This window comes from Homarus americanus, unplaced genomic scaffold (genome assembly GCF_018991925.1).
Source record: "Homarus americanus isolate GMGI-L3 unplaced genomic scaffold, GMGI_Hamer_2.0 scaffold32929, whole genome shotgun sequence".
In the NCBI taxonomy this organism is placed as follows: domain Eukaryota; kingdom Metazoa; phylum Arthropoda; class Malacostraca; order Decapoda; family Nephropidae; genus Homarus; species Homarus americanus.
Genome location: NW_024737097.1, coordinates 5117947 through 5187083, shown reverse-complemented (window position 1 = coordinate 5187083; position 69137 = coordinate 5117947). Strand labels below are relative to the sequence as shown.

The following is a 69137-nucleotide window of genomic DNA, read 5'->3' as shown; positions in this document are numbered from 1 at the left end:
ACTGAGAAGTTCTTCCTACGGAGAGCTTCTGTTACATGGAGGTCTTGATATTCCGTAGAGCATCCAAGACGTCCTTCAAGACTCTTGTTCGTGTCGTGGGAATTTGCAGGGTGTGCTCCAGGATACGTTGCGTCTCTAGGGTGAGAGACACATCCTCATCTGGATCAGCTGTTTTTCCCTAGGCAACCTCGATAAATCGACCATCATCGAACACTGTCCCACCTCCGACACCATTCGGTGAATATCGAACGAGGCATCAGCTTGGAGGAGGACCTCTACAAGTGCTTGTGGGGGTGCATGGTTGAAGAGGACCCTGCAGGCACTCTGTGACGAAGAGGCAGGTGTAGTAGCTACTTGAAGGTTACAACAGAAAGTGCCAACAACCGATAATGGCAATGGAACCCAGATTTTCAGAATACTGTCTGGGGTGATTTCTCACGCCTTCCTGTTCATCATTCCTCTCCTTGTCGCCTCCCAATGTCGTAAGTCTTGTCGCCGGTTTCTTTCCAAAACCGAATTAAATGAAGGAAGTCGACACCAGGTAGATTGGTGACATGTGTAGTGGGGGGTTAAGGGTGGGTGGGGGCTGCTTGATCCACTGCATGATCCAGCTGGAGAAACCACCACTGACATCCATCTGAAGTAGGGCTGTTGGATCTGAAGAAAACTCATAATAAATTCCTGAATTCCCATATGGGGTCTGGCTTATTTTCCCACACCACTGTAATTATAAGGAGCAGAAGAGCAACTGTCTTTTAAATGGGAAGATATCTATGAGCGTCTGTGTGTGTGTGTGTAAGTACCTGTTCGTGTACTCGGGGCAGGCTGGCTAGCGGGCTGGCGGTTACAGCAACTCCCTGCTGGCCCAGACATTCAGTGCTATCGAGACATGAATGGGATGGATGTCAAATCTCTTGAGCTTCCTAGTGGCCTAAAAGGCTCCCTCTTTGTAAAAAGTGCAGGAACACGGGGAAACACTCTTTAAACACTAAAGGGCACACACAAGACTGAAAGACTTCACAACAGTGCACCAAATCCAGAATATCGGTTGAGGCACACGCCAAAGATCCACCCACAAGAGAAGAGTTGACAAGATGGCTCCGAAGAGATCTCCCAGTCCACTCCAATTCTGAATAACGTGATGTCCTACCCATTCACTGCGCCATATGATACCTTCAGGTGGTCCACCAAAAAGCAAGAAACATTTGGACAAGCTAAGTCCGTAAGTTCTATTCCTCAGTACATAACTACAATTATTCAAGTCGTTTAGTATTCTCAGAGGATTCAACAGTTTACAATCACATTTACGTGTTACGGGTCAAGGGGTAGACCAACGTGGACAAAGACGATGTCCTACAGGAGAAATGTTGGCTGGCGAGAATCAAGATGTTGCCTCCACAGGAGAAGGTGATATTCTGCCCTCAGGTTGTCTCAGGAGCAGCTGTGGGCCCGTCCGGACAAAGTGTTTTTCATTACGGTCGTTTAGTCGGCTATCTTAGTTGTAAACAGTCTTTTCGCTCCACCTCTCTACATCCTTCTCTGACCCCCTCTCATCTTCACTTTTTCTTCTCTCCCCCTTACTCTTTCTATTCTGCCTGTATCTTCACTTACATATGTTGCTGATGCATACAATTGTGCACGGTAGCAGTTCCGATATTGTAACACTAACTTTCCAATACACTAAAACTAACGTTCCGATATCGTAACACTAACGTTCCGATATGGTAAAACTAACGTTGCAATTCTATGACCAGAATCATCCACATTAACTTCGTCTCATGTTTCAAGTTAAAGACAAACTGGCCTCCAATCTGTTTGGGTTTATGTCCGAGCTCAACACACAGGCATGCTTTGCAGAATATCTTGTTCACTCAAAAGATAAGACACAAACAGCCTTCATAGACCTTAAATCATCCTTTAATGTAGCTGATAGAGACATATACTTGAGCGACTAGCTAATTTTGGCATCCAATGTGACCTCCTGACATGGATAATGGGTTACCTCTCCAACAGGTATGCCAGTGTTCTGTTCAGGGGAGTAAAAAATACCAGAATGAGAGCATTTGAGCTTGACACGCCTCAGGGAGGAGTGTTAAGTCCTACGCTCTTTAATATACTGATGCACAAGCTTATAGCTAACATTCCAGTTCAGGCAAATGAGACTGTAATATGCTATGCTCATGATATCTCCATTATGACACAGACCAAGCTCAGGCTCCAAGCCTTACTGGATGTATTTGCTCTGGAGGACTGTTGAATGTGGTCTCATAGTATCTGTTGACAAGACGAGGGTCCTCAATCCTCGTCCTGCTCACCCTCTGCCTCTTAACTTTAATATTAACAGCATGCCCTTGGAACTATGTAGCTCTTATAAATATCATGGAATTAATGTGAATGATGAGAACTTCATCGGCAACCTTCGTGCCAAACTATTGCAGCACTTAAACCTCTCAGAACCCTTGTTGGGAAGAGCTATGGAATTAACATCACCTATGCTCATACTATCTTTCTTCACTTCATTCGATCTGTAGGTGATTATCATGCTCTCCATCTTGTAACTATTCCCTTTAAACAACTAAAGAGCCTTGAGGTAGTACAAAATAAAGCCATGCTTATCATTCTAGGATGCCCCAAATCTATCAGGATAGACGAGTTGTCGGTCGGAATTTTTTCGTAAGATGGCAGGTCAATGGGTAAGGAAAACGTTTAAATTCACTATGGTAATGATATTTTTAAATAAATTGGGTCAAACACTGTAAAAATTAAGGGTTAAAGTAGCTAAAAAGTCACGTGACTGCAAAAAACTCTGTGATTGGTTGTGACGTCACAGGTTGGCTCGAGCCGCTGAGCAGGAGCCTGGAGGCAGGCAGTTGTGGTGTATGTGTTGTTACCAGCAGAAATACAGGACTTGTGACCATACACAACGTTGATATGCACAGGCATACCATATTATAGGTTAAAATAAATTACTGCTCAAGTATCATCGTGTGTATTTACTTGCTGGGTGCCAAAATGATGCAAAAGACCGATAACTCCAACAATGCAGTTTTCATCACTATTCTCTATTTCATGTCTGGAAAATGTAATTTTTCGTCACTGATGTCTATATTTAATGTTGTGGGAGCACTAGGGACGACCATGGCCAGGGAATGGGCTTGAGATGATCAGATGACAGATGTAATTTAACGTACTTCATAGCTGGATGGCGGAGTTCTTGATAATACTCTACAATCATAAAGACATCTACTTTGAGTAAATTTCTTTCTGCCTTGATGAACCCTGGAAGTAGTTGTCTAACCTTCTCGGCTCAGTAAATAAATATTATTAGATAATTAATTGTGTGTGCTTTACTGTGCTTTATTGAATATATATATATTACAAAGCACATTAAATAATTTAATGGATATTAGCTGCCCACACAACAAATTTCATAGTATAAACATTCCAGACAATATCTGGGGAACCTTAAGATTCTAACTATGAGATTAAGTACTTTAAACAATAAGACACATCATCTCCTCGGGATTTCTATTGCAAAACATTTTTCGATCCCATAAGAAAATACAAGTCATAGGTTAGGTTAGGTTAGGTTAGGTTAGGTTAGGTTAGGTTAAGTTAAGTAAGGTTAGGTTAAGTTAGGTTAGGTTAGGTTAAGTTAAGTAAGGTTAGGTTCGGTTAGAGTATGATGAGTTATAAGTTATAAGGTTAGCTTAACATACGCCGGTAAGGGAGGGAAGTAACTCAAAACTAGTGATTTCCGATAGAAATGAAGGTCAAAATCGTTCATAACACATAGCGAACCAGCAGAAAAAAAAACAAAGTCTGTATATCTAAATTCAGGGATGACCAAAACTTAAAATTTACCCAATATAGCCCATCTCGAATCTAAAGAACCAAATACTTATGGTAGTTAAAGAAAAATTTTACCCATTCATTTATATAAATGATCATATATACCAATGAAATCTCAAAACAAAGTCCAGACAATGTCATTACTTCTGAATTGACTCGTATTTCTATAGTACTGATATACTCTGTAAATGTACTGGGAAAAAAAGGGAAAGTCTACCAGGTAAGAATACATGACAGCTGAGCTGATGTGAACGTAAGAGTTTTTTATGTCCATAAGGTGCTCTTCACGGCACATTTCTCCACTTACGAAATGTCCATGACTTAGACTGTAAAAAAAAAAAACCCTTAAAACTTACCTGAACGTGGCATTTGGGGTCTGAAGAGGCCATCCTTTGTACTACCTCAGATTGCAGTGGTGCTTTGTTGGAGAACGTCGTCTGCGGGTAAACTTGTGACGTCATTGCAAATGGCGGCCCTGTTTCTAGAGAAATAAACTTATCTCGACTATTATAGCAGGACTTTAAACTTTTATTACAAATTATATATACCGTATCACTCTACGAACGTGGCAGAGTGTATTTCTTGTATTTACTCAGAATCGACAACTCGTCCATTGTAAACATGAGGAAAGGGCTGGGGCTGCCCTCTCTATCTAAGAATCTAGCTCTACTTAATATTATGTTTTGTATCACAATTTTGAAGAACAATGGTTCCCAAACTACAGCTCAAACTGAGTTGATGTTCTATCTAAGTAATCCCGACTATCTCGCTAACCTTCCACATAAGACTGTCTTTGGGGCGTGGTTTCATAAAAGTGTTGCAGATCGCTTGAAGCTGAATGTCCCAATTACCCCACACGAACCCATTAATGCCACTCCTCCTTGGCTGGATATATCAGTTCCTATTAATTACACTCCTGTTAGTAGTAAGTAAATGTTAAACACCAATGTGGTGAGATGCATAACACTAGAAACTATTAACATGCACACAGAGAGTATTAAATCAAGTGAATGTTATACTTTTACTGGTGGTTCTGTGCAGACAAACACAAGTCTCCAAAACTGGGCCACCAACAACCATGTCACCATCAACCATACCAAGACCATGGTTATGCACATCAACCTCTCCTCCGACATTGTCCCACCTCCTTCCATTACTTTAGGTCCGAACACACTCCAGGTTGTAGATTCCACGAAGCTCCTCGGCGTCACCATAGACAACAAACTAAATTGGAAACCACACGTCAGTGAAGTTGTCAAATCCTCCAGTTTCCGTCTCCACCTCCTCCGCCGACTCAAGTCCCTCGGAGTTCCTGCACCCGAGCTCCTCAGTGTTTACTCAACATTCATACTTCCCAAGCTCACCTATGCCTCCCCCACCTGGTCTTCCTCCCTAAATGCCACACAACGTAAACACCTAGAAAAAGTGCAAAAGAGGGCATGCAAGATTATTCTCTCCCCTTCCTACTCCACATATCAAGAAGCGCTCAACACACTGACCCTTTCGACTCTCACTGACCATCACCACGACCTCATCTGCAAATTTGGTAAGAAGCTTCTACACCATCCTCGACACCGGCTCCTACTACCCCCTGAAATCCCTAGACCGAGAATTGCTGTTCGACACCACAACCGCATCAGGCCCATACGTGCACGAACTGATCACTATAAGAACAGCCCAGTCCCAACAATTGTAAAAATTATCAATAACTTGTAATAAACCGGTGTATTCACTCCCAGTAAATATTACTTCTTGCACTGTCACTATGTTGAAATGCACTGTAGTTTGAGCTTTTCCCCATCTAGTTATTATATATCTTATTTGTAACACTTATGTTACTTGTATATTATTTGTAATTCGAAACCCATTCCCCAAATATGTAACTGTATATTTTCAGCCTTCTGACTGCCAAGCTCTTTCAATAAACCGTTAATTATTATTATTATTATTATTATTATTATTATTATTATTATTATTATTAAGTAGAACAGGTTGTGCATTTGTAATATATAAAGACTGGGAGATGATAGTGTCAAACATGCAAAGGCTGAACAACTGGGCCAGCACAACACAAACTGAACTAATGGGAAGTTACTTAGCAACAGACTACCTTAAAGAAAATGGAGGTGGGGTGATATTCTGTACCTCCCAAAGTGCTTTGAAATTAATGAACAGTCCGTCAGGCTCTATGTCTAAAGTTGTCTGTGATATTAAAATAAATGTGATAACTGCTAAGGAGAACAACTTTCGTCTTGAATTTGTGTGGATTCCATCCCCTGTTGGAATTAGTTATCATGGCTGTGCTGATAGACTGGCCAATGAGGCATACAAGAAAGAAAATGTTGACCGTGACCTTGGCCTGTCCAATGCTGTACTTAAAGACATTCAAGTCAAAATCATGAGTCTGATCTAGAAGAAATGAGAAATGCAGAGACCTGGCAGTTATAGCATTAGTAAATATGACAAATTTTGTGACAAGAGGTACCGGTATGGCCAGCATAAGGACAGAACCAGTGAATGTGACGTAGTCGTGGCCAGAATTAGGCTAGGATACAGACACATCTGGCAAGTTAATGACGCTGTACCCATACCAGAACACTCAGCATGTAAACGTTGTGATACACCTTTAAAGCCTACACTTGAACACCTTATTATTGAATGTGACACTGTCAAAGACTTCAGGCCACCTGGCTTATTGTATCATGAACTCTGTAATTATTACAGTGAATCGGGAGTGCTTGAGAACATTCTTGCTGTGCAACCAAAATTTGCTAGCCCACACTGATTAGTCCTCAAATAGAATATGACTTCTATTCTATATGAACCACTGTCCTGCGTGGCAGTGAACAGTGATATATATCCCCCACATGACTCTGACCTATATATACTGTTAATGAATATGATCTATTTCTTTGTGTATGAACCTCCGCCCTGCGTGGCAGTGAGAAATGATAGCACCCTGAGTGTCAAGACTGACTGAATTACTCAAAATAGGCTAATAAATTTGTTAACCGTTAAAATAACACTAAAGTTCCAATATCGTAAAACTGACGTTCCGATATTGTAACTTTCCGATAAGTTAAAACTAACGTTCCTATATCGTAACACTAACGGTCCAATATCGTAACACTAACGTTCCAATATCATAACACTAACGTTCCAACATCGTAATACTAACGTTCCGATATGGTAACACTAATGTTCCAATATCGTTATGCTAACGTTTCGATATGGTAACACTAACGATCCAATATCGTAACACTAACGTTCCACATCGTAATACTAACGTTGGGATATGGTAACCACTAACATTCCAATATCGTTATACTAACGTTCCGATACAGTAACACTAACTTTCCAATATCATAGCACTAACGCTCCGATATGGTAACACTTAACTATCAGAACGACGTTAGCTGTTAATGAGTAAGAGTTCTCAGGTAACAATTAGTTAAGTATCATCCTCTCATCTTGTAATTGGCTAAACAAGTATCTGAGGAAGATCAACACCTGACTGACCTCATTAATACCCAACCCTTAAATAATCATGTGTTGTGTAGTGGAGAGCAGTACAGTGATATCCCAACTACCCATTTGGTTATTTCTCAAGAAAAATTTCATCCCACCTCTATGGTCGACGTTCCTTAGTGCCTCCATGATGATCTTGACACTTCCAGCACTTTTTTATAAATTTTTAGTGATGTTTTTGTGTTTTTTTTCTATCGGTAAACAGATCCGACGGGTGTCCATTACGTGCTTATCTGCGTTCTCAGCAAGAAAGGGTGTCCTCAAGTGTCGACCGCTGGCCTTATAGGGTGAAGGAGGAGTGCGAGAAGCCTCCAACACGGGGATCTAGCTTTGGGAAAGGCTAATTTAACTTTGTATTTACTACAGTTTATGTTCGGGGGAGCGTTATCATGCGGCGCACGGATCCTCCCCTACCACGTGATTTTTAAGAAAGGTATAGTAGTATTTTAGATTTTTTATTTTATAAATGTGTTAAAGTAGCACCTTCATTATGCTGTCATCACTTGGGTAAGGCTTTTTCACCTGTAGGTTGTTCCTAAAACTTGTATTTGTATCTATATTTATTAGATACCTGTGACTCAAACATAAACCTGACCTGTGTGCCTCTTATAAGTGCTGTACTTGTACTGTATAAGAAAATCTGATTTTATACAGTAATTACCATATGAATTACTAAACGTGATACCTATATATCTGCAAAAAAAAAATATATACCTTGTATATATATATATATATATATATATATATATATATATATATATATATATATATATATATATATATATATATATATATATATATATATATAATCAACGCCTCACCCCACCAGGATTTGAACCCACGATCATATAAATGTGACCGGGGAACGCTACCTCTGGTCCACCAGGACACTAAAAGCAGTCATAGACTGTTATATTTCACACAAATATATATATATATATATATATATATATATATATATATATAAGTCTTCCCATATACTACACTACTTCAATTTTTTTTGTGACACCTACCCTGACTGACCCGGTAAGGTAGAGAGCGCAGAGCCAGCGAATTTGACAGCGCAGGACAGTGGTAACTAAGCAGTGCTAACAGGTGATCTTGCCTAAGTTCGTCTCATGAGTTAAGTCTTAGAAGGCTGAAGTTCAAAGGGCTTAGAAGGCTGAAGAGTCAAGGGCATAGAAGCCTGAAGAGTCAGTGGTTTATGTCCTCAAGTTATTGGAAGCTTCAACAACTTGTCCCTGAATACGAATTCGCAACTTTCGACTTACACCAGGTACCTACTTTACTGCTAGGTGAACAGGGACTAATGGGGGCTAGGAAGTAAGTCCAAACAACTTCCACCGGCCCGGGAATCGAACCCGGGACATCTCGCTTGCGAGGCAAGAACGGTACCGCTTCTACCACCGATCCCCCACTAACTTCAATATACAAACAATATCTCACTAGTCAGCAAAAGAACCCGGAACCTTTACGTGTGAACAGGGAATGCTACCATGGCAACACAAGGACAACAAAAGCAATCCTAGGCTTTGTTTTATTTCATACAAAGCCTATATATATATATATATATATATATATATATATATATATATATATATATATATATATATATATATATATATATATATATATATATATATATATATATATATATCCTTGATTGTTGTAATTCAGACAGAGCCTCCTGACGCCTCCCACCGTGTGTTGCATCACTCATAAGGCGAGAGAGCCAGTTTGTTATGCTGATGGGGTACAACGTGACGAGTATGTATGTAAGCAAACAGTGAGAGTAAATGCCTAAACACACACACACACACACACACACACGCAGGTGTTATGATATACTTCAACTGAGGTAAGTTACAGTACCTTTACTGTACAATTGAATCCGAAAAGCAGATCAACATTCGCAATGCAAGGAAGCTCGCCCAGGTTCATTATTCACCCCAGAGAGATTTTCCAGCCCGGGCCTGCCTGTCACCCATCGTACGTACTGACAGCTGCTCCTGGTCATCTTAAGGCGTTTATTGTAAGGCGTTTTCGATTTAAGGAATAGCTAAGCGTTAGCTATTGTATGCGCAGACGCTGCTTTTGAGCTGTGCGCATGGAACATTCAGAGGGAAGAGCTAACACCTCGTGCAGGTGTTAGCCTTGAGCAGCGACCAAGCGGCCCGAATAGCTAACAACCAATCAGGGAGTTTCTCCCACGTACACACTGTGTAAATATGCGGATCATGGCCGCTTATGGAGAATATTTTGATTAATATTGAAGAGTTGTGGGTATGTAAGACAACAAAAAATTTTGATATAATAATAAAAATTATTCTATACACGGTAGTATATTGGATAGGACCTAAAGCAAAGTTTATGGCGTGAAAAAATTTAAATGGATTTCTCCAAGTTGAAACCAGTTTTGGCTCTGCCCATTTTTACGTGGGGGCTGTCCAATTTCATTCGTCACTGGTGAATTTTGTGTAAAATATTGCTACTTACTCAAATATGATTAAGACTTTAACATCATTACTTATAAGATACTTTAAATAAGGGTGAACAAGTTTATTAAAATTTTGTAAATGCAAAAAATAATAATTAAAACGAACCTGAAATTCGTCCTATTGTGTGTTTATTTATGAGAACAGCTGTAAACATGTAGCAGTGAGACGAAAACATAGGTAGCGTGTTTAAAGCTCCCAGCCCGGAGTCCTGACCACCCACCTTTACAACGGGCCCGATTTTTTGTGTTATTCTTATTTATTGTTGACTGATTGACTTTTTTCCTTTTTTGTCTTTCTTTCCGTAATTTTGTATACATTTTCTTCACTATTTCTTTCCGTATTGTGTCCAAATAACAGTTCTCCTAATTGTATTGTTTTCTGAAGACTGTGTTGTACAACAGTTATTCCCAAGACACGGTACAATGTCGTATTTTTTAATGACAGTCCGGGAAAGCTAACGCGTTAGCTATTCCATACGTCTTAAAACGCATTACAATAAACGCCTTTAATCATAATCACCAAGAGGCATATGGCGAACATGTTGAACGAGAAAGATGGTCGCTAAGCAAGTGTTGCAGTGTCCTCTTGCCTGCTGATGTTTCTTGGGGTATATGTTGGTGATGTTGGATGTTGAGGGGTACTGATATACAGGTAGGTAATATTGCATATTGCATATTGATGTATGTCGATGGTGATGTATGTTGATGGTGGTGATGTAAGTTGATGTGGAGCTGCTGTATGTTGATTGTGGTGGTGTTGTCTGCTGATGCTGATCTTGTATGTTGAAGGTTGTGATGTATGTTGATGCTGATGATGTAAGTTGGAAGTGGTAATGTTGAATGTTGAGGAATATTGATGACAGTATTGTCTGATGTAGATGGACACTGAGTCTGGATGTTGACAAATACTTATGGTGGTGATTTTGGATGTTGAGGGGTATTGGTGTTGGATGTTAAGGGGTACTGATTTTGTATGTTGAAGAGTTCTGATTTTGGATGTTGAAAGGTGATAGATGTTGAGGGTATTGATGTTGGATGTTCAGTGGTACTGATGTTGGATGTTGAGTGGTACTGATGTTGGATGTTGAGGGGTATTGATGGTGGGTGTTGATACTGTTGGTGGTCATATGGCAGGTATTAATGTTTTCAGTAAGTATTAGTTTTGATGTTTTTATTGTTGGTACTAATGGCCTGATCCACCAATCTAATGATGCTTACAATTAACGTCATGCTGGATGATCCCCATTTATTTCTGTTGATGTCAGACACTGACGTTGTTGAGCTGTAATGGCTGACAGTCTTCAGTCTCACTGCAACAATAATGTTCATCACACTCAATCACCACACGACAACAGTTACTCATCACACTACCGCACTCACTCATCATACTATCACACTCAGTCATCCCACTATCACACTCACCCATCACATTACCACACTCACTCACCACACTACCACACTCACTATCACACTATCACACCCATCACACTACCACACTCACTCACCACACTACCACAGTCACCTATCACACTACCACATTCACTCCTCACACTACCACACTCACTCATCACACTATCACACTCACTCATCACACTACCACACTCACTCCTCACACTATCACACTCACCCATCACACTACCACACTCACTCATCACACTACCACACTCACCCATCACACTACCACACTCACTCATCACACTACCACACTCACTCCTCACACTATCACACTCACTCATCACACTACTGTAATGAGTGATTATCAGACCATAGCTTACAAGCCCAGAGAAGTATAACACATATAACAGCGAGTGTGTAGAGACCTCGTGCCTGAACCGGGCCGGTGGAAGTTGTTTGGACATACTTCCTAGCCCCCATTAGTCCCTGTTCACCTAGCAGTAAAGTAGGTACCTGGTGTAAATCGAAAGTTGCGAATTCGTATTCAGGGACAAGTTGTTGGAGCTTCCAATAACTTCATGACATAAACCATTGACTCTTCAGCCTTCTATGCCCTTGACGCTTAAGGCTTCTACGCCCTTAACTCATGAGACATAAAGGCAAGCATGAACTTAGCATGCTTCCCTGTTGGGCACTGTAAACGCATCTGCGTTTCACCTTACACAAGGATGTAGGGGAGTGCCCCCCCCCCCCAAAAAAAAAAACTCACTCATCACACTGTCACACTCACTCATCACACTACCACAGTCACTCATCACACTCACTTATCACACTCAGCACACTACCACACTTCTCATAACACTACTGTAATAGATGAAGTATTATTTCCTATATTTTATTTATTCTTTCTTCATTCTCTAATTCTCTTTTCTTATTCATCCTCTTTCGTTCGGTAGGTGAAGGGAGTGAGGAAGAAGTAGGTCTGTGGTTGAAGGAGGTGGGGGTTTGGCTGTGGTAACTCCTCCCACCAGAGGGTCGGCCTAATAACCGATAGAAGGGAAGAATGAGGAGACAGGGGAGGGTGGTAACTGAGGAATAGAGCTAACCTGCAATAACTTAGAATATTAGGGGAAACAGGTGATAGCTATGTTCTTACTATATCACTGTATACCACAAAGACACTTATGAGGAATACTCTACTGACTCTACTCCATACACAGGGAAAGGGAATTGAGAACTATTCTTAACGGTTCTTCATTTATTAAAGACGTTATTCAGAATGGACAGTTACACTTCCAAACCAATAGCCTATCCTCCTAGCTAGCTTCACAATATAACATGGAGCAAAGGGAGTTTACCAAAGGGGACACTTTCTTATTTATATCTCACCATGTTGAACCACTGACCCACACACACGTCTACACTTGAACACTTCCATACAAAATCTCTCTCTGCATGAAAATCGAGCGCACTTAATGCTGGGTACGAAAACAATGTACCTAGGCTATATAAGATCTCTGATATATTACCATGCACCAGCCCTGGTCTTTCGTGACAGGAAAGGCATTGACAAACTCGAAAAAATACAAAATAAGGCCCTCAGAATTAACCTAGGATGCCCCATGAGCACTAAAGTACTGAATATGAGGAAAGAACTAGGTATATTCAGTGTCAAAGATAAAATAATTGAAATCAACCTGATGATAGCCCTGAGGTTTTGCGTGGTGATTCTGAAAACGTTGTTTCCTTAAAATTGCTAGAATGTATGAACCATGGGACTGGTGAATCTAAATGGATCCAAACTAGACCACCTGTACAGAGTTGAGACACAACAGCATTTCCTTCCACCCTGGCGGACAGTTTCCTTCGATATCACAATACCGATATATCCGCCTAAAAGATTAATTATACAAAGTATTTATCTCCAACACACTGCCAAAGTGAGAGCTCTTGAACACATACACACTCTACAGACTGATGATAATACCAAACAGACCATCTACACTAATGGATCTCTCAACACCGCCTGTGGGAGGGCTGGAAGTGCTATTGTTGAGACTCAAACTGACAGTAATATAATGAGAGAGGAGTTAGAATTAACAACTGTGGGAGGGCTGGAAGTTGTCTCAAACTAACGGTAATGCAATTGAAAAAGCAGTTAGAATTAACAACTGGGCATCCACTCTACAAACTGAATTAGTTGCCATACTCACAACTATTAAATTTATTGAAACCACTGTCAGTGAAAGTTTCAACATTACTGATTCTCTAGCCTCACTACTTGCCCTTGACACCCTCAACTTAAGTTGAAACGTGCTTGTCTCTGAAGCCAGACACAATATGCATACCTTGTTGACCGGTGTGTCAAGGTCAAACTGTTGTGGATCCCCTCTCACATAGGCCTCAAAGAACATGACAGAGTTGATGCCCTCGCCAAACTCACATCTAACAAAGACGCTGTTAAATATAATCTGGGTCTGTCAAAAAGAACCCTTAAAACTGTAATTAAGAAGGAATTTATTGATAACTTTGACACAAGCAGACAAGTGCACAGGCACTAGTCGATCCATTGTTTACCATGATGAGATGTATCAAGTGAAACATGTATATGAGGCAAGCAACTAGATCACTAAATTACACGATGTTGTAACCGCTAGACTAAGGTTAGGATATAAAATACCTCTGGCAGTATGTTCCTCAAGCAGATGTGAACAAGACTAAATGTAAAGAGTGTGGTCAGACATATGGCCACACACTCGAACACTACGTTCTCGACTGTGTGAAGATAGGACCTTTTAGGGACAGGTTCAAGCACACAGTGTGTGAAACGGCACAACACTTTATCTCTAATAGCAAGATAGCCGACAAATTAAGATTGTATCCACTTTTTTTTGCACTTAGTAGCTATATCAGCTCCCATGTATAGAACCAAACACACAATGTGCTTGAATACCTCTCACGTAAATGTGAATAATAAAGTGTGCGGCCAGATATACTGCCTCACATTCCTCTACTCACGCAGCTGCGAATAAGTTACCCTTTAGGTACAGAACTAGACGAAGAATTTACCTGAAATACACTGTAACATTAAATGCCATAATATCTTGACCACGGAGGTTAGTTATACTGACCCGTTGTGAACTCTACTATGTAATTCTTTTGCACTGCCGCTCACAGGATAAGTATGGAGTGCACAATAAACTAGCCGCTGTAAGTGGCAAAATCAAATCAAATTAAATCAGCACTCTGACCTACACTATACTCTACCCTCCACCCAAGGCTTCATCTGCCACACTCCATCACATTCCACTTGCCAGCGATTCCACGAGCCACACTCGCTAAGCAAATAAAATACTATCTTGCCTATAAAGTGGAGAGAGGGACGTGGGAGGGGGGGGGATGAAATCGAGAGAGGGGCATGGAGGGGAGGGAGGGGCAAGGCTACACTTATTACGCCAGATTACAGGGCGGGCGGTACTGGGCCCCTTCCCCCCTGTGTGTTCCATCAACCTAAGAATTTATGGCTCTTGCAGCGCACGGATCCCAAGGAGACTCATAAATCAAACTTTCTTTCACTCGGCAATTAGAGAGAAAACCTAACCTAGCCAAACCGATTCTATGCTAATCTAATCTAACAAAAGTTTACCTTGCCTAGTTTAACCTACCCTAACCTAATCTAACCTACCCTAACCTAACCCAATCTATGCTAACCTAACCTAACCGAATCTAACCTAAATCAACCCAATCTAACGTACAATACCACAGCATAAAGTTATGTTAAGTTAGGTTAGATTAGGTTAGGTCAGGTTAGGTTAGTTTAGGTTAGCGCTAGGTTCTGTTAGATCAGATTACGTTAAGAAAACGTAAGGGTACTTAATCTTCAAGTGAAATAAGTTAGGATGTCTTATCTTCAGGTGACTTTTGTTTCCTCCCTCAGAGCTATTATGCTACTCTGAGACTCGTTACCCCCCCCCCTCCCTTCCCCAGCAGTCAGGGGAGATATAGTGATGTTATCTGCTTTTGGTCAAATATATACTCATTGTTTGTGTTACTGTACCCACGAGTCTTGGCCAGCACAGTCGGTCGTTGGGGGTCTCTCACTCTCTCTCTCTCAGTACATCCTGTTGTTATGGTGATGGTCGGGACTAGGGACAGGCGGCGCATCACGTCACGTGCTCTAGCATGTTGATATTATCCCCTGTGTGTCTATATACACTTACCATTTTACTTAGTCAAAGGTGTCTATATATACATTTAAGTCGAATGTGTATATAACGAATTAAAAAATTCTAATTTCAGTCGTGTGTGTGTGTATGTGTGTCTATGTTTGTGTGTGTGTTCGCACAAAGGGTGGTGAAATACATCTAGTGTGGCAGCATTATGTTAGTATTAAGGTGCAAGCAGTGCTTGCTTCCTCTCGCTTTCAGCTACCGACGCTGGCTAGCCCTCGTGGCGAACAGGGATGCAACTTGCATAAGTCTTCCCCTGCCAGTACACAGCCTCTTCATCATCAAGACTCCTGCTGTGTCTCCTCGTGGCAACACACGGTAACTGGGTGCCTCGTGGGCCCAGGCTACACAAGCAGGAGATCTCGGAGTAGCAGTGGGGCCCAGAGGGACGACGCAAAGGCCCACTGGCATGTGGACACGTTCTGGCGCCTACCAACCACTGCCCCGCTGCCTTGCGGATTAACCTTGGTAGGTATAAGGCTGCGGGAGTAAACCCTGAATGAAAATTCTGCAGTGGAGCCCCGCATCAGGCAGAAATACTTATGGAGCTCCAACAAGACCCCAACGGCGGTATAGGCGGAAAAGGTGACCACTATGGGAACCCAATGACTACGCCGACGGACGAAGGCAATGCATGATGGACATTGGACAGGCTACTACGGAGAAACCCAACAAACTGGGTTATCAGTAGTCCATTGCAACTCTCCTTCTCCCCAGTTGCTGCAACACTTGCACCACTGGATCAGGAAAAGGGAGAACCAAGATGTGTGGTTGAAGCCTGCGCTTCTGCCTCAACACATAAATCAACTCACGCTTATCATACCTCTGATCATCAAAATCCCTATACCCCAAAAATTCCTATGGCGATGGATGAGTGGTGACAGGAACAGGTAGAGATGACTCCCGGGAGTTTCTAGTCACAACTCTGCACATGGGCGACAGAGATAAAATGGTTGTCTATGAACTGGGATCTAGGCAGCAGTGCAATCCGGTCCTGTCTGTGCGACTGAGCAGCCATTTCGAGGAGCCACTCAGCTTACCCCACATAGGGAGGGGGCTAGAAAAGGTGCCCTAAACATAGCCTGCCTAAAAAAAACAACCTGACAGGGCAACCGCACCCAGTAAGGTCATCCTTATGCGGTCGAAAACACAATCACAACCACAGATCCAAACAAAAACAAACTATACAACCTCTTATGGCACTACATGGAATGTCAGGACCCTTCTGGATACTGGCACAATTGAGCGTCCTGAAAGAAGAACCGCCCTTGTAGCAAAAGAGCTGGCTAGGTATAACATCAACATAGTAGCCATTAGTGAGTCCCAACTCCTAAACGAGGGCCAGCTCACAGAAAGGGGGTCTGGCTATACCTTCTTCTAGAAGGGTAAGCCTTCTGCAGAGAAAACGCATCCTACACAGGCTAACTGAAATGCCTATTGGTATGAACGAGCGCCTCATGATGCTACGCATCCCACTGACTCCCTCACGTCATGCCTTTTTCATCAGTGCATATGCCCCAACACTGGATGTAAAGGATGACATCAAGGAGACTTTTTACGCCGACCTCGACAGAGTGTTAACCTCTTTCTCCAGTGAAGATAACGTTGTGCTCCTTGCTGACTTCAATGCCAGAGTTGGCAGAGATGCTGACCTTTGGCAGGGAACCATAGGGAGAAATGGACTTGGCAAATGTAATCCCAATGACCTACTCCTCCTCAGTAAGTGTGCTGAACACAACCTCACTATCACCAATACCTTGTTTAGGTAAGCTGTCAAGATCAAGGGTTCGTGGAAACACCCACGATCCAAAAACTGGCATCTCATTGACTACATCATTGTCAGAGAAAAAGATCGACGAGATATCTTATCACCCGAATCATGCATGACTCAGACCACTGCGACACTGATACTGGGCTCGTCAGAGCCAAGATCTCACTTCATATCACTCCAAAACGGGGAAGGCAGCAAGCCTTCAGAAGAGGTTTTAACACCAAGCATCTACAGGATCCAGAGGTAGCACATGCTTTCAGAGAGCAGCTCGAAAATGGGCTGATAAACAACCCGACAACAAACAACCCAAATCCCAGTGCTGAATGGGATATTCTCGATGTTGGCATGACAAAAACCTGCAGAGAGGCCTCAGGCTAGATCGAAAGAATACACGAGGACTGGTTTGATGAAAATGACCCAGCAATCAATGTACTCGTCAATGATAAATGTGCTGATTTAACTGACTGGCAAAACAACCCTCAGTCTCAGACCAAAGCTAAATCCTTCTGCAAGAAGAAAGTGGTGGCCCAGCGTGTACTTCGCAATGTAAAAAACGACTGGTTTAAAAATAAAGTATGTGAAACACAAAAATTTGCAGATCAGCACAAGATGCACAAATTTTTCAATTCCACTTGACAGTGCTAATCTCTATCCTAGGTGATTTCAATGCCAGAGTTGACAAAGATGCTGACATTAACATATGGCAAAGAACCATAGGGAGAAACTGAGTTGACCAGTGTAATCCCAATGGCCTACTCCTCCTCAGCAAATGTGTTGAACACAACCTCACTATCATCAACACTTTGTTTAGGCAGGCCGACATGCTCAAGGTTTCTTGGCAACACCCACAATCCAAACAATAGCATCTTATTGACTACATCATTGTCAGAGAAAGAGATCGTCGAGGTGTTCTCATCACCAGTGCCATTGTGGCTCAGACCACTATGACAGATTAAACTCTCCCTTCACATCGCCCAAAAACGGCGAAGGCAACAAGCCTCTAAAAGAGGCTTTAACATTAAGAGACTGGATGATCCAGAGGTAGCAAACACTTTCAGAGAGAGGCTCAAAAATGGGCTGATAAACAGCCTGATAACAAACAACCAAAATCCGTGTGCTGAATAGGCTCCATCAAAGCTGTCATCATAAAAACCTGCAAGGAGACCCTCGGCCAGATTAGAAGGATTGGTTTGATGAAAATGCCCCAAAAATCGAAGTACTCGTAAATAGTAAACGTGCTGCTCTCACTGACTGGCAGAGCTACCCAAAGTCTCGAACCTTCTACAAGAAGAAAGAGGCGGCCCAGCGTGAACTTCACAAACTAAGGAATGGGAGTAGTGGAAAAATAGTGTGTAAAATGCCAAAAAATTGCCGATCAACGAAAGATGTTTGAATTTTTCAATTCCGCTAAAACATTATCTGGCCCAACTACTCGTGGCGTGACCCCCCTCCTCTCACCTGATGGTAACTCCCTCGATGTAGTAGGTAGCAGACAGCTATCAAACAGGGAGGTACTACCGCCTGGGAAGATATTGGAAGTATAATGTATTGTCAAATGGTAGACCCTGCTGCCATATGACATCACAAAATTTGTGACCAAGTACCACGTTGCTCATCCGACTTTCTGCCTCATTTACACACAATTATAGGGTTTCAGTTGTTTCTCATTTTTTTTTTACGGGGATTATCCCACCCGGGCACAGGTCACTGACCCACATCGGGGCCTGGAGGGCGAAAATGTAATAATAATAATAATAATAATAATAATAATAATAATAATAATAATAATAATAATAATAATAATAATAATAAAGAACCATAAAGAAATATATAATGAAAAAAAAGCAAGAGTGAGAAACAATATATGTTTGTCGTGTTGTCAATGGTAAGAGAAACAATTGAGACCCTGCAATTGTGTGTAAATGAGGCAGAAAGTCAGATCAGCAACCTGGGACTTGGTCACAATTTTCGTGATGCCATATGGCAGCAGGGTCTACCATTAGACAATACAGTATGCTTCCAATATCTTCCCAGCGGTAGTACCTCCCTGTTTGATAGCTGCCTACTACCTCTTACTTTGACATAACAATACACATATATTGTTTCTCACTATTGATTTTTTTTTTAATATTTGTATTGTTGTTGTTGTTGTTGTTGTTGTTGTTGTTGTTGTTGTTGTTGTTGTTGTTGTTGTTGTTGTTGTTGTTGTTGTTGTTGTTGTTGTTGTTGTTGTTGTTGTTGTTGTTGTTGTTGTTGTTGTTGTTGTTGTTGCTGTTGTTGTTGTTTGTTTGTTGTTGTGTTGTTGTTGTTGTTGTTGTTGTGTTGTTGTTGTTGTTGTGTTGTTGTTGTTGTTGTTGTTGTTGTTGTTGTTGTTGTTAAGACTGAAAAAAAAAAAAAAACAGCATCTGTCAGTGCTGGAAAGAGCAGTACCATTCTCTGCTCAACCGAAACACTGATAATTATGTCCTGACTACCCAGCAGGTCCATCAGCAATCAGACCTGACCCACCTTAGCTATATTCTATCCCTAGATGGGGTAGGCACTGCCATCAAGCAGATGAAAAATAACAAAGCCACAAGCCTGATGGAATCCGAACCGAGATGTATAATGCAGGACGACCTCTGCTTACCAGCCATCCCCACTCTCACCTAGAGAATATATGGGGAAAGAGGAAATCCTCTAAGATCTTAAAGACGCCTCGATCGTCAATATTTATAGGAACAAGGGAGAACAGTCAGACTGTGGCAACTATTGCAGGATCTCAATACTATCCTTAGCTGGCAAGATTATGGCTCGAGTCCTACTAAACAGACTTCTTCCTGGAGCGGAAAACTACCTCCCAGAATCTCAGTGTGGGTTTAGACCATCTAGTGGCATCACTGACATGATCTTTATTGCCTGCCAAATACAGGAAAAGTGCAGAGAACAGCATTGTGACTTGTACATGGCCTTCATTGACCTTACCAAGTCCTTGGACCCAGTCAACAGGCTGTCAACACAAAATTCTTTGCCATTGTGAGGCAACTCCACGATGACATGAATGGCAGTATCCTACACAATGGCACCCAGTCTGAGTTTTTCCCCATCCAAACGGGGATAAAGCAAAGATGTGTACCCGCACTAACTCTCTTTTCCATTTTCTGGCTGCCTTTCTTATTCGTGCCAGGGCCAATTTAGCCGGTGTCATGGTTTTGGTATGAATCCGTGGTAGTAGGAGTAGGAGTGGATTATATTATATAAAGATAATATTATGTTGTATTTCTTATTTCTTACCGTAGAGTTCGATACCTTCACACTGGTTACTTACAGGAGATTATGGCGTATCTACGTAGAAGTTCACTCCACCACTCGACATTCCATGATTTATACTTGATAAATGATGATTTAATGAATTCATTTAATTTTCAAGATCCATCTAAGTTATTGGTTATACTATGTCATAACCAATCAGTCATTACCTTCAGTAATAATAAGATAGGATCACAGATACGGGCAGATAATTGCACTTACATTTATTTGTCAAGCTTCCATACAATGATTTACAATTTGCATGGATATATGGTTCACTCACGCTCACGCTGTAATAAAATTAATCTTCTAAAACAGGGAATTTCCAACTTGGGGACACATGTGATTACTCTACTGTGGTATGACTTAACAGAGCCTTAATTCTTCAAGTGATACATTTACTGCCAGCCTGGATTGGTTTTGTTGCAACCAGGCTTCATCACAAGAACTTCTTCCCACGGCCATAACAACAAAAAGGTACTCTTGGGTTACCACACATAGTCTCGCGTCACTGACAGTCACTGGACGGTTGTCGCGGCAAGGAGAACTGGTAAGCGTGACTTGAATTAACCATTAGGTGCAATAGACCAGCCTGGATTGCTTTTGTCGCAACCAGGCTTCCACACGTGATATTTCCATGGGGATAACAAACCTAGGTTAACACACTTAGTCTCGTGTCGATCACGGTCACGGTAGACGGGTGTCGTGCAGGAGAACTCTGTAAGCGTGAATTAATTAACCATTTACTGTAGGTTTGATAGGCCAGCCTGGATTGCTCTTGTCGCAACCAGGCATCCACACGTGATATTTCCACGGGGATAACAACCTAGGTTAACACGCTTAGTCTCGTGTCGACGACGGTTCACAGGACGGAGTGGCGGTGGAGGACTCTGTGTGGTGTGGTGTCCCGCCCCCTTTCAGGAGGGAGAGGATGGAGACGACGTCTTAACTAACCCATGGCTCAGGGGATACTACTCAAAATGAGGTTTTTGGGTGTGAAGCGATGAACAATACAACACTGTTTCACTGCCCACCCCCCTAAAGGCTGGCTAACATACACTAATTGAAAAATACATGTCCCAGTTATGTCTCGCCAGGCGTCTTATCTCTGGTAAAACAAACTTTGGAGTTGGTTGCGTGGGTAAGCCTAACGCAACCCATGACAGCCGGTGGGATGGACATCCAGGCAGGAACAACGGTATCGGCCGCTTCCATCACTGAGCTTAAGTATACAGGCAACCTCACCCTCGTCGATCAAACTGCACACGACCTACAGGAGATCTTGAACCCCTCCGCATATGAGTATTCACACTTTGGCTTAAAGGTGAATGCACGTAAGACTCAGATTCTCTTTCAGCCTGCTCCTGGTTCAACCACACCTCCACCATCCAGCTTAATGGTACTACCCTCTCTAATGTCACCCACTTCCAGTACCTTTGCTCCTACCTGTCCACCACAGCGGACATCAATGAAGAGAGTAAACATCGGATCACATGAGTATCTGAAGCCTTTGGCAGACTCCGTACCCGTGTCGCCAGCTGCAGGGAGCTGAAATTATCTATAAAGTTGCACATATATCGATCAGTGGCCCTTTCAACCCTGTTATATGGCAGCAAGACATGGGTCACGTGCAGAAGGCACCTCAAAGCAATTGAAAACTTTCACCAACGCAGTCTATGTTCCATCCTCCGAGTTCGCTGGGAAGACAAGAGAAAAATGCCCGTATTCTCGCTGACACCAACTGGAGGGGCATCGGGGCGCCTAGTTTGCGTGTATTGCCACGAGGAGGCACAGCACGTTTACTTTCTAATGCTCACATATTACATATTAACAGACAGAAACCAACACACACATGCTAAGAATTTTACACCTTTTGCACGCTATATTATAGAATGTGACACTGTCAAAGTCTTCAGACCGCCTGGTGTGTATCATAAACTATGTAAGTAATACATGGAATCAGGTGTCCTTGAAGATATTCTGACAGTTTATCCTAAATTTTCTTGTCCATACTGATTTAGTTTAAATTTTTATTTGGCACTATGAATATGACCTATTTTATTATTTCGTCATGTGTATGAACCTCTGTCTTGCAAGGCAGTGATCAGTAATAACACCTGTTATATCTAGACCTGATTGAACTATTCAGGTTAGGGAAAACTGTACTCCAATCTTGCCAATAAACTTGTTAAACTAATATGCACCTTTATTAATACGCAGGAGGGGGAGGGAGAGGAGACGGTTACACAGAGGGGTGCCACACCTATTATTACAACACCTGCCAGTAATTATCATCACCATGCGGCCCAAGATTCTGCATACACCTGCCTATGTTACGTTAATGGTCACCCCACACCTGTGTCAGGGATCAATGGGCAGCCGGGGGTCTGGACAAAAGCCCCCTATGATAAAAGCCTGGACTAAAGTCCCCTGGACAAAACCCCTCAGTTAAAGAGCAAAGTAAGACAAAAGCCCCTCAGTTAAAGTGCAAAATAGGTTAGGTTAGGTTAGGTTAAGGTGGTTAAGTGGGTGAATGAGAGTGGTGGGTGGATTAGTGAGTGGCAGAGAGTGGTGTGTGGTTTACTGGGTGGCAGAGTGGTGGGTGGTTTAATGGTTGGCAGGGAGGGACTTATAGATGGCACAATGCTGAGTGATACGGATGGATGAAATAATGATGGGTGGCAAAATGATGGATGGCACAACGATGGGTGGTACAATGATGGGTGACACAGTGATGGGTGGTACAGTGATGGGTGACACAATGATGGGCCGTATATTGAGGGGTGGCACAATGTTGGGTGGTACATCGACGGGGGGCACAGTGATGAGTAGCACAGTGGTGGGCAGTGTATTGATTGGTGGCACAGTGATGGGTGGTACAATAATAGGTGGTACAGTGATGGGTGGCACAGTGATGGGTGGCACAGTGATGGGTGGCACAGTGATGGGTGGCACAATGATGGATGGTACATTGATGGGTGGTACAATAATGGGTGGTACAGTGATGGGTGGTACAGTGATGGGTGGCACAGTGATGGGTGGCACAATGATGGGTGGTACATTGATGGGTGGTACAATGATGGATAACACAGTGATGGGTCGTATATTGATGGGTGGCAGAATGAGGTGCAGCAAGATACTGTTGTATCCATTACTCTGGCGAGAGGAAACGTGGAGTGGAGTAAAATGGAGTAGAGGAGACAGTGAAGAGGCGTTGGAGGCATGGGTAGGGCGAGGCGTGGGGCGATGTTGGTTGGTAGTGAAGCAGCACCAATAGATATTACCCTCCCTCTCTTCTTCTCTCACCCCCTCCTCCTCCTCCACGATCTCCTCCTCCACGGTAGTTATATGGAGAGGGAAGAAAGAGGAAGATACTAGAGAGGAGGGAAGAAGAAGAGGAAGTCTGGAGGAAAAGGAAGAAGACACATATAATTTAACAGAGGAATCGTAAGACAGAGATATGCACCAGGCTGACATCTCTCCAAGAAGAGAAAGTTAATCATAGTATCCTTTGACTGAAAAACAAAAACAATAGTTGAGTTCCGACGTAATACCAACGCCATTGCGGTAGCTCCAACTACGACTCAGTGAGGCAGCTAGATGCGCTCTGACGGCTCCAGTTAAGAAGAAAATTACCTGCTGAGTCTTTCTTAATCAGAGCCTTGGGTGCAGGTGAGAGATTTTTCACAAGTAAGGAAATGAATGTTTCGGATTTTGTGTAGGTAATCGTTGTGTTGTTGTAAAAGTGTGGGTTTGTTGAAGTAGTGTTGTAGTGTGAGAACCCAGCGGGAACTTAACAATCTAAAGAACGACTGGTTTAAATATAAAGCATGTGAAATACAAAAATTTGCAGATCAGCACAGGATGCGCGAATTTTTCAATTCCACTAAAACCCTTTATGGGCCAATCACTCAAGGCGCAGCCCCCCTCCGCTCATCCGACGGCAACTCCAAAATTAAAGACGATGAAGGCTTCCTTCAGCGCTGGAAAGAGCACTACCATTCACTGCTCAACCTAAACACCGATGTGGATTGTGGATGTCCTGACAACCAAGCAGGCTCCTCAGCATCCAGAGCCGACCCACATCAGCTATCCTCCATCCCTGGATGAGGTAGCTACTGCCATCAAAAAGATGAAAAATAACAAATCCTCAGGGCCTGACAGATTCCCAGCCGAGGTGTATAAAACAAGAGGACCTCTGCTTACCAGCCGTCTCCACTCTCTCCTGGAGAATTTATGGGAAAAGGAGGAAATCCCCCAAGCTCTTAAAGACGCCTCCATCGTCAATATTTATAAGAACAAGGGAGACCGGTCAAAATGTGGCAACTACCGCGGGATCTCGCTGATGTCGGTAGCTGGCAAGATTATCGCCCGAGTCTTCCTAAACAGACTTCTTCCTGAGGCGGAAAACTTCCTCACAGAATCCCAATGTGGCTTTAGACCATCAGGTGGCCATTATGAGGCAACTCCACGTTGGAATGAACGGCAGTGTCCTGCACAATAGCACCAAGTCAGAGTTCTTCCCCATCCAAAAGGGGTTGAAACAAGGGAGTGTACTGGCACCAACTCTATTTTACATTTTCTTGGCTGCCTTCCTTACTCGTTCCAGCGCCAATCTAGCCGGCGGGGTGGACATCGAGTACCAGATGAAGGGTCTTTTCAAAATAAGACGACTCCAGGCAGAAACAAAGGTGTCGGCAGCTTCCATTACTGAGCTTCAGTATGTACTGTAGACTACCTCACCCTTGTCGCTCACACTAAACGCGACCTACAGGAGATCCTGAACACCTACGCAGATGTGTATGCACACTTCAGCCTTGAGGTGAATGTATGTAAGACTCACATTCTCTTTCAGTTTGCCCCTGGTTCAGCCACACCTCCACCATCCATCCAGCTTAACGGTACTACCCTCTCTAATGCTACCCACTTTCGGTATCTCGGCTCCCACCTGTCCACCACGACGGACATCGATGAAGAGACTCAGCATTGGATCAGCTGTGCATCTCAAGCCTTTGGCAGACTCCGAAACCGTGTCTTCAGCTGTAGAGAGTTGACATTATCTACAAAGCTACATGTATATCGAGCAGTGGTCCTCTCCACCCTGCTATATGGCAGCGAGACATGGGTCACATCCAGGAGGCACATTAAGGCACTTGAAACCTTTCACCAAAGTAGTCTACGTTCAATCCTTCGAATACGCTGGGAAGACAAGGGAACAAAAGCTAGTTTTCTTGCTGACACCAACTGTAGAAGCATCGAGGCTACCATTATACATGAACAACTATGCTGGACTGGCCATGTTACCCGCGTGGACGACAGTAGACTACCAAAGCAGCGACTTTACAGTCACCTAATGAATAGTAAACGTAACGCTGGTGGGCAACTGAAAGGATAGTCTTAAGACAAACCTGAAAATGTGCCAAATCGACCCCCTCACCTGGGAGACGATTACTCCACACCGTAAAGCTTCGAGGATCACCACACAAGGTGTCAAACCTTTCGAGTTAACCCGACTGCATAATGAGGCATACAAGCGCCAACGCCGGAAAGACTCTGCTGCCGCCCCTCCCGCACTAGATGTAGCCCCCCACATGTGTAACATCTGTGATTGACCCTGCCGATCCCGTATCGGCTTATTTAGTCTCCTCAAAACTCACCAATGAAGGTGACATCCTTAATAACTCATATCATTGTATCATAGCTGGATGATCGTCATACACTATTCCGAGTGACAGCAAATTAGTAGTAGTAGTAGTTGTAGTCGTGGTGTTGTACAGGGGTAGTGTGAACGAGGTGTTGTGGTGTGGGTGTGATGCTGTAGTGTGGGCATAGTGTTGTAGTGTGGGTGGGGTGCTGTAGTATTGGCATTATGTTGTAGTGTGGCCATGGAGCTGCAGTAAGGGCATGTTGCTAAAGTGTGGGCTGGTGTTGTAGTGTGGTCATGGTGTTGGCGGCTTGAGGTGCAATTCAGCATGCTTGCCACGCAAGTGAGTGGACCCGGGTTCGATCCCCGGGCAGGGTGAAACTATGGGCAAGTTTCTTTACGCTATTTGCCCTTGTCTACCCAGCAGTAAATGGGAACCTGGATGTTAATCGATTTGTGGATCGTGTTCCAGGGGTAATGGTTAACTAGTGCAGTTGCGTTTTGTCCGGTCTTCTCGGACTCTTCCTTGACACTGTTGTCATGAAACTCGTTAATTTCAGGTGTAATCGTTGTGTTGGCAACAGCTTCTACACCTTAAACAAATTCACACCTAGGTGGTCCTTGGGCCGGCCATCCTCGTTACACGAGGGGCAAACATTATTATATTATATACAGTATGGACGTGGTGTTGTAGTGCGGACGTGGCGTGGTGTTGTAGTGTGGGCGAGGTGTTGTAGTGTGGGCGTGGTGTTGTAGTGTGGTCGTGGTGTTGTAGTGTGGGCATGGTGTTGTAGTGTGAGCGCAGTGTTGTAGTGCGGACGTGGTGTTGTAGTGTGGGCGTGGTGTTGTAGTGTGGGCGATGGTGTTGTAGTGTAAAGTGTTGTAGTGTGGGCGAGGTGTTGTAGTGTTGTAGTGTGGGTGTGGTGTTGTAGTGTGGGCATGGTGTTGTAGTGTGAGCATGGTGTTGTAGTGTGAGCGCAGTGTTGTAGTGCGGGCGTGGTGTTGTAGTGTGGGCGTGGTGTTGTAGTGTGGGCGAGGTGTTGTAGTGTGGGCGAGGTGTTGTAGTGTGGGCGTGGTTGTATGGACGCTGCCATATTTGGTCTTTAGACAAGTCGGCCTTGACTATCAGTTGACTGTTGCCTGCCTGCCTACCACACACACACACACACACACACACACACAGTAAGTATCCTTGACCTAACACGGAGGTGACAGACAAGTGTGAGGCTTCACGACTTGGGAAATAAATAACTTAATATACACACTTTTTTGGTATTAGAAATGTTAATATAATTAACGGTATTTTTTAGTTCCTGATATTTATATACACCTTAATTTAATTATGTTTTTAATAGTATTTACTTACCTAATTACTTAAAATGTTGTTGGCAGGGTTTGTAAACTTACCTGGAAATGAAAAGAATATTATTAGTATTACAAGTCTTTCATGGTTGGGAAAATATATAGAACGATATTTATTTATTTATTAGTGAACTGTTAGTGTAAGATGATCCTATAGCGAAGAACAACACACACACACACACACACATACACACACACACACGTACACATTGATGTCTTTCACTGCGTCAGTAATGAGTATAAGACAAAGATCCCCTACGACAAATAATAAGAATATTATAATTGAAATAATTATTTTCATCTTTTTTATTTACAGATTATAAACACTTCTCTGGCATGTAAAACCTTACATTTATTATATCCTAAGACTGCCTTAATGAAGGCACCAACACCATCGCCACCACCACCATCGCTACCACCACCACTTACTGACTCACGTAACAATGTAATATTAGTGTCACTCCATTTATGTTTTCACAGCTGCTATAGTAAATCTTTTTTTTCACTGTTGTTTGAAGTACTGTAGATAATGAACAAAATATTATAATGTTAGTTGTGTTGTTGTAGTTTCTCGTAGCCTCTCGTAGTCCCCTCGTAGTCCTCTAACAACTCTCCTATAATCGTTTCGTTAACCCACTAATACCCTTCTTAAAACCCTCTCACACCCCTGCCATACTCTTTCCCCAGATCTCGTAGCCTTCTCAAATTCCAAGATACTTTTGAAATCTTATCTCAACCATCTCATAACCCTTCACACCCCTCCCATATCCCTCTCTCAGAACCTCATACAACTCCTCCCCTCGGCTCGTAATAGTTTCCGTAAATATCGCACGCCTCTCCCTCCTGTTATTTCTTTAAGCTGTGTTGGGGCGACAGACGACTCACACGACTCAGTGTAAACAAGGAGGGTACGGCATTGGTGACCAGGCGGAGACCCCTAGCCTCCCTCACCCCTGCTGTCGCTGTCTGGTGGTCGTCTGTCAGGTTGTCGGCCGGTGTTGTGCAAAATATGTTACATACCAGATATGTACCGTTTTACTATATTGCGCATGCGCGTGTTAACAAACCCGCTGAAGGCCTGCGAAAAAAGTACCCAGATTCTAAGATATCCCCCTCATCAGAGGCCTACATTTGCTACTTTCCTTACATAGAGTACCTCTTCCTACACTTAGACTAGCTAATTAGCAGAAACCACCTCCTAACGTTGGCCAAAGGACACCAATAGAAGAAGGCACACTATACATATGTAAAAACCACACATAGGGTCATATTATACCTATACTGAGTTAAAATTACCTGTAGAATACATGGGAAAAGGGGGAATTCCCCCAAGCTCTTTAAGACGCCTCCATCGTCAATATTTATAAGAACAAGGGAGATAGGTCAGACTGTGGCAACTACCGCAGGATCTCACTGTTGTCCGTAGCTGGTAAGATAATTGCCCGAATCCTCCTTAACAAATTTCTTCCTGAGGCAAAAAACTTCCTCCCTGAATCACAATGTGGCTTTAGACCATCACATAGCATCACTGATATGATCTTTGCTGCCCTCAAGATACAGGAGAAGTGCAGAGAACAGCGTCGTGACACTGTATATGGCCTTCATCGACCTAACCAAGGACTTCGACTCGGTCAACAGAGAAGCCCTCTAGTGGACCCTCAGTCGTTTTGGCTGCCCAATAAAATTCATCGCCATTGTGAAACAACTCCACGGCGGCATGAACAGCAGTGTCCTGCACAATGCGACCCAGGTCCCAGTCTGAGTTCATCCCCATCCAAACGGAGGTTAAACAAGGATGTGTATTGGCACTAACTCTCTTTTCCATTTTCTTGGCTGCCATCCTTACTCGTGTCTGCCAATTTACCTTGCGGGGTGGACATCGATTACGGGATAAAAGGGTCTTTTATACATAAGACGACTCCAGGCAGGAATAAAAGTGTCGGCAGTTTCCATTACTGAGATTCAGTATGCAGACGACCTCATGCTTGTCACTCGCACTCAAGGCGACCTACAGGAGATCCTTAACACCTGCACAGATAGTATGCACACTTCGGCCTTGAGGTGAATGTACGTAAGACTCAGATTCTCTTTCAGCCTGCCCTTGGTTCAGCCACACCTTCACCATCTATCCAGCTTAACGGTACTACCCTCTCTAATGTTACCCAATTTCAGTTTCTCGGCTCCCACATGTCCACCACCGCGGATATCGATCAAAAGATTCAACATCGGATCAGGTGTGCATCTTAAGACTTTGGCAGACCCCGTACCCGTGTCTTCAGCTGTAGGGAACTGAAATTATAATAATAAATAATAATAATAATTCACAGTTTATTGAAAGAGCTTGGCAGCCAGAAGGCTGAAAATATACAGTTACATATCTGGGGAATGGGTTTCGAATTACAAATAATATACAGATAACATAAGTGACATAAATAAGATATATAATAACTAGATGGGGAAAAGCTCAAACTACAGGGCATTTCAACATAGTGACAGTGCAAGAAGTAGTATTTACTGGGTGTGAATACACTGGTTTATTGCAAGCTATTGATAATTTTTACAATGGTTGGGACTGGGCTGTTCTTATAGCGATCAGTTCGTGCACGTATGGGCTGGATGCGGTTGTGGTGTCGAACAGCAATTCTCGGTCTAGGGATCTCAGGTGGTAGTAGGAGCCGTTGTCGAGGATGGTGTAGAAGCTTCTTACCAAATTTGCAGATGAGGTCGTGGTGATGGTCAGTGAGAGTCGAAAGGGTCAGTGTGTTGAGCGCTTCTTGATATGTGGAGTAGGAAGGGGAGAGAATGATCTTGCATGCCCTCTTTTGCACTTTTTCTAGGTGTTTACGTTGTGTGGCATTTAGGGAGGAAGACCAGGTGGGGGAGGCATAGGTGAACTTGGGAAGTATGAATGTTGAGTAAACACTGAGGAGCTCGGGTGCTGGAACTCCGAGGGACTTGAGTCGGCGGAGGAGGTGGAGACGGATACTGGAGGATTTGACAACTTCACTGACGTGTGGTTTCCAATTTAGTTTGTTGTCTATGGTGACGCCGAGGAGCTTCGTGGAATCTACAACCTGGAGTGTGTTCGGACCTAAAGTAATGGAAGGAGGTGGGACAATGTCGGAGGAGAGGTTGATGTGCATAACCATGGTCTTGGTATGGTTGATGGTGACATGGTTGTTGGTGGCCCAGTTTTGGAGACTGTTCAATAAATCCTGAAGGGCGGTATAGTTGGGAGCAGAATTGTTGACGCTGATCCCAATGGTGGAGTCGTCGACATATTTCCAGCGAGCAGGGGTTTCTCTTAGGGCATCATTGATGAGCATAAGGGAGCAGAGTTGCATGTTTATCGAGCAGTGGTCTTTCCCACCCTGCTATATGGCAGCAAGATATGGGTCACAAAAAGGAGGCACCTCAAGGCACTTGAAACCTTTCACCAACGAAGTGAACATTCTCTCCACCGAGTGCGATGGGACGACAAGAGAACAACTGCCAGTATTCTCGCTGAAACCAACTGTAGGAGAATCGTGGCTACCATTATCCATGAGCAACTACGCTGGACTGGCCATGTTACCCGCATGGACGACAGTAGACTGCCAAAGCAGCTACTTTACAGTCACCTAACGAATAGTAGCGTAACGCTGGTGGGCAACTGATAAGGTGTAAGTATAGTCTTAAGACAAACCTGAAAAAGTGCCAAATCGACACTCTCACCTGGGAGACGATTACAACATACCGTAACGCTTGGAGGAGCACCACACACGAGGGTGTTAATACTTTCGAGTTAGCCCGGATGCAAACCAAGGCAGATAAGCGCCAACGACGGAAAGACGCTGCCGCTTTAGATGTAGCCCTCCACACGAGCAATATCTGTCGACGACCCTGCCGGTCTCATATCGACCTTTTTAGTCACCTCAGAACTCACCAAAGAGGTGACATCCTTAATAACTCATATCATTGTATCATAGCTGGATGAGTGTCATGCTCGATTCCGAGTGACCACAAAGAAATAGTAGTAGTAGTAGTAGTAGTAGCATCAAAACTCAGTTAAGCTCACGGCAGCCCTCATGGACCACATAATAGCTCAGAACGCAACAGAGGAGGTGGATAACAGTGAAGTAAACAAGATCCGAAGGTCCATTACGACAGAACGACAGCACGGCCAAAGTGACAAGTTGCAGCAACTATTGCTGCAAATACCAGAGAATTTGAAGAAAAAAAAGTAGCTATAGCGCAGGAGGTGGGCGCCTCGAACTGGTTAACTAAGTTACCGATAAGGGTAAATGGATTCAGTCTTAACAAACAAATATATACAGATGCCATTGCTCTAAGGTACGGTTGGCCATTAGAAGGTTTGCCCTACCAATGCACGTGTGGCTCTTCCTATGACGTCGATCACGCCATGGTGTGCAAGAAAGGGGGCTTCATATGCATGAGGAAGTAAGGGACCTCACAGCAAATATGTTGAAGGAAATCTGCCGGGATGTCATGGTAGAACCGACCCTCCTTCCTTTGGACGGTGAGATCTTCCAACATAGGACTTCAAACACATCTAACGAAGCCCGTGTTGACGTTAGTGCTCGAGGATTCTGGACGCGGGGACAGCAAGCTTTCTTCGACATCAAGATTTTTTATCCCATGGCCACATGTCACCATAACCTAGCTCTCGATGCTGCACACAGGAGGAACGAGAACGACAAGATAAGGGTAAATGGGGAGAGAATTCAAAACGTTGATCAAGGCAGCTTCACTCCTCTAGTGTTCACAACCTCTCGTGGGATGGGACCATATGTAAGATATTTCTACGCCAGACTCGCGGAGGTGATCTCTGAACAGAAGCAGCAGCCCAGAAGTTATGTTATAGCCTGGATGAGATGTCGACTGTCTTTCTCTCTCCTTCGGTCGGGTTTGCTCTGCCTCAGGGGAACGAGAGCTTCTGCCCCAATGCCGACAACAGCTGCAGATATTGACTATGAGGCTATAGTCACTGAATGCCGCATAGATCTGCAGCTCAACTAATTCAACACAGATAGGATAGCTACTTGTGTATTAGGATATTTAATATTAAGGTAATAAAATGGCGGCGAAGGTGTGGCTATTGGGGAGGCTGGAGGCCACGTGAAAAAAAAAAGTAGTAGTAGTAGTAGTAGTAGTAGTAGTAGTAGTAGTAGTGTGCGCGGCGGCGTGGGTGTCGTGGAGCGTCCTCGCTGATCTAAAGTATTATTGGTGGGGACATACTCGCTGTATGGGAGCGGGAATTTATCAATGGGTCGGTGAATATCTGATGTCACCCTAAGCATTGTCACCCAAGGTTTCTTCTCATTCCTCACGGCATTAATTGCAAATATTCCGTGAGTTCACCGGTGATAACCAAGCGAGTGGTGACCTGGCTGTGCTGGGTCGGTGGTGGGATAATGAGGAGGCTCGGAGCCAAGGTCAGTGTCGATAGGCCTAATTTGACAGGGGTGGTCTCGAGACTTTCGCCCCTATGGGGCCGAGAGTGCTGCCCATGCGGTCGCCTCCCCATCATAGTAACGGACACTTAATGTACAGTACACTTTATGTACAGTAGGGTCTCGACGAACCAAGTGAGTGTATATAACTGATATTACGCCAGTGAGACCATATAAATAGTCGTTATTTGTGCCAAGGATATATAAACAAGTGCTTGGTGTGACAAATTCTTGTCCATAGTGTATCATTCTGATGTGTGGATTGTCGCCCTTAGGGGGGGTAGCCTACACACCCACGCACGCACGTATGCCCCTACTACCTGAACACAGCAGTCCAGCCTGTCACCTCTCTGCCCTTCCCTCATAAGAACCAGTATAATCTTGTGCCTGGGAGCAAATCAGATGTGCGGAGGCGGACGTAACTGTCGCCCAAGGTGCAGATCATTATGCCGGGTGACAGTCATTGTTGTGCCTGTGCTAGCCAGTACCAAAAATGCACTAGCTGTGTTTGTGCGAGAAACAACCGACCATGTGTGGCTTGCATAAAGGGAAACAATTGCCGCAACCCTTATAACCCTCATGGCAGGGAGCCGACGCAGGAGGCCACAGTGGATATCGCCGGGACCCAGCCGCCAGATGATATCCTAAATGATAGCAGTGAGTCTACTCAATCTGAAATTGTAGTACGAATTAACGCTAAACCAATAGCAGCGGATGTCCACGAGGTGAATGAGAGACAGCCACCACAGTGGAATGGCATGTCGATGGAAAATATGGATATATGGGTTAAAAAACTTACTCAGAAATTGTCAGGTGGTCGCCAGCAAACCAGTTCGAACCACCTAAGTGTGCGGCCACCAAAGGAATGATTCAGGAGATGATTAGCCTCATAACTGAGTACACTCAAGACAGCTTCCTTGCCCAATTAGCTCTTCATATACTGGCAATAATACCACATCTATTCTGTCAGAGGACACACACAAAGACTAAGCACAAAGAAATTGCGGCAGCAATGAAGAGAAGATTGACACTGTGGCAGAATGATCTCCTTTGATGATCTCCTATGTGAAGTAAGAACACTGCAGGAGAGACTAAAATTTGCAGGAGACGGAAAGCAAAACACCGATGATGCTGCAAGAAAGTTTGGAAACAAAATGCGTGTGGGAAAAGTGTCTTTGGCGGTAAGATCTCTCACAGAGGAATCCACCGGTGAGGTCCTGCCAGTAAACAGAGAAACATTAAAACAACTGAAAGAAAAACATCCCTCTGCAAGTGATGACGAAGGCATCAGGTTTCAGGGTGCCTATATCCCACCAAATGCTGTCCTGTTCGAGAAAATAAAAGGAGGGATGGTGTGGAAAAAGGCACTGAAGACTCAGGGAGGTGCCGGCCCTTCAGGTCTGGCTGCAAACGGTTAGAGAGTCATCCTCAGCACTAACAAGTTTGGCCCCGCAGCAAGTGATCTCTGCACGGCCATTGCCGTCCTTGCAAGAAAGCTGGCATCCTCATGCTGCCATCACCTTCATGCTCTGACGGCCTGCCGCCTCATCCCCCTGGATAAGAATCCAGGATGTAGGCCAACAGGAGTGGGGGAAGTGCTGAGGCGAATCATCGGAAAATGCATAATGGAGGAGGTAAAGGATGATGTCAGGGCAGCAGCAGGGAACCTGCAAGTTTGTGCCGGCCAACAAGCTGGAGGGGAAGCTGCCATTCACGCCATGAACAACGCGATTGTGAGGCCGTTCTCCTGGTCGAAGCTTCAAAAGCATTCAACATACTTAACTGCAAGGCCGCACTGCACAACATCAAGATCAAGTGTCCAAGCTTTGCAATGTACGTTGAAAACTCCTATAGGAATCCATCAGAACTTTAAATAGTAAACAACAGGGCTCTAAGAGGTGATACCATCTTACAGTCAACCGAGGGAACAACACAGGGGGACCCTGTTGCAATGGCAATGTATGCAATTGGCCTATCAGTGCTCCAACAAGAAATAAAATTTGAAACAACTGGGTCAAACAAGTGGCGTATGCTGCCGACCTTACAGGAGCAGGAAAAGTCGAGGGCATCAAAAAGTGGTGGGACCTGGTAACATCGCGAGGTCCACAAATAGGGTACCACCCAAACGCCAGCAAGTCCTTCCTCATCGTGAAGCCAGAACATTATGAACGGGCAAAGGAGGTTTTTGGCGGAAGTGAGGTCAAAATAACTAAGGCGGCCAAAGACATCTAGGCGCAGTAATTGGCACTACGGACTTCAAGACCGAGTACGTAGCGGGAAAGGTGAATGAGTGGGTTAGTGAAATCCAAGCTCTGTCTGAGATTGCTAACACAGAGCCACATGCGGCTTTTGCTGCATTCACCCATGGAGTTAAGCATCGTTGGAACTACCTGATGCGTACTATCCCTGATATCGGACCCCTCCTTCACCCTCTGGAAGAAGCTATCAGTGTCAAGTTCATTCCCAAATTAGTGAAACACACTCACTTAACCCCAGCAGAAAGAGCACTTCTTGCCCTTCCACCAAGACTGGGAGGGATGGGACTAACCAATCCAGAGGAGATTACAGCCACCGAACATCAAAATTCACTTAAGCTCACGGCAGCCCTCTTGGACCACAAAATAGCCCACTACGCAACAGGGGAGGTCGATACCAATGAAGTAATCAAGATTCGTAGGTCCATTACGACAGTTCGACAGCACTGCCAAAATGATAAGTTGCAGCAACTGTTGCTGCAGGTACCAGAAAATTTGAAAATAAAAGTAGCTATAGCACAGGAGGTGGGCGCCTCGAACTGATTAACTAGGTTACCGATAAGGGTAAATGGTATCAGTCTTAACAAACAAGAATTTACAGATGCCATTGCTCTAAGGTACGGTCGGCCAGTAGGTTTGCCCTCCCAATGCGTGTGTAGCTCTTCCTATCATTGCAATCACGCCATGGTGTGCAAGAAAGGGGGCTTCATATGCATGAGGCATGATGAAGTAAGGGACCTCACAACAAATATGTTGAAGGAAATCTGCCGGGATGTCATGGTAGAACCGACCCTCCTTCCATTGGATGGTGAAATCTTCCAACATAGGACTTGAAACACATCTAACGAAGACCGTGTTGACGTCAGTGCTCGAGGATTCTGGACGCGGAGACAGCGAGCTTTCTTCGACATCAGGATTTTTTATCCCATGGCCGCATGTTACCATAACCTAGCTCTCGATGACGCACATAGGAGGAACGAGAACGACAAGAGAAGGGCATATGGGGAGAGAATTCAAAACGTTGATCAAGGCAGCTTCACTCCTCAAGTGTTCACAACCTCTGGTGGGATGGGACCAAGTGCAAGATGTTTCTACAGACTCGCGGAGGTGATATCCGAACAGAAGCAGCAGCCCAGAAGTTATGTTACAGCCTGGATGAGATGTCGACTGTCTTTCTCTCTCCTTCGGTCGGCTTTGCTCTGCCTCAGGGGAACGAGAGCTTCTGCTCCAATTCCGAAAACTGCTGCAGATATTGAATATGAGGCTACAGTCAATGAATGCCGCATAGATCTGCGGTTTAACAAAATTAACACAGATAGGATAGCTACTTATGTATTAATTTAACACAGATAGGATAGCTGCATATGTATTAGGATATATAATATTAAGGTAATTAAATGGTGGCGAAGGTGTGGCTATTGGGGGAGGCTGGAGGCCACGTTTAAGTAGTAGTAGTGGTAGTAGTAGTAGTAGTAGCAGTAGAGAAACACCCGACCATGTGTGGCTTGCATAAAGGGAAACAATTGCCGCAACCCTTATAACCTTCATGGCAGGGAGCAGTGACAGGAGGCCACAGTGGGTATCGCCGGGACACAGCTGCCCGCTGATATCCTAAACGATAGCAGTGACTCTGCTCAACCTGAAAATGTAGTACCAATAAACGCTGCTCCAATAGTAGCTGATGTCCACGAGGTGAATGAGAGACAGCCACCACAGTGGAATGGCATGTGGATGGAAAATGCGGACATATGGGTTAAAAAAAACTTACTCAGAAATTGTCAGGTGGTCGCCAGCAAACCTGTTTGAACCACCCAAGTGTGCGGCCACCAAAGAAATGATTCGGGAGATGATTAGTCTCATAACTGAGTACACTCAAGACCGCCTCCTTGCCCCGTTAGTTCTTCATATACTGGCAATAATACCACGTCTATTCTGTCAGAGGACACACACAAAGACTAAGCACAAAGAAAATGCGGCAGCAATGAAGAGAAGACTGACACTGTGGCAGAAGGGGGCCTCTATGATCTCCTATGTGAAGCAAGAACACTGCAGGAGAGATTAAAATCTGCAGGAGACGGGAAAGCAAAACACTGATGATGCTGCAAGGAAGTTTGGAAACAAAATGCGTGTGGGAAAAGTATCTTTGGCGGTAAGATCTCTCACAGAGGAATCCACCGGTGTGGTCCTGCCAATAAACAGAGAGACATGAAAACAAATGAAAGAAAAACATCCCTCTGTAAGTGATGATGAAGGCATCAGGTTTCAGGGTGCCTATATCCCACCAAATGCTAACCTGTTCGAGAAAATAACAGGAGGGATGGTGTGGAAAAAGGCACTGAATACTCAGGGAGGTGCCGGCCCTTCAGGTCTGGATGCAAACGGTTAGAGAGTCATCCTCAGCACGAACATGTTTGGCCCCGCAGCAAGTGATCTCTGCACGGCCATTGCCGTCCTTGCAAGAAAGCTGGCATCCTCATGCTGCCATCACCTTCATGCTCTGACGGCCTGCCGCCTCATTCCCCTGGATAAGAATCCAGGATGTAGGCCAATAGGAGTGGGGGAAGTGCTGAGGCGAATCATCGGAAAATGCATAATGGAGGTGGTAAAGGACGATGTCAGGGAAGCAGCAAGGAACCTGCAAGTTTGTGCCGGCCAACAAGCTGGAGGGGAAGCTGCCATTCACGCCCATGAGAACGATATTTGAGCAACGCGATTGTGAGGCCGTTCTCAGGGTCGACGCTTCAAACGCATTCAACATACTTAACTGCAAGTCCGCACTGCACAACATCAAGATCAAGTGTCCAAGCTTTGCAATGTACATTGAAAACTCCTATAGGAATCCATCAGATTTATATAGTAAACAACAAGGCCCACAGAGGTGATACCATCTTACAGTCAACCGAGGGAACAACACAGGGGGACCCTGTTGCAATGGCAATGTATGCAATAGGCCTATCAGTGCTCCAACAAGAAATAAAATTTGAAACAACTGGGGTCAAACATGTTGTGTATGCTGACGACCTTACAGGAGCAGGAAAAGTGGAGGGCATCAAAAAGTGGTGGGACTTGGTAACATCGTGAGGTCCACAAATAGGGTACCACCCAAACGCCAGCAAGTCCTTCCTCGTTGTGAAGCCAGAACATTATTAACGGGCAAAGGAGGTTTTTGGCGGAAGTGAGGTCAAAATAACTAAGGCGGCCAAAGACATCTAGGCGCAGTAATTGGCACTACGGACTTCAAGACCGAGTACGTAGCGGGAAAGGTGAATGAGTGGGTTAGTGAAATCCAAGCTCTGTCCGAGATTGCTAACACAGAGCCACATGCGGCTTTTGCTCTATTCACCCATGGAGTCAAGCATCGTTGGAACTACCTGATGCGTACTATCCCTGATATCGGACCCCTCTTCCACCCTCTGGAAGAAACTATCAGTGTCAAGTTCATTCCCAAATTAGTGAAACACACTCACTTAACCCCAGCAGAAAGAGCACTTCTTGCACTTCCACCAAGACTGGGAGGGATGGGATTAACCAATCCAGAGGAGATTGCAGCCACCGAACATCAAAATTCACTTAAGCTCACGGCAGCCTTCACGGACCACATAATAGCCCACAACGCAACAGGGGAGGTCGATACCAGTGAAGTAAACGAGATTCGTAGGTCCATTACGACAGATCGACAGCACTGCCAAAATGATAAGTTGCAGCAACTGTTGCTGCAGGTCCCAGAAAATTTGAAAAAAAGTAGCTATAGCGCAGGAGGTGGGCGCCTCAAACTGGTTAACTACATTACCGATACGGGCAAATGGTTTCAGTCTTAACAAACAAGAATTTACAGTTGCCATTGCTCTAAGGTAGGGTCGGCCAGTAGAAGGTTTGCCCTCTCAATATGTGTGTGTGTGGCTCTTCCTATGACGGCGATCACGCCATGGTGTGCAAGAAAGGGGGCTTCATATGCAAGAGGCATGACGAAGTTTGGGACCTTACAGCAAATATGTTGAAGAAAATCTGCCGGGATGTCATGGTAGAACCGACTCTCCTTCCATTGGATGGCGAGATCTTCCAACATAGGACTTCAAACACATCTAACGAAGCCCGTGTTGGTGTCAGTGCTCGAGGATTCTGGACGCGGGGACAGCGAGCTTTCTTCGACATCAGGATTTTTGATCCCATGGCCGCATGTCACCCTAACCTAGCTCTCGATGCTGCACATAGGAGGAACGAGAACGACAAGAGAAGGGCATATGGGGAGAGAATTCAAAACGTTGATCAAGGCAGCTTCACTCCTCTAGTGCTCACAACCTCTGGTGGGATGGGACCAAGTGCAAGATGTTTCTACGCCAGACTCGCGGAGGTGATCTCCGAACAGAAGCAGCAGCCCAGAAGTTATGTTACAGCCTGGATGAGATGTCGACTGTCTTTCTCTCTCCTTCGGTTGGCTTTGCTCTGCCTCAGGGGAACGAGAGCTTCTGCCCCAATTCCGACAACTGCTGCAGATATTGACTATGAGGCTACTGTCACTGAATGCCGCATAGATCTGCGGCTCAACTAATTTAACACAGATAGGATAGCTACTTATGTATTAGGATATTTAATATTAAGGTAATTAAATGGTGGCGAAGGTGTGGCTATTGGGGGAGGCTGGAGGCCACGTAAAAAAAAAAAAAATAGTAGTAGTAGTAGTAGTAGTAGTAGTAGTAGTAGTATGTATGTATGTATGTACGATATGTATGTATGTATGTGTTTTATTTTATTTTTTTGTATGTGTGTGCGTTTTGCACACGATGCAATATTTTACAGCAATATTGCCCAGCTTCCCCATTGGTCAATATTACCGGCCATACATGAGCCACATGGAACAAGTACTACCACGGATTGGTCAATAGTGTCAGCCATATGTTGGAATGGAAACCTGTGTTGACGTGCATTGACATGTGATTCCTGCAAGATGGAAAATACGACAGTATTGCCGGGTTAGGCGTTATTGTGGGCGTCAGTACAACTCTGCGCAAGGGACAGCGTGTGTATGCTGAGTTTTGTGTTCTCACATTATAGCTAGTACAGCTACCCCACACCGTGGAATAATGAAAAGATTATAGACTTTATCAACAGTATTCATTGTCATTCTGAAAAATGGGATTTTGGTTATCCCAAGTATTATGACCGTTATATAAAGAGAGACATCTGGAATAAGATTGCAAATGAATATGGCATTACTTTGGAGACAGCACAAAGTAAGTTTAACAGCCTGAGAACAAATGCAATACTAGCTCTTGATATTCTAGACAGGTACAACAATCTTTTATATGAATCTCCAGTGGCAAGAAAACCTAATGTGATGGATAGTTTAGTTTTCGTAGGAATTGCTGCCCCCATATTTATATCCATTTTCTGTGTCATTGGACCAATAATAGGGTGTCTACTGGCCAGACAAAACAAAATCCCCTGGCTTTTCCAGGTTTTCCAGGTGTAAATTTGAAAAATTACAGGCACTTTAATTCGGTATTTATTGCGACAGATTAACAAAATTAGAGGTTTTCAATAATAATGTATATACTATTTTGAAATTTAAAGATGATATATATATGATATTAATCAATAGCAAGACCCATTTGGAATCCACCCCCCACCCCTCACCCCGAGCCTAGTGATGACCATCGACAAAGACCGTAACCTCCCTCCTCTATATTTTTCTCCTCAGATTTGCGCGATTCACGTGGGTCGACCGGCAAAATTGAAAAATCACACTACTGAACCACTTACATGACTCATGATAAATATGTGGAATAATCCACTTAAATAAAATCACTCAATTATAAGAACAATTCATCTCTGACAATACTCATTGCAGAATTAGCAGTTACCTGTAATATTTGGTTATTTGTTCACAAACATGAAATATGACAGGAACACAAACAATTCAGTTATTGTCAAAATAGCAATATATTGAAGTTGAACTGAATTCAAATAAAATTCCATGTTTATTTGTAAAATTCCTTGGCTTTTCCAGATTTTCCAACCCAAAATAAAATCCCCTGCTTTATTCAGGTTTTCCAGACCAGTAGACACCCTGAATAAAATTACAAAGCACCTCAAAGTCACTATGAGACATTCTTGTATACAAGAAATTCTGAAATAAATACTTGTCTATTTGTAATTTTCCACAGAGCTGCATTAGAAGATTGTTTTTCCAGATATGGTCTAACCCACATTTTTCTCTTCTTCCTGCGTTGTTTATGTATAAGCGGCAGCTGCAATTCCAAGATCCATTTTCTAGAGCACAACCTTCACAGGTTCCCCTGAAGACAGTAAGCAGAGTGGCCGTGTTGCTTGGAATTGCTCCACATTGACGACAACATCGCAGGAATGATGGTGTTGCCAATATTTTCTTCGTCAATATTTTCAACGGCAATGTTGCCTTATGCTGCTTATTTTTTATTGCTCGTGTAACCGCGCCATTAGTTCACCCATTTAATTACCGCAAGTTACCAGCGCTATTACATCTACTTTGCATATAATAATGAACAATAAACAGCTTTAGTTACATTTATCATCTTAATTATCCACTTACTTACGAGTATATTTACTCTTCATATAATCGATGAAAAATATAAAAATTACTTTTCCTTATCATCTTCATAACTATTCACCTAACTTCTCCTTCAAATAAAATTTATGAAAAATAGTCAGGTTTTAGTTACCTTGACCATCTTAATATTCACTACCAACATCATCTATGCGTACAATTAATATGAGCATGTAATTAATACCAGGTAATACGAGGGATACCTGTCATATGCAAATTAATTGACGTATTGTAAAACAAACACAATTACCCATCGAGATACCACCAAGTCCGTGAAGGAATGTACACTTGACCCTGCTCACGCACCCTCCCTCTGTTAGGGAGAAATAGCGTATCTTCTGGCTATTAAAGGGTACAGAGGAAATAGGGAGGGACGAGGAGCCAGAGAAAGTGTAGTGGGGAAGACTGGGGAAGGGAAGTAATGTACTGAGGCGGAGAGGTAGTGTAATGGGGAAGGTTGAGGAGTGGTAATGTAGTGGGGAGGGTTGAGGAGGAGGAGTGTAGTGGGGAGAGTTGGGGGGAGAAGGAGTGTAGTGGGAAGAGTTGGGGAGGAGAGGTACTGTAATGGGGAGGGTTAGTCAGGGGAAGTAGTGCAGTGGGGAGGGTTGGGGAGGAGAGGTAGTGTAGAGGAAAGGAATGGGGTGGGGAGGAAAGACTTCTACCTCAAAAGCCGCCACCACACCTTAGCCCACCACCACCTCAGCCTCCACCCTGGCCTCTCCACCCACCTCACCTGCCACCTCAGCCTCTTTCCCCACCACCTCGGCCCTCTCCCCCCCCTCCAGCCTCCACCACCACCTCAGCCTCCCACCACCTCAGCCTCTCCCACCCTCAGCCTCTCCCACCACCTCCAGCCTCTCCCACCACCTCAGCCTCCACCACCACCTCAGCCTCACACCTCAGCCTCCCACCACAACCTTAGCCTCCCCACCACCTCAGCCTCCACCTTAGCCTCCCCCACCCACCTCAGCCTCCACCTCCACCACCTCGGCCTCCACCCCTGCCTCACCTCCACAGCCTCCACCACCACCTCAGCCTCCACCTCCACCTCAGCCTCCACCTCCACCTCAGCCTCCACCTCCACCTCAGCCTCCACCTCAGCCTCCACCTCCAACTCGGCATCGTGGCAGGACTTCCGGTTAGGTGTTACGTCATCGACACCTTCCTCCCTACGTCGCCCACTTGACCCTTATTTGCACAGAAGACGAGACCCGGCAGAGAGACTCTCTCTCTCTCTCTCTCTCTCTCTCTATTTTCTTCTCTCTTTCTTCAACCCTTTAGTTTCTCCCTCACTCCCTCTCTTCCCTTCATATCTCCCTGCCGTCTTCCCCCCCTTGTAATGAATATATCTTAATAGCGTGAATATGTTATTAATTAATGAAGGGGGTTTGGGTATTTCTGTATTTTTAATTATTTAATAAGGTCTTTCATTTCATTAAGTAAGGGGGACCGGTGGTAGAAGCGGTACCGTTCTTGCCTCGCAAGCGAGATGTCACGGGTTCGATTCCCGGGCCGGTGGAAGTTGTTTGGACTTACTTCCTAGCCCCCATTAGTCCCTGTTCACCTAGCAGTAAAGTAGGTACCTGTTTTAAGTCGAAAGTTGCGAATTCGTATTCAGGGAAAGTTGTTGGAGCTTCCAATAACTTGATGACATAAACCATTGACTCTTCAGGCTTCTACGCCCTTGACTCTTCAGGCTTCTACGCCCTTGACTCTTCAGGCTTCTACTCCCTTAACTCGTGAGACATAAAGGCAAGCATGAACTTCGCATGCTTCCCTGTTGGGCGCTGTAAACGCTTCTGCGCTTCACCTTACACAAGGATGTAGGGGAGTGTACTCTCTTATTCAGATTTCTTTATTTAGTTATTTAACATGGGTTACCTCTGTTCTATTATTGTTATTATATTAGTTAGGGGACATTTAAAACGATATGTACGTTTCTTAATTTATTCAGACAAAGGACATGATATGAGGTTACATGTCTTATGCCTATTTGTTCTAACTACCTTGGTAGGCTTCACTTTTTACCCGCACAATTTAAGATAAATTACTTTCACCAAAGTATATCGCCCTGTAACTGCTGTCACATGTTGAACAAACCTACGAAGTTTAGTGCCAGTCAACAAGCTCTTCTACAGTAGAGTTATTTTGGGGACAAATAAAAAAAAATAGGAAAGAAAACAGAGACGGGAATACGACACCTATTTTCTGAGTGATGGTGGTGGTGGTCATGGTAATAGTGGCGGTGGTAGTAAGGATGGTGGCTGTGGTAGGGATGGTGGTGGTGGTGGTGGTAGGGATGGTGGTGTTGGTAGTGGTCCTGTTAATTGTGGTGGTGGTGGTGGTAGTGATCATGATAATAGTGGTGGTGGTGGCGGTAGTAGTAGTGGTGTAGTGGTTGTGGTGAAGGGGTCGCTGGGTTACGTAAGTACTAAGGGAGGGAGGAGGGTGAGGACCAATGTTTTCTTGGGATACACCCTACTCCATCACAAGTGAGGAGTCCCTGTACACACAAGGGTTCCCCCCTCCCTCTTTCTTTCACTTATGCATTGTTAGGTTGTCAGTTCTCTGAGTAATATTACAAGTATGGCGCCTTCTGTATGTCATTAGAATTCTCGAATCATTTTCTCCCTCCGCACTTAAAAGAGTTTAGGTGATGGCCGCCAACATGACAACCTTAGGAGATGTTTGTGCTTCCGGCCAACTCTCTGCAAGGGCGGGGTACCGTAACTTGGGTGAGTATCAAGTAATTTACACGTGCACAGCACCAGCTAAACTTGACATATCAGTCCGTAATTACAGATATCATGCGATCGTGTGAGAACGGCATTGCATAACTTTACCTCTCTCGGATCATATGACCCACTTGTGACGTCAAAATCCCCTGAGCTATTATCTTTAATATTCTTTCTGTAAATATAATGGTAAGAATACCACACTCACGCAGTCACAACAAATATTGATTTCATCTGTGAAGAATAGAGAAGTTTTACCCAGTATTAACATTAATCCATTAAATACTGTACATGCACCTGTAAGGTACTCCCCATACTAGTGAGTTATTTGTGGTGGTGAGGCAGCAGCTTTTCCTGGTGGAACACTAGTCTACATGAGGTAAAACAGGACGTTTACTACTTTTGGTTTGACATATTTAACACGTTATGTTTCTGAATAAAGTCATCACATTGTACGTACAACACATTCATTATCACCAAAACCGTTTTACGAACATTTTCCACACTTTGTCCACACTTATTATTATACTCTCAAATTTTTACCATATTTAGTGTGTATGATCAGTGTGTTCAAGCTTCTGGTGTATGATCAGTGTGTTGAACCTTCTGGTGTATGATCAGTGTGTTGAACCTTCTGGTGTATGATCAGTGTGTTGAACCTTCTGGTGTATGATCAGTGTGTTGAACCTTCTGGTGTATGATCAGTGTGTTGAACCTTCTAGTGTATGATCAGTGTGTTGAACCTTCTGGTGTATGATCAGTGTGTTGAACCTTCTGGTGTATGATCAGTGTGTTGAACCTTCTGGTGTATGATCAGTGTGTTGAACCTTCTGGTGTATGATCAGTGCGAATTTTCATGTATGATCAGTGTGTTGAACCTTCTGGTGATGATCAGTGTGTTGAACCTTCTGGTGTATGATCAGTGTGTTGAACCTTCTGGTGTATGATCAGTGTGTTGAACCTTCTGGTGTATGATCAGTGTGTTGAACCTTCTGGTGTATGATCAGTGTGTTGAACCTTCTGGTGTATGATCAGTGTGTTGAACCTTCTGGTGTATGATCAGTGTGTTGAACCTTCTGGTGTATGATCAGTGTGTTGAACCTTCTGGTGTATGATCAGTGTGTTGAACCTTCTGGTGTATGATCAGTGTGTTGAAGCTTCTGGTGTATGATCAGTGTGTTGAACCTTCTGGTGTATGATCAGTGTGTTGAACCTTCTGGTGTATGATCAGTGCTGAACCCTGGTGATGTTATCAGTGTTGAACCTCTGGTGTATGAGATCAGCGTGTTGAGTCCTCCGGTGGCGATCAGGTGTTGAACCTTCTGGTGTAGTATGATCAGTGTGCTGAACCCTGGTGATTATCAGTGTGTTGAACCTTCTGGTGGCGATCAGTGTGTTGAACCTTCTGGTGGCGATCAGTGTACAAACCTTCTGGTGTATTATCAGTGTGTTGAACCTTCCGTGAGTGATCAGTGTTGGAACCTTCTGGTGGCGATCAGTGTTGAACCTTCCGGTGTGGCGATCAGTGTGTTGAACCTTCTGGTGTATGATCAGTGTGTTGAACCTTCCGGTGTATGATCAGTGTGTTGAACCTTCTGGTGTATGATCAGTGTGTTGAACCTTCTGGTGTATGATCAGTGTGTTGAAGCTTCTGGTGTATGATCAGTGTGTTGAACCTTCTGGTGTATGATCAGTGTGTTGAACCTTCTGGTGTATGATCAGTGTGTTGAACCTTCTGGTGTATGATCAGTGTGTTGAACCTTCTGGTGTATGATCAGTGTGTTCAAGCTTCTGGTGTATGATTTATACCAAACTATTAGTTGTAAATAATTACACTTACAGTAATTATTCAACCTAAATTGCAAATGTACTTTAAACATAGAAGGAAAGGTATAGTTCAGGCTAAATAGAATTCATCTTTTTCTTCAGGATTATCAGCACTTTAGATCTCTATCATTCACTTCTTATTGTGCCATAACGAAAAGTCACCCATTAGGATTACAGTAAATATATAAAATTTTAGTGCACACACACACACACAGCCTGGTGCAGATACTGTGGGTAAGCACTTTACGTTTGTCTCACCCCACCCTCGTTGTTTTGTGTCCAGTGAAACATTGTTCAAACATTGTATTTGCCAGCATACGTCAGGAGGGTGGTGAACTTAAAATGGAGTTGCGTTATGTTGTGATGATGCATTAACTATGAGAGATCATTTTTACTGTCTTGCATTCACCGCCACGCTTCACTGCCCCCACTGACAACTGTTCAGGTTTCGAAGAACCAAAAATAGCAAGAGCTTGGGTCATGTTCATCTGAATTTTTTGTTGACCTACTTCAGCGGAACCTTACTGGAAAAGCCTATTATGGAATCGCTGGCACGACCACACAACACCGTCACGACCACACAACACCAATACGACCAAACAACACCAACACGACCAAACAACACCAACACGAACACACACCAAAACCACAAACATACACCACCATGAACACACAACACCACCACGAACACACAACACCAACACGAACACACAACACCACCACGAACACACACCAAAACCACAAACATACACCACCATGAACACACAACACCACCACGAACACACAACACCAACACGAACACACACCAAAACCACAAACACACACCACCATGAGCACACAACACCACCACGAACACACAACACCAACACGAACACACAACACCACCACGAACACACAACAAAACCACAAACACATACCACCACGAACACACAACACCACCACGAACACACAACACCACCACGAACACACAACACGAACACGAACGCACAACACCAACACGAACACACAACACGAACACGAACGCACAACAAAGCCACAAACACATACCACCACGAACACACAACACGAACACGACACACAACAAAACCACAAACACATACCACCACGAACACACAACACCACCACGAACACACAACACCAACACGACCAAACAACACCAACACGAACACACAACACGAACACGAACGCACAACAAAACCACACACATACCACCACGAACACACAACACCAACACGAACACACAACACGAACACTAACGCACAACAAAACCACAAACACATACCACCAAGAACACACAACACCAACACGAACACACAACACGAACACGAACGCACAACAAAACCACAAACACACACCACCACGAACATACAACATCACCACGAACATACAACACCACCATGACACACAAACCACGAACATGCACACCACCACGAACACACAACACCACCACGACACAACACCACCACGAACACATAACACCACCACGAACACACAACACCACCACGAACATACAACACCACCACGAACGCATAACACCACCACGAACACACACCACCACCATGAACATACAACACCACAAGAACATACAACACACAAGAACATACAACACCACCACAACATACAACACCACCACTAACATACAACACCACCGCGAACATAACATACAACACCACCAAGAACATACAACACCACCACTAACATACAACACCACCAACATACAACACCACCACGAACACATAACACCACCACGAACATACAACACCACCACGAACACACACCACCACCATGAACACACACCACCACGAACACACCAACACCACCACGAACATACAACACCACCAAGAAATACAACACCACCCACGAACATACAACACCACCACGAAACACACACCACCATGAACATACAACACCACCACACATACCATACAACACCACCACGAACATAACACCACCACGACACCACCACATACAACACCACCAAGAACATACAACACCACCAAGAACATAGAACATACAACACCACCAGAACACACACCACCACCATGAACATACACCACCACCACGAACATACAACACCAACACCACCACGAACATACAACACCACCACATACAACACCACCACGAACATACAACACCACCACGAACACACACCACCACCATGAACATACAACACCACACATACAACACCAACACCACCACGACATACAACACCAACACAACATACAACACACCAAGAACATACAACACCACCAAGAACATCAACATACAACACCACCACACCACGAACACACCACCACCGAACATACAACACCACCACGAACATAACATACATACCACCACCAAGAACATACAACACCACCACGAACATACACCACCACCACACATGCAACACCACCACGACACATAACACCACCAAGAACATACAACACCACCACGAACATACAACACCACACATCACACCACACCATAAAACACCACCACGAACATAAACACCACCACGAACAAACAACACCACCAAGACGGACATACACCACCAACGAACCACCACGAACATATACCACCACAACATACCACCACCGACCACACACATACACCACCACCACGAACATGAACACATCACACCACCACGAACATAAAACACCACCACAACACATCACACCACCACGAACATACACCACCACGAACATACAACCACCACGAACATATACAACACCACCAAGAACATACAACACCACCACGAACATACACCACCACCACAACACCACCACCACGACACATCACACCACCACGAACATAAACACCACCACGAACATAAAAACACCACCACGAACAAACACCACCAACACCACCACCACGAACATACACCACCACCACACCACCACCACGAACACACCACGAACAATACATACAACACCACCACGAACATACACCACCACCACGAACATACACCACACACATACACACTCACCACCACGAACATATCACCACACAACACACCACGAACATACCACATGCGAACATAAACACCACCACGAACAAACAACACCACCAACATACAACACCACCACGAACTGCAACACCACCACGACCACCGAACATACAACACCACCACGACCACCACCAAACAACACCACCACGAACAAACAACACCACCAAGAACATACAACACCACCACGAACACCACCACGAACATCACACCACCACACACACACACCACGACACATCAACCACCACGCACAACATACACCACCACGAAAAAACACCACCACGAACATCACAACACCACCAAGAACATACGAACCACCACCACCACGAACATACAACACCACCACGAACATAAAGCACCACCACGAACCAACACCACCAGAACATACACACCACCACCACGAAACATACAACACATCACACCACCACGAACATAAACACCACCACGAACATACACCACCACGAACAATCAACACCACCAACGAACATACAACACCACACGAACATACACACCACCACGAACAAACAACACCACGAACATACAACACCACCACGAACATACACACACCACCACGAACATACACACACCACCACGAAACATCACACCACCACGAACATACAACACCACCACGAACATCACCACGAACATACACCACGAACACAACACCACGAACATAAAACACACACCACGAACAAACACACCACCACCAGAACATACACACACACCACGAACATACAACACCACCACGAACAAAACAACACCACCAAGAACATACAACACCACCACGAACATACGAACACCACCACGAACAAACACCCACCAAGAACATACAACACCACCACGAACAAAACAACACCACCATGAACATAAAGCACCACCACGAACAAACAACACCACCAAGAACATACAACACCACCACGAACATGCAGCATCAACGAACATACACCACCACCACGAACATACAACACCACCACGAACATACAACACCACCACGAACATACAACACCACCACGAACATACAACACCACCACTAACATACAACACCACTACGAACATACAACACCACCACGAACATACACCACCACCACGAAAATGCAGCACCACGAACATACAACACCACCACGAACATAAAACACCACCACGAACACAACAACACCACCAAGAATATACAACACCACAACGAACATATAACACCACTACGAACATACAACACCACCACTAACACACAACACCACCGCGAACATGCAGCATCACCACGAACATACAACACCACCACTAACATACAACACCACCACGAACATACACCACACGAACATATAACACCACTACGAACATACAACACCACCACTAACATACAACACCCACATGCAACACCACCACGAACATACAACACCACCACATACAACACCACCACGAGCATGGAACACCACCACTAACATACAACACCACTACGAACACATACCAACGAACATACAACACCACCACGAACATACAACACCACCACGAACATACAACACCACCAAGAACACATAAACCACCACGAACATACACCACCACTAACATACAACACCACAACGAACACATAAAACCACCACGAACATACAACACCACACTAACATACACACCCAATACAACACCACCACGAACACATAAAACCACCACGAACATACAACACCACCACGAACATACAAACCACCACGAACACATAAAACCACCACGAATACCACAACACCACCACTAACATACAACACCACCACGAACATATAACACCACCACTAACATACAACACCACCACGAACACATAAAACCACCACGAACATAAAACACCACCACTAACATACAACACCACCACTAACATACAACACCACCACGAAACATACACCACCACCTGCAACACCGCCACAACATACAACACCACCACGACACATAACACCACCACTAACATACAACACCACCACTAACATACAACACCACCACGAACACATAAAAACCACCACGAACATACAAACCACCACGAACATACAACACCACCACTAACATACAACACCACCACGAACACATAAACCACCACGAACATACAACACCACCACGAACATACAACACCACCACGAACACATAAACCACCACTAACATACAACACCACCACTAACATACAACACCACCACGAACACATAAACCACCACGAACATACAACACCACCACGAACACATAAAACCACCACTAAATACAACACCACAACTAACATACAACACCACCACGAACACATAAAACCACCACGAACATACAACACCACCACTAACATACAACACCACCACGAACACATAAACCACCACGAACACACCACTAACATACAACACCACCACGAACACTACGAACATACACCACCATACCACGAACATACGAAATACCACTAACATACAACACCACCACGAACACATAAAACCACCACGAACATATAACACCACCACTAACATACAACACCACCACGAACACATAAAACCACCACGAACATACAACACCACCACGAACATACAACACCACCACGAACACATAAAACCACCACGAATATACAACACCACCACGAACATACAACACCACCACGAACACATAACACCACCACGAACATACAACACCACCACGAACATACAACACCACCACGAGCATACAACGCCACCACGAACATACAACACCACCACGAACATACAACACCACCATCGGCATAACAAGGTATAACTGTATCGTTAATTTTTGGAGATTAACTGGGACTTTTTTATCGCCCTGTGGGCATCTACTAATCCCTTTACTAAGTTAGCCCTTACAATGACTTTCTGTAAAGAAAAAAACAAAATCTTACACGTAGAAAACCTAAGTTTAGAGCCAGTGTTGCTCAGTATGAGAATTAACGTTACATTTACTTCAAATACATAACAGATATAATATTTCATCTCCCAACCACAAACTGATCTCTCAAACTCAAGATCAGGTACAGTATTTACGGTAGAAAAAAAAACGACACACATCCAGTGCAACGCTGAAGATACTGCCCACGATGATGCCGAGGTGACGTCACTGTGCAAGTCAGGATGACGGTACTCGGAGGTCACAGTTCTTATATCGGTGTCAACCAAAATTAGTTCATAAATTTTCTTGGATCACCTGAAGACTATGTTACCTGATGATTAAACACCCTAACGCTATCTGGGGGAAGGTTATTTTAGGTTAGCTTAAGCTTGAATGGGTTAAGTTAGGTTAGATTAGGATAGGTTAGAATGACTTGGGTTAGAATAGGTTAGGTAACTTAGGTTAGCGTTAGGATAGTTATTGTTAAGGTGAAATAAGCTGGGACACTAATCTTCAAGTGATCCGAAAACATAACTCAGGAATGTTATAGAGGAAGAAGCCGGGAAAATATTTAGACTATTGTAACAAACGCCCTTGGTCTGCGTTCCACCGAGGACAAGCGTGGCGGCTGTGACGCTGGACTCAAGATCAAGCACTCCACCACTCCCTTTGACTTACCAGTGAAGTTTAACAAGGTCTCCACGAAAGTAGTCAAGCCCTCTTTGCTCGATTACACTGGCCAACAAGGCTTTTGGTTCATGAATAATATTTGATGTTTCTTACTAATTGAAGTATGCTGATACAACTCTGCCCTTAGTTTTGCTGTATCACATCTAGTTGTGAATATATTGAATATACGTAGATATTAGAACTGTCAAGCTGACTGACTTAGACAGACATCTTGAGTTCTCGAAGAAAAAGACAAAATTGTGAATTCATGATTACAGCAGTGGAATCTCCTGTGATTTGATGGTCTTTTAGTTGTACTAGAGGTCATAAGTCTGATCCTTCTGAGTTCTGTCTTTTTTGTTGACATCTCCAAAACCAGCTGGAAGCTGTTCTTAAAATTAGAAATCAGTTACCTGGTATGCCAATGGCTCACTCAGTTCATCTAAAAGAGTCCTATGAGAATATGGCTGTGGTACTAAAATTTATCAAATAAACTGAATTTCAAAGACGTACTTATGGATATGCAAGATGGTTTTGCATATTTTTTGCGTGTGTTTAGGACAGACATGCTATAAAAGACCATAATCAGAGAAATGACTGGGCTCCACGCGAGAATTACATTGGTGAAGGTTTCAAGTACCTCAGTCAGAAATTCCCGAATATCAGTAACACTAAACCGAAGAAGAGATTTTCGTGGAAGCTCAGAGTGGTGAAGTTCCCCTGCACTGTCATACATCTATTGAATACAAACGGTGGTCCAAGAAGTCGTTGTTTTAGTCAAGTCCTTAAAGTCAGAATGGTTGTACTCCTCTAAGACCACTCAGACGCTGCTTATGCAATTTACACAAATACAATACTTATTACGTAAGGCAGTGTTATTAAATTTTATATTAAAATATTATACATGATAGAGTAAAACTAAATTTCGATTCATACTCAACATACATAAATTGATTAAATACAAGTATTTTTGTTTCTGAATCAGATGAAAAGTTTAAATGTGTTGGCCAGTGGATAATCAATGCTTCTCCCGACAAGCAAGATGCCGAGCTGACTGGATGACTTCGTATGTTTCATCGGTACCCAGGTCAATGAACCCACAATACTTAAACGAGGTATGCTTACACAACATTCATACTTACCCTGTCCAGTCTTCTTCTTGAAATGCTACACAATGAGGACTCCAAAAAGGAGTGTAGAAGAGGGCGTATAAAGAATAATATCTCTCTCTCTCTCTCTCGTACACATCATATAAAGAGGAGCTCTGTACACTAACCTTCTCTGATCATCACCATGACCCATCGGTCAGTTTGGGAAAACACTACTGTAGTAGTGTTTTCCCAAACTGACCATCCCCTGCTACCACCTGAGATCTCCGTCTGCGAATTACCGTTCGACACCACAACCGCATCCAGCCCATACGACCTCATACTAATCGCTATATGACCAACCCCATTCCAATCACTGTAAAAAGTATCAACAGCTCGTAGATGACCTAACTATACACTTATGGCAAATCTCGGTTTTGTAGAACCGGGCTCAAATTCCTTGTTATATGACTTTCTCAGCCCTTGTCATTATACATTAGAACTAGCAAAATTACCCAGATTTGAATGAGTTAGATATATACTGTATAAAAACAGTACCTCACTAGACAGGAATCGAACCCTGGACCTCTGCGCGTGAACAGGAATCGCTACCAACGCGATACGCTGTCCTTCAAGTGCATAGGTAACGATTCCTGTTCACGCGCAGAGGTCTAGGGTTCGATTCGCGACTAGTGAGGTATTGTTTGTATAAGGAAGTTCGCGTGCGAAATTGCACTGATGAGATATACTATATAAACTTGACTGTCACAGTTTCACCTTCCTGACATGGGTAACCACTTCGACCTGACCTAACCTAAACCTGAATGTCACAATTTATCAACCCTGACACGGGTAACCACTTCCCGCAATCGACGTGGCGATATTTCAGTCTGGGAAGATTTTTGGTTCTTGCCGGACCATCTGGGGGTCCGTGGTCAATAGTAATACCAAGGTGCACAACCTTGGGACCCTTGTAATATGTGTATAAAGTGTTTCAAGTCTCTAACTGCTACCGTTTTGGAGCTATGACTGGAATAGACAGACAGCTTCTGGCTGCTCTATTTGTTAATAATAATAATAATAATAATAATAATAATAATAATAATAATAATAATAATAATAATAATAATAATAATGATAATGATAATGATAATGATAATAATAATAATAATAATAATAATAATAATAGTAATAATAATAATATTATTATTATTATTATTATAACATACACGAACGCACGCGCACACACACACACAAACACACAGACAACGATGATAATTGAACCTCTTCCCACTAGTCTGGGAGAAACAGAGAATATCCCGATTTGTCGTCCAGACAAAGTTTTTTACTAATTCTATATAATCTGAGGTTGCTGAATACAAATCTGCCGGGTGCCATTTTGTCACCCTAGGGGAAAATAAAATACTCAATATGGAGTCCTAGATGGCTGCCGAATATATATTTTGATTGATTCAGAAGGGCAAACTTCGATAGGGTGAAAAGGGAGCTGAGAGAAGAGTTATGATAATAAATAATAATAATAATTAACGGTTTATTGAAAGAGCATAGCAGCCAGAAGGCTGAAAATATACAGTTACATAATTGGGGAATGGGTGAATTACATTACCTTACCGAGGTGACCCCACACAATGTACCCACAGAGGGAGACCTCACTTTACCTGGAGACCTGACAACGATAACCTCACAGAATATGATGGTTGAGGATGACCTGACCACGAGATCTGAGGTTGACGAGTTCCACAACAACTTAAATAATGAGTTACTTAATGCACAAAGGGAGAATATACCACACAGAAATATCAGATCAAATACTCGATTTAGTTCTGTCAAACAGAGAAAACCTCATTAGCAATGTCGAGGTTGGGAACGAACTTGCAAACAGCGATCACAAAGAAATTAGATTCCAGTTAGATTTTCAGGGCAGACGTAAGGAAAATTCCACTAAAGTACCAGATTTCAGAAGAGCAAACTTTGACAGTTTAAAGAGGCAGCTGAGAGAGGGGGTGTTGCGCTTGGCCGTGAACCTGACAGATGACACCGACCTGATAACGAGATCTAAATTGCCGAGTTCCACGACAATTTAAATAATGAGTTACTTAATGCACAAAGGCAGAACATACCATACAAAAAACTCAGATCAGACAACAATGACCCTAAATGGATAAATAATTATTTAAAGAACATCATTGGCCAAAGGAAGGCTATAGGTAGAAGGATAAATCATGGCGAAATATACCTCCGGGATTATTGTAAGGTATTGGGGAGTAGGGTTAAAACCGAGATAAGGAAAGCCAAGAGGAATAATGAAGTAAGGATAGCAAGGGAGGCGAAGACAAACCCCAAAGGATTCTACCAAATGTATCAAACTAAAACACGAGAAAAGATTGGACCAATACGGTCAGATACCGGCAAGCTCACTGATAACGACAGAGAAATGAGCAATAATTTGAATAAATATATTTCAACAGTTTTCACCACAGAAAATTTAAACATGATACCCGAGGCACCGACTCTATTCAGAGATAGTGAAGAAAACAAATTAAGCGAGATAGTGGTGACTAGTAACGATGTTAGTAAGCAAATAGACAAACTAAAGCCTAATAAGTCACCTGGTCCCGATGAAATATTTGCCTGAGTATTAAAAGAATGTAAAGAAGAGCTTAGTATGCCCTTAGCAAAGTTGTTTAACATGTCCTTAAAAACAGGTGTAGTACAAGAATCCTGGAGGATAGCGAATGTAATATGATTTTCAAGAAGGGAGATAGATCACTATCCTCTAACTACCGCCCAATCAGTCTAACATCAATAGTAGGCAAATTACTGGAAGCAATCATTTCCAACTCTATTCGAAATCACCTGGAGAAGCACAGATTGATCAATGATTCCCAGCATGGCTTCACAAGCGGACGTTCATGTCTAACTAATCTATTAACATTCTTTTCATCAGTCTTCGAATCGGTGGACGAGGGGCACAATTATGATGTGGTATATCTCGACTTTAGCAAAGGCTTCGACAGAGTCCCCCACGAAAGACTAATTAGTAAGGTAGAAGCACATGGCATCAAAGGTAATATCCTTAAATGGATTAGGGCGTGGTTACAGGACAGGAAACAGCGAGTGAGCATTAATGGCACTAAGTCCCATTGGAGCAACGTTACAAGTGGAGTTCAGCAAGGCTCAGTACTTGGACCATTATTATTTATTATATACATAAACGACATAGATATCGGCATAGACAGCAACATAAGCAAATTTGCTTATGACACTAAATTAGGACGTGTTATTAAATCTGACGAGGACTCCATAAAACTACAGGAAGATCTAAACAAATTTTTCGAATGGTTTGAAAAATGGGAGATGAAATTCAACGTGGACAAATGTAAAGTACTCAGTGTAGGAGATGTAAACAGGGAAACCAGATACCAGATGAACAACGATGCCATAGAGAAATCCGACTGCGAGAGAGAATTAGGAGTAATGATAAGTAGGAACCGTAAGCCAAGCAAACAATGTGTTTTAGCTCGTAACAAGGCTAATAAAGTACTTGGGTTCATACAAAGGAGTGATAGTTACAAGACTAGCGAGGTCATCCTAAAACTGTATCTTGCTCTTGTGAGACCACACCTGGATTAAGCAGTTCAGTTCTGGTCACCGTATTACAGAATGGATATAGAATCCTTGGAAAGAATTCAGAGGAGAATGACAAGACTAACCCCGGGGATTAGGAACCTTGAGTATAGAGACAGGTTAAAGCATCTTAATTTGCACTCCCTCGAGAGACGTAGAGTGAGGGGCGACCTGATAGAGGTGTATAAGTGGAAGGCAGGGCTAAACAAAGGGGACATTACAAAGATACTCCAACTATCCAACCAGGCGCGAACTCGTAACAATGGCTTTAAATTAAACAAATTTAGATTTAGGCGTGAAATAGGTAAACACTGGTTTGGAAACAGAGTAGTGGATGAATGGAACAAGTTGCCAAATATCATCATTAACGCGAATACGCTGAATAGCTTCAAACATAGGTTGGATGCTTATATGAGCAATAGGGGTTGGGTGTAAACGGGACTGCCCAGTATGGGCCAATAGGCCCGCTGCAGTTTCCTCCATTCTTATGTTCTTATGTTCTTATATTTAACTCCAAGATTATTATAAGGTATTGGCCAGTAAGGTTAAGACCGAGATAAAAAAAGCAAAGAGGAATAATGAACTGAAGGTAGCAAGGGAGGCGAAGACAAACCCCAAAGGATTCTACCAAATGTATCAAGCTAAAACACGAGAAAAGGTTGGACCAATACGGTCAGATACCGGCGAGCTAACTGATAACGACGGAAAAATCAGCAAGAATCTGAATAAATATTTTTCAACAGTTTTCACCACCGAAAATTTAAACATAATAACCGAAGCATCGACGATATACAGTGATAGTGAAGAAAAGAAATTATGCGAGATAGTAATGACTACTAACGATGTTAGTAAGCAAATAGACAGGCTAAAGCCGAATAAGTCGCCAGGTCTCGATGAGATATTTGCCAGAGTATTAAAGGAATATAGGGAAGAGTTTAGTATGCTCTTAACAAATTTGTTTAACCTGTTCTTAAAAACGGGTGTAGTACCAAAATCATGTATGATAGCGAATGTAATACCGATTTTCAAGAAGGGAGATAGATCACTATCCTCTAATTATCGTCCAATCAGTTTAACATCAATTGTAGGCAAATTACTGGAAGCAATCATTTCAAACTCTATTCGAAATCACCAGGAGAAGCACAAGTTGATCAATGATTCCCAAAATGGCTTCACAAGCGGGCGTTCATGTCTAACTAATCAATTAACATTCTTTTCAGCTATTTTCGAATGAGTGGACGACTGGCACAACTATGATGTGGTATATCTTGACTTTAGCAAAGCCTTCGACTGAGTCCCCCACGAATCACTAATAAGAAAAGCGGGGGCTTATGGCATTGGAGGAGATATTCTAAAATTAATTAAGGCGTGGTTTCAGGGCAGGAAACAGCGAGTGAGCATTAACAGCAGTAAATCCGATTGGAGTAACGTCACTAGTGGTTACCCGAAGGCTCAGTAATTGGATCATTATTATTTATTTTATATATATATATATATATATATATATATATATATATATATATATATATATATATATATATATATATATATATAAACGACATAGATATTGGCATAGACAGTAACATAATTAAATTTGCAGATGACACTTAAATAGGGCGAGTATTTGAATCGGACGAAGACTCCGCAAAACTACAGGAAGACCTAAACAAATTTTTCGTATGGCCTGAAAAATGGCAGATGAAATTCAATGTGGACAAATGTAAAGTACTTAGTCAAGGAGATGTAAACAGAGAAACCAGATACCAGATGAACAATGATGTTATAGAGAAATCCGACTGTGAGAAAGATTTAGGAGTAATGATAAGTAGGAATCTTAAACCAAGTAAACAATGTGTATTTGCTCGAAACAAGGCTAACTAAGTACAAAGGAGTGTTAATTACAAGAGTAGCGAGGTCATCTTAAACTGTATCTTGCGCTTGTGAGACCTCACTTGGAATACGCAGTTCAATTCTGGTCACCGTACTGCAGAATGGATATAGAATCCCTAGAAAGAATTCAGAGTAGGATGACAAGACTAATCCCGGTCATTAGGAACCTTGAATACAAACAGGTTAAAGCATCTTAATTTGCACTCCCTCGAGAGACGCGGAGTGAGAGGTGATATGATCGAGGTGTATAAATGGAAGTCAGGGCTAAACGAAGGTGACATTACAAAGGTACTTGAACTATCCAACCAGGAGCGAACTCGTAACAATAGTTTTAAATTAGACAAATTTAGATTTAGGCGCGAAATAGGTAAACATTGGTTTGGAAAAAGAGTAGTGGACGAGTGGAAAGTTACCAAATATCATCATTAACTCGAATACGCTAGATAGCTTCAAACATAGGTTGTATGGATATACAGTATGAGCGATAGGGGTTGGGTGTAAATGGGAAACAATTGTGGGAGACATTTCTGTTTTCATTAATAAGAGAAAGTGATGATTTAGTGAATAAGACTAATTTCACAGTATGGAAACAGAAATATTCACATATAATCTTAATCTTATATACACTAAAACGTTACTCCATCTTATTCCAGACTCTGTATTGATCCACAATATCATAAATTATAGGACTGTATTTTTCTTATCTATATATTTAAATCAAAGAAGTATGTCTGTGTGTTGTGTGTCTGCACGAGAATCTCGGAAACTACTTTACCGATCTGTAGTGATGATGGATGGTGTTATATGTAGTGGTGATGGATGATGATGTTATATGTAGTGATGATGGATGATGTTATATGTGGTGATGATGGATGATGTTATATGTAGTGATGATGGGTGGTGTTATATGTAGCGATGATCTATATCTATATAAAACAAAGAAGTCTGTCTGTTTGTCTGTGTGTCCGCACGAGAATCTGGATGGTGTTATATGTAGTGATGATGGATGGTGTTATATGTAGCGATGATGGATGATGTTGTATGTAGTGATGATGGATGTTGTTATATGTAGTGATGATGGGTGGTGTTATATGTAGTGATGATGGATGATGCTATTTGTAGTGATGATGTTATTGGTAGATCTTGAAGGACTAGTCCCCTACATGAATATCTTGTAGGTTAACTTCTGTGATGAGTAGTAGTGCATCAGCAGCACATACACATCTGTGTCATCGCAAATGACTTTGATGAAATCAATGCCACTTGAGGCAAGAAACAACACCGGTTTTGCTATATTCACATCCGCTTCTTCGTGAAGCGTTTTCAAGTCTGGTTTACACATGACATTACCCAACTGAATCTTTTTGGGTACTGAGTCTTAGCCAGTAGTGATGAGCTTTCTACCATTCTGTAGAAGAAGCTCGGCATTCTCCTGTAGATACTGACAGACAAGATCTATCTGTTTCACTTTATTCTCTTTGACTGTCAGCACAACTTTCTGAGAGGGTAGTTGTGTGTTTAAAGTCAGGCTTGCATTTTTCCTGCTTTTGACATCCTCATTGTATCTTTGATACTGTTTGGGTAGTACCTGTCAAAGATGAGATATACTGTACATCAATCTTCTGCAATATGTTGCTGATGTATGCAATCATGTTCTTGATGAAGTTCTCAGCTGTACCCCTGGAAGGCCATGCGATGATTCATAGGACAGCACATCCATCTACTACAGTTACTTCAGCTTGTTCAACGAAACGAGAAGAAAAATACACTCCCAGCCTCTTCTTCAAGGTGGCCTTACTCTTCGCTGTCCGCATGTCACCATTGTCTTCAAATAAGGAAGGTGGAATTGGTGATATTCATACTGAAGAACATATTTGATACTGATGTTATGAACTTGCTGCAGACACAGTACTTTTGAAATGAAAGCCATGCATTAGTTAATTGAGTCACCATCGCCACAAACATAAAAATCAGTTAGCCCAAATATTAAATACATAATATTAAATATTTGCTGAATTATTATATACTGTAGGCTATAATGGAAGAAGAATAAAAATATTAGATTAATTTTAAATAAAATCAATTCGCAAAAATAATGCCATTATATGTTGCTTTGAAGTTTAAAAAGAAAACAAGGTATATACGGTAGCTATTTTGGACGTCATCCTAAATACGTCTTTATATTCCAGACACAGATTTCAAACTACTTTTGTTACATACCTTGTCTCTGAAAGCCCAAAAAAACTCAACCAAAAATAGTTGTTCTATGATGCTTAGGGGTTGAAATATCAAACTTTATGTATTCGGCGGCCATCTTGGACGCCATCTTAAATATCTCATTTCCCCATGGGTGACAAAGTGGCACCCGGCAGATTTGGATTCAGCACCCTCAAATTATTTATAATTAGTCAAAAAAGCTTGTCTGGACGACAAATTCGGGTTCAGCATAATTCTATGGCTTGGCTGCCGGACTACACAACATCACCCTCCACATGCCCTCCCACCCCTCCTGCTCCCCACACTTCCCCCTTCCTCTCATACCCCAACAAACCAACAAACCCTTATTCCACACGCCTTGTCGCTGTTATCATGGGTGACCAGCCAAGGACCCGCTCAATTGGCAGGCAACGCCGACCTTGAAAACGTCTTCGTGTCTCCGAGGGTAAATATTTACACATTTTCGAAGTGCCTGGCCCTAAATCTCTGCTACAATGAAAATTATATACGCAATCTTTGGTTGGGTAAGGTTTGCGTTTGGGAGGCTAGGTTAGTTTATGTTAAGTTGGTTATGTTAGGGTGCGATACATTACAGGGTAGGTTAAGTTGAACTAGACTAGGTTAGGTTCGGTAAGCATTTGGTTAGGTTATTGTCAGATTAGGTACAATGAAGATTAGGTTAGATTAGGGTAACCTAAGTTAGGTTAGAGTTAGGGTGAAACAGACTAGGGGCTACTCTTCACGTGATCCCTCTGTCAAGTAAGTTTAAGTAAAAATTCAGGTCATGCTTGGGCGAGGGACCAGCTGTGTAAACGTATGTTGTGGAAATAAACGTCCTGGGAACACAATACTGAGAACACAATACTGAAAACTAACTAGGAAGAGTCTGGGCTAGATGGGTGGGAAGAAGGGGACGTAGGAGAAATGGTTGTTGTTACTGTTGATGTTATAATATTATTACTGGGCTTCAACAACAAAGGTCTTTAGGCGCAAAACAAGGTTAGTAATACACAGGTCCCACAGCATTAAAATATTATGAGAGACAGAACTCTCTAGGTGACTTTTCCCAAGGAGACTCTGTCTGTCTGTCTGTCTTATACATTCACACACTGTAATCGACAGACTTTTTCAGCACTATTCTGTAAGTTTTAGTTCTAGGACCTTCAGCCACTATCGTTATTAAGCTCCATCCTCAAATCCTACTTTCCTGAAAGAAAAATGTTTTCAAAGCCAATGGATTAAAAGGAACGGAAGTAGAGGTAAAGGAACAGCACCGGAGATAAAGGAACCACAGTAGAGGTAAAGGGACGGCAGTGGAGATAAAGGAACGACAGTAGAGGTAAAGGAACCCCAGTAAAGGTAAAGGAACAGCACCAAAGGTAAAGGAACGACAGTAGAGGTAAAGGAACGGCAGTAGAAGTAAAGGAACGGCAGTGGAAGTAAAGGAACGACAGTAGAGGTAAAGGAACCCCAGTAAAGTTAAAGGAACAGCACCAAAGGTAAAGGAACGACAGTAGAGGTAAAGGAACGGCAGTAGAAGTAAAGGAAAGGAAGGGGAGGTAGAGGAACGGCAGGGGAGGTAAAGGAACGTCAGTGGCGATAAAGGAACAGCACCAAAGGTAAAGGAACGACAGTAGAGGTAAAGGAACGGCAGTAGAGGTAAAGGAACGGCAGTGGAAGTAAAGGAACGACAGTAGAGGTAAAGGAACCCCAGTAAAGTTAAAGGAACAGCACCAAAGGTAAAGGAACGACAGTAGAGGTAAAGGAACGGCAGTAGAAGTAAAGGAAAGGAAGGGGAGGTAGAGGAACGGCAGGGGAGGTAAAGAAACGGCAGTGGAGGTAAAGGAACGGCAGTAGAGGAAAATGAACTGCTTTGGAGGTGAAGGAAAGGCAGGGGATGTAAAGGAACGTCAGTGGAGATAAAGGAACGGTAGTAGAAGTAAAGGAACGGCAGTGGAGGTAAAAGAACGGCACACACATAAGAAAAATATGAACACACACACACACTACTACAACTACTACTTCCTACTTTGTTGTCACTCGGAATAGAGTATGACGATCATCCAGCTATGATACAATGATATGAGTTATTGAGGATGTCACCAACGTTGCCGAGTTGTGAGGTGACTAAAGATGCCGATACGGGTCCGGCAGGGTCGTTCATAGATGTTACACATGTGGAAGGCTACATCTAGTGTGGGAAGGGTGGCGTCAGCGTCTTTCCGGCGCTTGTCTCCATCGCTATGCAGTCGGGCTAACTTGAAAGTATTGACACATTCTTGTTTGGTGCTCCTCCAAGCATTACGATGTGGAGTAATCTTCTCCCAGGTGAGGGGGTCGATTTTGGACTATTTCAGGTTTGTCTTAAGACTACCTTTATACCTTTTCAGTTGACCGCTAACGTTACATTTACTATTTGCTAGTTCAACGGTAAAATAGCTGCTTTAGCAGTATAATGTCGTCCATGCGGGTAACATGGCCAGCCCAGCAGAGTTGTTCATGGATAATGGTAAACTCGATGCTCCTACAGTTGGTGTCAGCGAGATTACTGGCGTTTGTTCTCTTGTCTTCCCAGCAAACTCGGAGAATGGAATGTAGACTACGTTGGTGAAAGATTTCAAGTGCCTTGAGGTGCCTCCTGTATGTGACCCATGGCTTGCTGCCATATAGCGGGGTTGGGGAGACCATTGCTCGATATAAGTGTAACTTTGTAGTTAATTTCGGCACCCTACAGCTGAAGACACGGTTTCGGAGTCTGCCAAAGGCTGGAGAGGCACATGTGATCCGATGCTAAATCTCTTCATCGATGTCCGCGGTGATGGACAGGTGGGAGCCGAGATACCGAAAGTAGGTAACAGTAGAGAGGATAGGACCATTAAGGTAGATGGATTGTGGAGGTGTGTCTGAAACAAGTTCAGGTTGAAAGAGAATCTGAGTTTTACGTACATTTACCTCAAGGCCGGAGTGTGCATACGCATCTGCGTAGGTGTTCAGGATCTCCTGTAGGTCGCCTTCATTGTGAGCAACAAGAGTGAGGTCGTCTCCATACTGAAGTTCAGTAATGGAAGCCGCCGACACCTTTGTTCTTACCTGGAGTCGTCTTATGTTGAAAAGACCCTTCATCCTCTGGATCCTCTAGTCGTTTACTGTTAAAACCTCTTCTAGAGGCTTGCTGCCTTCGCCGTTTTGGGGCGACTTCAAGTGAGACCCTGGCTCTGACGAGCTGATGATTAGTGTCGCAGTGGTCTGAGCCATGCATGGCACGGGTGATAAGGACATTTCGGCGATCTCTTTCTCTGACAATGATGTAGTCAATGAGATACCAGTGCTTGGATCGTGGATGTTTCCACGAACCCTTGAACTTGTCGGCCTGCCTAAACAAGGTATTGGTGATAGTGAGGTTGTGTGCAGCACACTTGCAGAAGAGGAGGCCATTGGGATTACACTTGCCTCGTCCATTTCTCCCTATTTTTTCATGCCAAATACCAGCATCTCTGCCAACTCTGGCATTGAAGTCACCAAGGAGCACAACCTTATCTTCTTTGGGGATAGAGGTTAGCACTTAGTCGAAGTCATCGTAAAAGGCCTCCTTGATGCCATCCTCTGCATCCTGTTATAGGGCATATGCACTGATGAAAAAGGAATGACATGAGTGATTCAGTGGGACTCAGAGCATCATGAGGTGCTCGTTGATCCCAATAAGCATTTCAGTTAGCCTGTGTAGGATGCTTTGGCTGATGGCCAAGCCAACTCCATAAATGCTGTTTCACTCTGCAGCAGGCTTACCCTTCCAGTAGACGGTATAGCCAGACCTCCTTTCTGTGAGTTGACCCTTTTCTGAGAACCGAACTCACTAACGGTTGCTATATCGATGTTATACCTAGCCAGCTCTTTTACCACAAAGACAGTTTTTCTTTTGGGATGCTAATTTGTGTCAGTATCCAGAAGGGTCCTAACATTCCATGCAGCGACCTTAAGAGGTTGTGTAGTTTGTTTTTGTTTGGATCTGTGATTTTGATTGTGTTTTCAACCGCATAAGAATGACCTTACTGGGTATGGTTGCCAAGTCAGGTTGTTTTATTAGGCAGGCTATGTTCAGGGCATCTTTTCTAGCCCCCTCCCCATGTGGGGTGAGGAGAGTGGCTCCTCGAAAGGGCTGCTTAGTCGCACAGACAAGACCGGATTGCACTGCTGCCTAGATCCCAGTGCATAAACGACCATCTTATCTGTGCCGCCCATGTGCAGAGCTGTGACTAGAGACTCCCAGCAGTCATCTCTACCTGTCCCCGTCGCCATTCGTCCGTCGCCATAGGACATTTGTGGGTATAAGGATTTTGATGATGATGAGTGGTATGGTGAGGTGGATGATGGCTGCACGTGAGTTGATTTATGTGGTGAGGCAGGAATGCAGGCTGCAATAATACATCTTGGCTCTCCCTTTTCCTGATCCAGTGGTGCAAGTGTTGGAATGACTGGGTAGAGGGAGAGTTGCAATTGACTGCCGATAGCCCAGTTTGTTTGGTTTCGCCTTAGTAGCCTGTCCATCATGCATTGCCTTCATCCGCCGGTGTAGTCGTTGGTGTTCCCATGGTGGTCACCTTTTCCGCCTATACCGCCGTTGGGGCCTTGTTGGAGCTCTGTAAGCATGTCTGCCTGATGCGGGGCTCCACCGCAGATTTATCGTTCGGGGTTTACTCCGGTAGCCTTATACCTACCAAGGTTAATCCGTAAGGCAGCAGGGGCACACCCACACACACACACACACACACACACACATACACACAGATATGTGTAACCAGTATAATATACATACTATATAATTTAGAGTAAGTAATATATAACTTATGACCATGAATCTATGATTATGAACATTCATTATTCTCTCACCTGCAGAGGTTAGAGGTTGTTCATAGGGTTAGAGTCATGTTGTTATGTTAACAGACACTTTGACAGTATACTTTTAGAAGAGATCTTTGGATACTGTGTATTTGTATTTTCCACAGGAGCTGCCCATTGTAGTGGTCTGCCATGGTGAATCGCCTAGAAGCTTCACTGTGGGACGAGGGCGTTATAAATTGCCCCGGCAATGCTCCATGTCTTCCAGTCTACGGACCATATGGGGAGCTACACGCCATGAGGCATCGAACATCCTCAGAAAACCTATCGACTCTCACCCATTGGACCTTCAGAATATCCACCACACTGAAGTGATCACAAACATTACAATGTTGAAGGACAAATCAATGGATACCGATAGTGATGATGATGCAGCCTTGTGGCACCCACTGACATTTGTGACAGATGAACTCATCCCACAGTGACTTCAGCCTTGGTGGTGTTCACTGTGATTACCACTATAATAATCATATTTGCTTTAGTCTTCTATGTTAGGAGGCAACTTTGTAAACCAGCTTTAGGTAAATGTGCTATACAGGAGGCTGTCCCGAATATTATTCATTGCGCAGCCTAATGCAGTACACAGTGGTAATCATTTGAGATCATCACCATTTAGCAAAACCCATGTGATAAGACTCTTTCTTTTATCTTAGTCATCCGAGGACGGTTGACACGACGTGGCCGAGCAATCAGTAACCAGTATAATATACATCTATATATATATATAAAACAAAGAAGTATGTCTGTCTGTGTGTTTGTCTGTGTGTTTGTTTGTTTGTGTGTGTGGTCCGCACGAGAATCTCGGAAACTACTTTACCGATCTGTAGTGATGATGGATGGTATTATATGTAGCGATGAAGGATGATGTTATATGTGGTGATGATGGATGATGTTATATATAGTGATGATGGATGTTGTTATATGTAGTGATGATGGATGATGTTATATGTAGTGATGATGGATGTTGTTATATGTACTGATGATGGGTGGTGTTATATGTAGTGATAATTAGACAATAAAATAATAATGTTCCAACCCATCTTAAGTGTGTGATGCTGTGTGTCATGTCCATTCTAACGATAACGGGGTATGCCAAACGTACTGAACAAAATGCAGCCAAATAAACGACCAAGGCTGTCAATTCTTGAAAGAAGACTGAAAGATGCATTGAGAAAGCAGCAATCAAGATCAAGTGAATCAAGGCAACAACGTGCTGCACGTTTACAAGCTAACAGAGAGCGAACAACGGCAAGTCGGTCACAGGAAATACATCAAGAAAGGGAGTCCCATCTTAATGGTAACAGAAAGCGAACAGCGGACAGTCGGTCACAGGAAACAGATCAGGAAAGGGAATCCCGTCTTAATACTAAGAGAAAGCGAACAGCGGACAGTTGGTCACAGGAAACAGATCAGGAAAGGGAATCCCGTCTTAATGCATAGAGTGAGCGAACAGCGGAAAGTCGGTCTCAGGAAACAGATTAGGAAAGAGAATCCTGTCTTAATGCTCAAAGAGAGCGAACAGCGGACACGTCGGTCACAGGAAACAGATCAGGAAAGAGAATCCTGTCTTAATGCTTAGAGAGAGCGAACAGCGGCAAGTCGGTCACAGGAAACAGATCAGGAAACAGAATCCCGTCTTAATGCTAAGAGAGAGCGAACAGCGGCAAGTCGGTAGCAGGAAACAGATCAGGAAAGAGAATTCCGTCCAAATGCTAAGAGAGAGCGAACAGCGGCAAGTCAGTCACAGGAAACAGATCAGGAAAGGGAATTTCGTCTTAATGCTGACTGATAGCAAACAGCAGAAAGGCGTTCTCTAGAAAATGATCAAGCGCGTGAAATTCGTTTGAATGCTAATAGACAGAGAGCTGTGGGATCCAAAATTCTAAGAAAGAATACACAGTGGCTTCCACTTGCAACAGCAGCATTTAACTATGACAATGATATAGAATATGAAAAGTATCCCTCTGTTGTCATTGGCAACATGGATAAGAAATGTGAACACTGCGGTGCAAAGAAGGACAAAGCAGAATCTGCTGGACTGTGCTGCTCTCATGGGAAAGTACGACTGCCAAATTTGGAAAAACCACCATAACCATTGAAGACTCCCATGCTGGGAACAACACCGGAGTCAAAACACTCCTTGGAAAATATACGGAAGTACAATTCATGCTTCCAGATGACATCCTTTGGAGCTACCAGAGTACTTCGTGAGCACGGATACATGCCCACATTCAAAGTCCAGGGTGAAGTCTATCACAAAGCAGGATCCCTCTTACCACTGGAAGATGAGCAGGCAAAGTTCCTCCAAATCTACTTCATGGGAGATCATGAAAAGCAGACTACTATCAGGTGTGGCAACATTCAAGGTGTCAAACATGACATTGTCCTATCTATCCAAGAAATGCTGCATGAGCGCAACACGTATGTACAGTCATTTAAAATTGCCCTGGAAAACATGCCTTCTGACGAGTATAAAGTCAGGA

The 69137-nt window shown here is 43.4% G+C and overlaps 1 protein-coding gene across 1 annotated transcript; it reads right to left on the bottom strand.

Moving 5' to 3' along the window:
* Positions 1-23167: 23167 nt before the first annotated feature.
* LOC121873366 (repetitive proline-rich cell wall protein 1-like) lies at positions 23168-24123 on the bottom strand. Its single transcript, XM_042376918.1, has 2 exons — positions 24115-24123; positions 23168-23716 (listed from the first exon to the last, which is right to left on the bottom strand). Exons 1-2 carry the CDS (start codon positions 24121-24123, stop codon positions 23168-23170), a joined length of 558 nt encoding a protein of 185 aa, XP_042232852.1.
* Positions 24124-69137: the final 45014 nt, after the last annotated feature.